The 72,089-nt window shown below is 43.0% G+C and overlaps 1 protein-coding gene across 1 annotated transcript; it reads left to right on the top strand.

The window, feature by feature from the left end:
* Nucleotides 1–52,013: 52,013 nt before the first annotated feature.
* olfml2a (olfactomedin-like 2A) lies at nt 52,014–68,447 on the top strand. The gene is made up of 8 exons (XM_063896338.1): nt 52,014–52,268; nt 58,589–58,852; nt 59,558–59,665; nt 59,797–59,973; nt 60,538–60,784; nt 62,700–63,005; nt 63,132–63,317; nt 66,456–68,447. Exons 1-8 carry the CDS (start codon nt 52,200–52,202, stop codon nt 67,058–67,060), a joined length of 1,962 nt encoding a protein of 653 aa, XP_063752408.1. The 5' UTR covers nt 52,014–52,199; the 3' UTR covers nt 67,061–68,447.
* Nucleotides 68,448–72,089: the final 3,642 nt, after the last annotated feature.

The raw sequence follows: 72,089 nt of genomic DNA, 5'->3' as shown, positions 1-72,089 counted from the left end.
TTACAGCGTTAGCCTATTACTGCATTTTTTTGTCCATCCTCTTGGAATTCTTTTTTTTCAACTGGTGAATTGCTTTCAAAGATTTGGTAATTTCACAGCTTTTTACAAAGAACATAGCAACTGTTTGCAAAGAGCAGCCCGCTTACAGCGGTGTGGCTCACAATGACCTTGAGATTTAAATAAAGACATGCTGAACCTGAACGGCCCCGTCCAGCTGCCTGCTTCACATTATATAATAAACATTAGGTATATTGCATGTCTTATTTGGATTTCAACTGCCAACATCTGTTCATTTGCTTCGATTTAAATCAGTTGTTTTTTCTTATTATATTTTAAATATAGTTCTATCAATAGAAGAATGTACTGAATAAAATGCCACATATAGACTTGCACTAATATAGAACAACAGGCATGCATTACAATTTCCCTCAAGTGATATGCCCGAGCATCAACAGCACATACCGGACACTGTGTGAAATAACCTAATGCACTAAACCGAGGCAGGTTTGTCCACGAACATTCCTGCCTGCAGTAGGTGGAACGCAGGAATGTGACAAGCCCCCATGTTGCAGCCCACAGCCTTATCAGTGTGTAATGGTACATTATAAGCAGTACAGGCACATAGTCTCTGGGTGCTTGTGTGACTAAAGAAAGAGCTGTAGAAATGACCCGTACTTTGCTCCTCTTTATAAACCAGATGATGGATACTGTGGTATTTATTTTAATATGCTTTTTATTTCCATGAAATCACTCAATTCAAATATTCAAAGTGGTGCTAGGGTTTGGTTGAGGCCCACAACTGAGACCAAGCTGGTACTGGTGTCTTTAAGACTCGCTGAGCTCCAATGGTGCTGCCAATCGTTCCTTTGTTTTATCCATCACTGACACAATCTATCATCTTGCTACTGGGCATGGTGTATACTTGCAACACATCATACGCTTGGGTGCAAACAGTTGGCACTTGGGAAAGGAAAACTAAGACGTTTCTTGATAAATACATGGGAATATACCGAAACAGGGACCTGACCTGAGCCTGAAGCTTCACATATCAAGACCGTCAAACAATCCAGAGGAATGATTGGGTTTCAGTGACAAAGTAAAAGCACTCGGTAGCACAGAAATTCACTGATTATGCCAACTCCAGTACTCCCTACAATTTTTCATGTTCTTCATTTAAAAATGTCATTATCTGCTACTTAATACTCACGACTCCATTACATTTTAGGAGAAGTATTGTACCATATTATAATACATATTATTATTCTGTGAAAGACGTATATGACACCTCATTCTGCTAATGAAATGCTGGTGCATCATTATTGAAACAAAAAAACACATTAAATGGTTATGAGCAGGACCGACGATTTCCGGATTATTTTTTGGTTTACTTGAAAATATTATTTGATTATATTTTTTATTTTTTTTAGAAAGAGATGATTTTTATTTATTTTTTAAAAACGAGGCAAATTTCACGACCGCTGACGACCATGAACTGAACTCTGTATGACTTTCGATTAGCAATGTTGCTAGAGGGGGTAGGACTAGAAACGTTTGTATGCTTCTTCTTTCCCCTTTGAACATGAACTTTAGCACTCATACCTTGTAAAAGTAGGCTGTTTGAAGTTAGTAAATATAGTTACTTTTACAATGAGCGATAAGAACAATAAGTTGTCTAAAAACCTCTACCAGGTCTGTATGTGACATGCAAAGATTTTGAATATGGCCACAACAACTTTTCAGTATGTTAGACAATGAAAGAAGTCAAGCGTAACATGTGACATGGAGCAAGCCAACAAGAAGGAAAGCTGCATAGTGCACATGGTTTCAGTCAGCATCTGAACCAGGCTGGAAAAACTAGGCTAACACAAAGAGGATTATCGTTTAAAAGTGTCGGATAACAATTTAGTCTTCAAAAAAGGGAAACAAAGATTTAAAGTGATACACTGACAGTTAACCAATTCTTCCTAGACTACACCACTGGCATTAGTAGTAATAGAGAGGTGCAGGAATGAGTCTTAAAATGCAGAAATGAATCCGTTACCTGTTCCTTTACACTTATTTTTGCCAAGAAGCCTGAAATAATGTCTATGGTTAACAACGTTGTGAGAGTGTTTTAACGTGTTTCACAATATGTCAGTGAAAACCAAACTTTTAGAGTACAAAGCTCCAATGTTTCTAGACTAAACTAAACTATCTTTGTGTTGAGATGACATTGACTGTGTACATTAAACACCATCACGCCGAACATTAGCCACCTTAAGCTTAGCGGCGGTGCACAGAATGTTAAGTAGCTCCTTGATAATGTTAGCTTTTTACTGCTGGTGATTGTATTTTTGAAAATCATAAAGTAGTGTTAATGTGTAGAGATTATCAGGCTCAACAAAGGTATCGTACGTGTGTTTACCAAAGATCTTATTTCTGCAGTATTCTAAAATCCAATGGGAAAATAATATTCTTTTTGGCTGAGGGAGCTTTTGTGATGCTATCTTCATGGTCCTAGCATTAATACTGGTAGCAGCAGTAAAAAACATCAGGCTAAAACATTTCAATCTATTGGGAATTGAATTGTTATCTTTCATCAAACAGCACACAAGATCAGAAGAGTATTTCACTTGCCTAGATGACTTTCATTGATCGTATCTGTGGAAACAAAAAACAAAAGAATATATCAATACATATGATCAACAGAAATAGAATGTCAGACATCAGTAATGTGTCTGTGACTGGCTGAGGCCTGCAGGAAGCATGCTCATGTGTCTCAGGTGCTTCCAGTACAGCCCCAGGTCATTTACTGAATTCAGAAACACATGTATTTCTAAATATTGTGTTTTGCATGTCTTATCAGGACAAAGAGCAGGTATATATTTAACTGTATTACAATGTTTCTCACAAGCCCCTTAAATCATTGAAGTAGACTCGGGCGTACGGATGCAACTCTAATGCTATATTAGTAGATCAAAATAACTAAAAGCGTCTTTTGCTTTTTTTTCCCCCAAAGCACAAACATGTTTTGCGTTACACTTCAGATTTGATCAAGTGTTGAGGTGTGTGCCCCTAAGAAGTCTGCCTGAACACCAGCAGAGTGGAAGTGAATGGAACTGCATTTCTAGGGTCACAGCATTAAAGAAGACATACGTTATGCATTCAATAAAGGGAAATGCAGTGCAAATAGGAAATGTGAAAAATGTCAAAAGGAAAATATTTTAAATTCAAAGTCCAGCTTTCATATTTATTTAGTGAAAACATTAGCATCTCAAATAAAAACTGAATGGCTTGAAACAATAGATAGGGGGACCTCATAGTAAGCACATCAGGGGTAATTATTCTTCAATTGACAATGTAGCACTCCACCCACCCCCACAACATTATCATACAAAGCCCTCTAAACCAGTATGCATTATTTAAAAAATACGTCATATCAAATATAGCAACAGGGCATGTGTGAATATTTATAAGTGGGTAATAGGCGTCTTAAAAATTGCACAGAACAGCCTCGGTTGACTTATCTGATTATTCCAAAGGCTACAGCACCCCTGCCTTACTCGTCAGCAGCTTAGCCAAATGCTCCTGACGTCCTCACACCGAGCGCCGAGAGCGAGGCAGCCTTACGAGGCAGAAATGGTGACATCACCCGAACAACAGCTAAACAAAATAGGCCACAGCTGTTTGCTTCTTTAGGCTATAAATTAGACTCAATATGTCACACAGCATCAAATCACACAGAGGACTGCAGGAATAAGCATTGAGTGTTTTCTATTGGACGGAAAATTCTCCCTGCCGGCTTTCCTTCTGATTCAGACGCACAGATACAGAGCTCACACTCACTAGATGAGGAAGGGTGTATTGGTGGGGAATGGATGAATTATAGAAGGATTTAAATAATAAATAGACCCTCTTCATCCAGACGAGTCTTGAAAGAGGGGGGTACTCAGGGAGGCAGTGGGACACTTTGTGGAAGCCATAGTCTCTCCAAAGAGATCTGGGGCATATGAATTATACCTTACCGGGTCCATTATCGCTTATCAAAGCATCAAATGAATTATTCTGTGGGGGCCCCGTGTATAGTTCCACGTCAACAAGAAAACAAGGACGGAGCGTTGTTCCATATGCACACATATGGAAGCAGAGATAGAAACGCCTGGGAATCATTCAGCTGTCAGCAGAAGAACACTTCATACATAAAACAGTTCATGAAGCCTTTAATGATGCAGACGCAATATTGAGGTCACATGACTGAGGACACAAAACATTCTTACATTCCTCCTCCGAGATAAACGTTTATCAATCCTTAAGGAATCTGACGAGCCAATCCGGAGACAGATTAAACAAAAGGAGAGGAGAAATGGGGACGAGGGGAAGGGGAAGGGTGGAGGATCAGTAGTGAATAGGGAGTCGTCCCCCCCATAAGTGTTCCTCAGACCTCCACTTAGACTGTAGTCTAAAAATACCCCAGACAAGCTCTGTGTGAAGGCTTCCCCAAAAACCAACTCAATATTTCACCAGCAGCTTGCGGAGAGCATCAGAGAGAAAAGAAGAATCAATGAGCGAGTCACGGCAGCTTCTTCCCCCCGCCGAGTCTTCTGTTTCTGACACACAAAGGCATACAACATACAACTCTCCTCTTAAGTTTAATTATCTTGATTAGGACCCGTGCTTAACAGTGTTGGGTGTAATGCGTAACAAAAGTAACAGAGTTACAGTAATATATTACTTTTTGCTGTAACGCAGTAATATAATGCTTTACTTCTGAAATTTTGGAAATATAATACCTGTTAGAATTCTCAGTAAAGCAGTTACAACACATTGATGACATGATGTGGTGTTTTGTTTCTAAGAATTCACAAACATTGCGAGACATTCGGACACCAGAGAAACAATTGTGAGGGTAGAATAGTAACTCAGTAAGTCTGTTTACTATTGGTTAAGAGGGCTGCAGAAACAGATTCACAATGCAGAGCTGCAGGCTCACAATGCAGAGCTGCAGGCTCACAATGCAGAGCTGCAGGCTCACAATGCAGAGCTGCAGGCTCGGAGAAGAGAACAGAGAAACACAGAAGTGGACAAACATTGTCAGTATAAACAAGGCCACCTTCCTCATTGTGGAGTACTGATACTGGCTAACATGGTTAGACCGAAAGTCTACCACACCCTCAGACTGCAGGAGCTGTTTTAAAGCAAAGGAAGACTGCACATCAATCAGCTCCATCTGAAAGAGGCTCTCATCAATGCAAGACAGTACCTCTTTTACACAGAAGTCTGTATTAGGCTTGATGCAAAATGGGTCACGAGCAAACTGCAATACCTCAATTGGAATGCTGAAGCCTTGGAATCTGTCAGTAAAGTTTTCAGTCAATTTTGTCAGGAAGTCTGTCATGACTGGTGTTATGTTTGCCCCGGGTGATGTGGTCATAAATGCACGGAGTTGTGGGAAATGCAGCAGTTTTGTTGTCATTAGGTCTGTTTTGAAGATCGTTAGCTTTGTCTTGAAGGCACAAAGTCTTTCAACCAAATCAGCGATAGAATTTCCGCGGTCCTGCAGTTCACAATTCAGAGTGTTCAAGTGTCCACAAATGTCACACAGAAAGTAAACATCTGCCATAAACTGTTCACCCAACAAGCGCTCCAAGAGGTTTGAAGCTTGTTTGTGCTTACACGTGCCAAAGAAAGACACAATCTCCTGGTGGAGTTCACAGAAACGGTCCAGGACCTTTCCTTTGCTGAGCCATCGGACATCGTTGTGGACGAGTAATCTGTGTGTTCAGCAAACGTGTCAGCAAACAGCTGACGGAACAGGCGGTGTTGCAGGCTGGAGGTTGAGCGAATGAAATTCACAATTTTCATGACAGTGTCCATGGTGTTTTTCAAATCACCACTGAGCTTTGCACACAACATAGATTGATGAATAATACAGTGTAAATACCGCATGTGTGGGGCTATGGCAGATAGACGCGCCACCAGCCCCTGCACTCTGCAGATCATGGCTGGAGCGCCATCGTTAAAAAACGAGACTATCGTTTGAAAAATAACCTCACCTGTGTCCCTCCAACGGAATAAGCCCCAGAAGTTCTTCCCTAAAGCGAACTCCATCTAAAAACCTCACATAGATGCATAGCTGGGCCAATGTCAGTGTCAGTTGATTCGTCCACAACGATTGATATAAACTCCGCTTTTCGAAGGTTTTCCAAAAGCTTCCCTTACACATCCTTTGCAAGTAGTTCCACTCTGCGAGGTGTTGTTGTGTCTGAGAGAGGTACTTTTTTAATGGCTGAAGTGACGCTGTCTTTAACTTTTTGGTCAATAACCACTTCATCAATGACAGCAAGCATGCACTCTTTAACGGTCTCCGCGTGGGTAAAGGGCCTCTTCTGTCTGGCTAGTGTCCAGGCTACTCGCAGGGATGCTATCGTAGCTCTGTCTTGTTCCGTGCAAAAGTGACTAAAAGCCACTTGACTCCGTTCAAACGATGCTAGCAGTCCCTGTACTTTCCTTCTCCGTTCCTCTGAGCCCGCGGGAAAACTGGCAGAAAACGAGCCGTGATTTGAGTTATAGTGTCGCTTTACGTTGTATTCTTTCATCACAGATATACATTCATTGCACAATAAACACACCGGTTTATTACTTGTTGCGGCTGGCAAAGTAAATAAATACTTGTCAGTTCATTCATTCTGGAATTGGCGATTCTCCGAATCAACTTTACGTTTCTTTGGCTTGGAGAGAGACACGAACTTTCCAGACGCATTTGATGAGGCCCGTTATTTTGCCTGCTGCACTCTGAGCCGCAGGCAAAATAAACTGAGTTTTGCATGAGGACTGTAATTTGCTTGCGGCTCAGAGCGCAGCAGGCAAAACAACGGGCCTCATTCAAATGAATGGAGAAACCTGCGTTTTCGCCGCATCGCCGGATTTAGTGTGATTCAGACATTAGATTTATGCCATTTCGAATTTGCAGGCAACCTCTTGTGGGCCAGAAAAAAGTTCAGAAGTGCCAGATTTGCCGCTAGTTGAATAGGCCTGGATATAGTGGCTACAGCAGGATCGATCATACCTGAGAAATTAAGAGTTAGCTTTGGTCGCTAGGCTAACAACATCTGTGTAATACAAGCTAAACTTCACACGTTAGCCTCACAGTTGCATCAATTAAACAATCGAGTTTAAGTAGTTTAAGTTAAATAGTTTCAGGCTTTGTTTTATTTTCCTGAAATTACTTCTAAAAGGTAAGTAGACAAATTTAATGACATGTTTTGTGCAATTTAAGATAAATTACCTGCCGAGGAACTATCATAATTTAGGGGAGATGAGAGTCTGCAGGAAAGTGACAAAACTCTCAAAATGATATGACAGCTACAATTATCGCCTCATGGTTTTATGTCTCTGTGTGGGAGATTAATAAGTCCAAGTCGTCAACAAAATGAGATTACTGCCGAAAGCCATCCAAAACTACATTACAAAAGTCAAAGTGCATGTCAGTTGGCTTCTTTGTTCAAACTGATGACAACATCCAGATTATAGCTTCTAGCCAGTTTAAAAAGCCATGTCAACGATCAATCATTTATTCGACATTTTGTGCTTCCCTTTTTTGGCAGGGTCCGCAATGTTCTTTGATGTCAAAGAAGAGAGACAAAGTAGAGCAACTGCAGATCAGTACGTGTCCCAGCGTGTTGAGACACCTCCAGCGGGTCTGCTGTTTGTGTTTGGTCTGAAGCTGCAACAGTATCTGAGGCCCAGGCAGAGGATGTCACTCCTCAGCCGGGTCCCCTGGGATGTCTGCCCACCCTGCAGCTCTCCAGACCCTGAGCAACACAGCTCACCCTAGCATTGCCCCGACGGCCCCATCCTGACACCCAACCCTCACTAATAGCACTTAGGATGAGGTCAAAGACCTGAGGACGCTCTGATCAAAGACCGGCAGCACCTCCATATCTGAGCTCCAACTCAAATCTGAAAAAAAAGTCTGGTTTTAACAATATCTCTAATGTAGATCACATTTGTTTATTAATGATTTCTATAGATGAACATTTGTATAAAGCGAAACAATCTAAAACATTTGGTCCAAGCTGAATAAAACGTTGTCATTTCAAGGAGTGAGGGAGAAGACAGGAAGTCCCATATTCAAAAAGGTCAAACCCCATCATTTAGATTAAGTATTATCCATATTCCATACATTTTGACATATTAATCTAAGCCACCCGATGCACCTTGTTATTCTGGTATCTGGGTCTTTTCCACAACACATCTTTGAATGACAGTGCTGAAATGAGAGGAAATATTTTTCATTTAGCAGGAGTTTGAGAGTGTTTCATCTTACTGCTCAAATGACGGCTTTTAATGCCGCAGCATTCATAACCCGTGCTTCTTATCACAGCTCCCTCCAACACTTGATGGAATTTGCCACCGCACAATGGTTGGAAAATACACTTCAAAGGCGAGACGCATCTAATCTCCTCCACTCTGCACATTGCAAATTTGCTGTGATAATAAGATCCTGCCTTCCCCAGCGTTCTTAGGGATCTGTTCCAAGGATGAGAATTTCATCTCTCGCTCTCCTTCCTTTCTATTTCGCTCTCTCCCAGTGTGGCGTCGCAGGGGGTGGCGGGTGGGGGTTGTGCTGCAGTTTCAGAGAATCTCAGCAACAGCAATACTGCATATCTGTGGAACCCATCCCATCCTTATGTAAAAGCCCTATTTTACACTTTTATTCCACACACACACACACACACATGAAAAAAAACACACACCCACACACAAAATAGAGAGGCAGCAGACAGCACAGTGACCTAGTTTCCTTGTGGCCCAGAAAGATCAAGCATGACTCCCTCAGAACTGCTTTGGGAGCAGAAACCTGGTTCAGTGCCTTCAGTCAGGCCAGTGCACATCGGTGAGCAGCCACCAATCTCCACACAGCAGAGAGCTGCGCTGCTTTAACTACAGCTTGCAATGCGGAGACCTTCTGCTGAAATCCCAAACCGCAGCACATCCTCGTCAAAGTCAGAAGACCAGAAGAACTACAAATGGAACGAAGGCCGGAAGCCCTGCAGGTAGCTGTGCTTTGTTTAGTCTGGCGGAGGGCATGTTGAGGACAGGCTTGTCATCGTAGGCACAGCTGCAGGACATGCTGCAACAACACCCCCTCCAACCCCCACTACCCGAATCCCAGCGCCCTACATACAACGCTCCACCCCCTGCAGGTTATCTGTACACATGGAGAAGGTTATGGATGGAGATGCTATCACAGAGCGTGCATTAGCACAACAAAGAGGTGTTTTGGAGAGAGGCCCGCCAGGGTAATAAGCTCATCTCTTACCAAGATGCTGTGTTCGATACAGAACCACATGCTAATGTGAAGACATGGTGTACAGTTTTAAGGGAGGAGACGCAATTCGAGTCATGGCCATACAAAAACAATCACTGTGAAATTGTGGATTCAAACAACCAACTTTTATTCCTTAAAGGAGCAGTAAAGCAGAAGCAGATAAGATCTCAGTGTCCAGCATGTAGATCCGTCATGGAGGTTTTTAGCCTAGCTTAGCACAAAGACTGGATGCAAGGGGAGACTGCTAGCCAATAAAAGTATAAAATGCACAGGTGCAAAACTACCTTAAAGCCAAAGTCGAAACATTTTGAAGTAGAAACCGTCACCAAGTCTGTCTCCATTTGTTCAGCAGATGATGTGCGTATGAATACCAAGTTTCTTCTCACTTGTGGGGTTGTCATTACTCTTATACCACATAAGTGACTAGGAGTAAAGTTAGACTATTTTCTTGCTAGCAAGATACAGACATAAACAAGATGAATATGGAGTGTTGGAGAATGTTTTATACATATTGTATGGTGCATCTTTTAGTTTTTTATTAAGTGAAGTGAGATTCCTAGACCTAACCTGGACTCGACGGACATACCTCAGCCAATCAATCTCAACATGCTAAACACAACCAAAATTCAGTATACTTAATTGTGTCAGTTCACTCATTACTGAGCCATTTCATTTGAAAATGATTTGATTGAAATATGTTTTATGTATACAAGTGTAGTAGTAATAATAATAATAATAATAATAATAATAATAATAATAATAATAAGGGATGCTCAACTAACTTTGTGTCTTTAATTGCATAACTGCTGTCAATGGTTGTGATAGTTTATTTATATTTGAATGTATCCTTGGTTATGGAGATGATTTTGTTATGCCTATGAGGGATTCATAGCTTTGGGATTCTTCTGGTTTTATTTTAAGTAGGACAGGTTTTAAAATAATGATGAAAAACATCTGTTATGCTGCAACGCTGCTGGAGTGACCGCCTGGGAGGAGATGGACCTGAAGCTGACGTCTGACACCCTACGTCACATGCTTCCCAGACGTCGAATGATTTGGTGTTAAAGATGCCAGCTATATTTCCTGCATATGGAATTGCAAAAAAAAATGCACTACTCATTCTGTTTGTGTGTAGCATAATGAACTAAGCTACAACTGCATTCAGTAGTGCACTTCTGTGTTGAATAAAGACAATAAATAACCATGAACACTTGATTGTGTAAAAATTCAGCTGGCGTTTGACTAAATCATCCGGGCAGCTTCAAATACAACGCTGCTTACATGTTTCTGAAAATCCTGACGACTCGAGCTTAATGTCTGACAGCAGAAATATGACAAATATGGGTTTTGGGATTCGCCGTCCTAACCTTGCTGCCACTGATGAGAGCAAATGTGTACGGCTCTACATTTAGCCAGGGAAGACTGATGCGAGTAAACCACATGCAGTTCTTCACATGGCGAGGTAAGTGCCGTCCTGACACTCGCCCAGGTATCTGCTTTAATGTCCCCTCGGTGTCAGAGCCGTGTTGGGTTGAGTACACATGGAACGCTTGTGTGGCTGCGTGTTGCCCAGCTTGCAGCGCTGCATGTTATCCAGGTCAGAGTGATCTAATCAGGTGTGAATGAAAGCACTTGGCAGCGCTCCAGGCCTCGCTATGCCGTCATCACTCAGGGGGAAGTAAAACACACACACACACATATATATTTATCTTACTGCCGCTGTGAGGACACCAAGTAAAGAATGACTTCCAAAAACACTAAAGCACGTTTCTGATCCACACTTTAGTGAGCGCTGGCGCGGGTGTCCTCAGAATGATGACACAGTGGTGGGGTGGGTTGCCAGATTTACATATTTCAAAACCTCACTGTGTTCATTATGTATGCATGTCGGATACAAAAAAAAAATCATTTTAGTTGGTGCTTTTAAAAAGCAAAATGATGCAATCCAAACCTGAAACTGGAATATAAAAAAAGACATGAAGAGCATTAATAAATGTATAGCCAAATCAACCTGCACAGTAAGCAGATTCTTCATAAAGTGAAAAGAAGATTAAAAACGGAGAGCGTGAAACAGATTCTGTACAGACAGCAGACTTTTGAAGACTAAAAATGTCTTTCTTTTAAGGCGTCACCCAAGAAAGGTTTTAGGACACAAAAACGTTTTTATGGAACAGGAATTCTTAAAAATACATGTCATTGACATATCCAGATCTATGAATATGCAAACATTTAATTGTAGTACTAAACACCAGATATCTCCTATTTCACAAGAAAGTCCATTCTCAGTGTGTGTGAGCAGGGCGCTTCAGGTTTACACAACACACCTCAGCAAAGTGATCCGCTGTTCTAGAACCCTGCAGGTGTTAAACTGGAGTGTGATCAAAGAAACACTAAATGCGTTAATGTCCTTGTGTCAAACACTGCAAAAAACAACCAATTTAAGAGCCGATAAGCAACATGCATAAATGGATATTTATCAAAGAATGATAAACAACATTATAATCTCCCCACAAATGAAATGTTGGACATTTCTTTATATATTATGTTGAAGCTCTTTCCCAGACAGGGACTCCATAAATCATAATTCCTAAATGGAAACAGGGAAAGCAGAAAATAGTGTATTAATTTAACTCAATATTGATGATAAATCCAACTAATTAAATCTAATAATCTTTTCAGAAAGATCTTAATTTAAAAGAGGTGGAAAATTTAACCATAACTATTAGCGCAGTCAAATGAGATTTATTAGATTTTCCATCTTTCTATCTCAAAATTAAGCCATACATTCACCCCCCTACCCCCCCACCCCCCACCCCCGCCCACACACACACACACACACACACACACACACACACACTGTCCAACCGCAGCAGTTTGACTCCAATAAAGACACAAAACTCTCAGGATCTTTCCTCAGCAGTGTCACACAAACTCCACCCAGAGAGGCAGCCATTCAATAGAAGAGCCTTCTACTTTCAATGGTCTGAGCTCAGACCAATCACAGCACCCCCGCCCCCCCCCCCCCCAGCCTTCAGCCAATCACGGCAGCCTTCCTCCACACATGACTCTGTGCACTGCTGTCCATCAACTGCCTCATATATAGTGCAAGCATGAAAATGTGGAGCAGTTCAATAACTCCCTCGTAGCCAGGCTGCTGTGTGGGTCTCTCTCTCTGTGTGTGTGTGTGTGTGTGTGTGTGTGTGTGTGTGTGTGTGTGTGTGTGTGTGTGTGTGTGTGGAGATCATGCATGTGGGAATGCATGTGCTTGTTTACCTATGTAGAGGCACGGAAGCAGAGAGAGGGAGGGAGAGCAGAGATTTGTGAGGCGCTTGTATTTGCAAACTACTGGCTGAGTTCCCACTAGAGGCAGGAGATCAGACTGAGTGTGTGTCAGGAGTGAGACAGAGAGAGGGGCCGTTCAACTCATTTCAGCAGCAACTTTACAGCCCCTCTACATGAGGTTTCCCTGAATATGGAGGCTTTTTCACACTCTCCTGGTGCTTGTTTTTTTTTTAACCACCCGGTCACCACAGATTCATCCTGCAGAACTTTTGGTCACGCTTTAGGTGAGTATTGCAGGAGCTCGTCCTTTCCAACTTTATTGACTAAACACACCTTTGTACTTTATTTGTTTGATTTATTTTAATGTATGAATTGTTTAAAAAGTTGTAAGAACATTCAATCATTTCATGGAACACAACAATTATTTCCAAAATGAATGAAAAGTGTTTTTGTTTCTCTTCACTTAGAGCAAAGACATTTATATTTGCTCTTGATGTGTACGAGAGAGTTTGTCTGAAACGGTGTGTGTACTTGAAGCCAGACAAGGGCTCTTGTGTGAGAGAGTTTTTAAAAGGATGTATGTGAGAGAGAGAGAGAGAGGGAAATTGTGTGCGCTGGACAAAGTGTGCCAAGTGTGAAAAGTGTGTGTGCGTTTGACAGTCTGTGCCTTTTTCTTTTCTAAAGCTTGCTCTGTGGGAATGTGGAATGCGGACTGCGGTAGCCAGTAGCGATGTTTGACTGGGAGGAACTGAGCCAGACAGTAGACAAAAGCGAGCGGGCCATCCAGACAGGGCAGGTCAGCCATTAGAGGCTACAGCAGGGACAGGTCAGCCAGCTGCTCCACCAGGGGAGGGGAGACCCCGCCTTCAGCATGAGGGTTAAAGTTGCGGTGGAGGTTAGGGGTGACCATGCTTCACTTCACCACTGCCTCTCAAAGCACTTACCTTGCCCTCTCCCACTTTGAGGAGCCCAGCATGCTTTGCAGGTTGAAATCCTCACACGAGGCGTCAGTTAAACGTGCTGAGAACTATTTTTGTTAAAGTGAAAATATTTTACTGTACAGTATTTTTGTAGCATTGGTTGTGCAGAAATTCGGCCAGTGCCTCTTAAAAGCAGCCACAACTAAAATAAAAAAAACTGCCATTATGACATGTTAGAGTTTATAAGAAATATTAAGGTGAAGGGAGGAAAATGCAGCAAAGGAAGTGCAGATGTAGGAGGCGGTTAAATATAGACCATCTAAAAAGGGGAAGAATAGTAGAGACTGGAAATCTCACACGTTATTTTTTTTTCTATTCCCTTTTTCGTTGGTTTTCCCCGCCGGCTTGCGTGGGGGTGGCTGGGTTTGGAATGTATTTAGTGACAGGAAATACTCGCCGCCCCTATTTTCTTTTTTTGTCCCAGTCTGCTTTTGTCCAAAGCTCTTAATCCACCGCAAAAGCGGCGAGTGTGAAGGAGTAGCAACAACCAAGAAAAACATGGCCCCGGATCAGAGATGTACACCATGGCTACTGCTGCGGGAAAACACATTCACACACAGCAGAGAGGCTTAACCACACACACACACACACACACACACACACACACACACACACACACACACACACACACACACACACACACACACACACACACACACACACACACACACACACACACACACACACACACACACACACACACACACACACACACACACACACACACACACACACACACACACACACACACACACACACACACACACACACACACACACACACACACACACACACACACACACACACACACACACACACACACACACACACACACACACACACACACACACACACACACACACACACACACACACACACACACACACACACACACACACACACACACACACACACACACACACACACACAGATATCTGAATGCTGGTGATGACAACAAAGCATCTCTTTGAAGCCGCACGCAGCTGCTTTAGGAACTGAAAAACAAGTGCCGTCACTTAAGGTCACAAATGAAAAACACCATTCCTGGCTGTTGTCTGGCAAACATTAAATCCCAAAAGTGTGTGTGCATACAGTCCATCTGAAAGCAGAGCACAGCTCACTCAAATGCCTGTACATGTCGAGTCTTGTTACTCAGATACACATCAGCCCTCATCACCGGCTCTGAAGTCATACACTCCATATCCCCGATCAGCAGAGGCCTTCAAAGAGGCCACGCTGAAACACACTCTTTTGAACTCTGCATCCTACATGAACATACGAATGATGAGTCTCAACAGACATTCTGTTTTCACAAACAGCACAGCCAATTGTTTTAGGGTTACAGAAAAGTCCTTTGCTGACAGAAGGACAGCACCTTGTATCTGTGGACGTGGATTTACGGGCTGAGATTATTTATTTTGGTTCCTAAAATGACTACGCAGTGTTTTGGAAACCTTGGTGGTTTTGTGAAGTCACTTGTTGACGTTGTGTGAGATCAGAGGCAGCGTTGTGTAAGCGGCTCCTGACCCCGCACCTCGGCCCGGGATCAGGTCCTGCTGGACTTTGATCCCAGGCGTGGAGCTCTGTGAGCCCCTGTGCACCCCTCGCTCCCTCCCAGGCCTGGGTGTACCTGGATTTGAATAGAAACCAGACAGCGATGCCGCCGCCGCCGCACCGCCCCCCCCCCCCTCCTCTGTCACCACTCTCGCGTGGGACAATGAGGATTTGTTAGTGCTCAGCCGCGAGCCTGCTGACACAAAGCGTAGAGCCCCAGTGTAGCAAACTGAAGCGAGGCAGGCAGCACACCAGCAGGGGGGCCAGGAGTGGGGGGTTGGTGGAGTTCAGCAGTTTGCAGGGGTGGGATTAGCAGACAAGAGCTCTGGGTTGGGGGATGGGGGGCTGAAATGAACAGGAAATTACTGCCTTTGATGAGGCAGAGGCAGATATGCACAGGCTGAACTCCTCCGGGCCTCTTCCCCCCACCGTAAAAACCTGTTGGAGCAGAAAATGTCAAAACACTTCAAGGCCCCCATGTGTCACTTCCCTCTGGCTACGTTGGAGTTGTTAAGTCCATACACAGGTGCTAAACAAACACTCGCAAAAGTTTGTGCTTTTTTTCTCCCTCCTCCATCTCGCTGCCTGCTGTTCCCTCTGCAGCCTGCCCCTTCCTGTCCTCCTCCTCCTCCCCGACCAGGTCACGGGAATCCTATCAGCCATGGCTCCCTACCACCTATTTTAACCGGCAAACAAAAAAGCTCAATCTATATCACCCTGAAGTGAAACCAAGACATTATAAATTTTTTTAAAAAAAACATGTTTTTTGAAACAAGAGAACCTTTCAGCCATGTTCGACTCTAACAGCAAGACCTTGTTCCCTACAGTCCTTACAATCCAAGAAAGTTTTAACTCATAAGAGAATCTAGTTCTTTCCTGACACCCTCTACATGTACATTTCTGAAATGTCACCCTTCGTGCCGTGCGTGTTTGCATTCCTGAGCATGAGGAGAACTCTAATGTGTGCTCAGTGAATATCAGGGTCGATTAGAGAGTCTCGTCTGGCCGGGCAGCACAGATTAGACAGGCGGAGCAGATACAGGCCGCAGGCTGGCCGTCTGCCGCTCTGACCCACATCGCTCTGATGTGCACGTCACTTCCCATTACTCTGACAATTGAACGCAACATCAGCTGAGCATGGCATGATCTGCATACCCTCCCCGCGGGCAAGGTCCTGCTCACTGTAACCCCATGCTGTCATACTCCACCCTGGGCCGTCCCACCGCCCGGCTTCATGAAGTGGTGGATGAGTCACGATGAGGTATGAGGTCCATCACGGCTCTCAACATGTAGGCGGTAGAATTGGAAATCTAGCAAAATGTTGACCTTGATGCTAATATGCTAATATCCAAGCTTCAGGATGTCAAGTCACAAAGTAAAAGCTAGTGACAGCACTTCCTCTCCGCTTTATTTTCGGCCAAATGCAGCGTGTAACTAAATTAGTATCATCTCTCCACATCATGGACTCCCTTAAACTAGTCCGAAGCATCAAACGGGTTTTTATCTCAGCTGGGTGTTCCTCCCTGTGGTCTGAGTGAAGGAATGCCCCGGCTTGCAACAGTGTCTCTAGCAGTTTAAGTGTCCATGATGGACAGGTTTCTTTTAGCTGCAGTTCCCATCCCTCTCCTCAAGCTACCGCTCTTCACACTCACTTGTCCTGCCCTCTGCAGATGACGCTGAAGGGCTAATTTTAAGCTTTTGTTTAAAGTGCAGAAAATACCAAATGCAATATTGAATTTGATATCAAAATCTGACATTTCAACAAGTACTTGGACCAAAATTACCCCGGTGAGTCTGTGGATGCACACAGTCCCAGAGCGTGAGAGGCCTGGGCTCCTGGAGCTGGCTGACAGAGACAGGTCTGTTTGCAGGCTGCCTGAGAGATAATTGGCAGCTATGGAGTGAAAAGCAGGCTCAGCAACAGATAAGAGCCGTGTGGAAAGCTCCATAATCATCACGGATTAGCAAATGATAAATCATGGGTTCACACAAGTATGCTGTCACTGCTGGAAGAGCTGCAGAGAGAGGGAGGACAGAGCGGCTGAGGAGAGATATGGAAAGAGTGGGATAGAGTGCGAGAGGAGAGAGTGAATAGTAGGGAAGATGGGGATGTTTTTGCTGTAATTCAAAAGAAAAAACACAATAATGCCATCTATCAGGTCAGCAGGAGAGGCAGGCTGAGAGGGGGAAATGAAAAGAGAGGAGAAATTAAAAGCTCTGCCAACACTCGGGCTAATACAATCTCCTGCCTGTCAGATTACCTTCTTTAATCCAGAAAGGTTTAACGCCTCTTAGAAATCTGAAAGGAGACATGAATTCAGCAGAGATTTTCCTCCGCTAGAGGAGGAAGGTGCTGGGGAGGAGGGTTAAGTCTCTGAGCAACTCTCCAAAGCACTGGCCTCAACAACTCTGCTTCTCAAAGTGCTCTACAGAGGATCAGCCTCTCTCCCTGCTGCAGTGTTCCACGCAAACATCCACGACTTATACCGCTGCATGCATGCATCTGTAAAAATATCAAACATGAGCTAGATGTGTTGTATTCACTGCGGAGTAAATGGTCGTTCATACATACAGTAGGACAAAAAGAGGAGCTTAACTTTGGCTTAGGCGGAGCTGATCAGGTCAACAGAGCACAAAGCAGTGTACAGCGCATTAAGGACACAGTGTCCCTGCTGGTGCAACAGTGACACGCTCCCCCGCTGGGCCAGGGGGACATGCTTTGTAATGTTTGTCACACCAAAAAGTAGGTGATGAGGCTTATTGGAGTGAAATGGCACCACAGACAAAACAGAGGAAAATACAGGCCATGTTTATTCCAGAAGGTGCAGAAGGCTCAAACATGTCAGTCGGGGAAAGGAGGGCGCTATAGTTAAACACTAATTCAAGTTATACAATTGTGTACGAATCTCCCATTGCGTTTGTTATTTGCAGGGATGGAGACAGCGCAATGTCTTTCCAAACACTTGCTTTTTTCCGTGTTCCCGCTCAGTTATTTTAGCTAAACACATTCAACTCCACTCAGATCAACGAGGTCTGACCGTGAGGGGGCAGGAAAAAAAAGCTCGATCAGTATCCAGGTCATTCTCAGGCTGGCTCACCGTGCTGGCTTCCACTGATAACGGAAATGTGAAATCAGTATTTCTGCCTGAGATTTTTCATTCATCTGCCTCCCTGCACTGTGCCATTTTTAAAAATCTCTCAGTGTGAGCGTCTCTGTGGATGGAGAGGGTGCAGGAGATGATCGGTGTTTTGGGAAAATGTTGACAATCATGGTGATGGCCCGGTTTCTTGCTGCAGTGCGGAGTGCAGTGAGTTCGAGCGGCGGGCATGCGAAAGGAAAACGCTGATCCCCAGCACTCGCAGACAAACCTACCACTGCATTGCGTCGCCTCGACAGATTAAAAACATGGATTATATGGCATAAGTGAGTGTTGTATAACCCTTTGTTTGGGTTTATTTGGGGCTACATTTGTTTGTGTTTGACAACATGTCTATTATTTTCTTTAATGACTCAATTAAGACCCAGAGATACAAACAGACTTCCTGAATAACGAAATATGATAGTTCGGAGCGAGGATTTTGACAATGCCAGCGTTCAAAGGGGGGCCTTGAGTCTGACCTGGGGATAAAGTCTGTTGAAGATAAGAAGTGGCGGCAGGCTAGAGAAATGTCACGGTTAAATCCAGAAGACAACCACAAAGGGCTCTCATCCCGCTTTGTTCTAGATCCTCAAAAACTGCTTCGAAAAAAAGCCCGGGATACATATTCATCAGCCTCAGTGCTCAGTGAAATGAGCCGACAGAGCTTTGGAGAAGTGAGCAGGGTGACATACAGTGGGGTTCTCTCAGGCGTGCTGCGGGTGCGGATAAGTCAACCAGAGCCAGACTGACGGGATGTGATCAAGTGCATCAGCGGTGGGTTCAAAAGGTGCACAGCGCAAAGAGAGACGGCGGGAGAACATGGCAGACACAGCCACGTCAATCAGTGCTGGAGGGGTGAGGGTACTGCTGCTACAAGGAACTCAGGAGAAAATGGGGGGGGGGGGGGGGGGGGGGGTGTTAGAGAAAAACAGTATGTCACCATCAAGACAGAGTCACGGGTTAATGCTGGGAGAGGAGCTGGCAGCAGATGCGCTGGTTCGACCACAGTCAGGGTTGCGAAGTAAACCTCTCGAGCTGGCAGGCTGGTCCGTGGCACGTGGAGGCATCGTGCTTCTGGAGGCTTGGCGCTGCGCCTGAAGGAGTCCCTGCTCTGCTGCTGCACACACGTTAAGCTGTTTTTATGCACACCCAGATACAACTAAATACTCTCAGACCTGTCAAACCACGCACGACACAAAAGTAGATATGTTGCTTTTTAAGCAGGCAGGTTGGCTTAATGTGGGGTGCTGGGGTAAATGAAAGCTGCTGGATGCCGATGTGTTCTGCTCTCCATCTGTAACAGTGAAGATCCCTGCTTCTCCGGTCCAATAGAGGCAAAAACATGACACAAAAATAATTATAGATTTTTTTTCTCCCTCTCCTAGTTGATTCGAGAATGGAATAAACTCTAAACCTCTGCAAAGAATAATATTCACAATAGAACCTTTTAATTTAACCAGGCGAAGGGGTTTAATATACTAGAATGGGGCTAAAGCAGTTTTGGTTGTATAGCAATAACAAGAAGTCATTTTATGCACCATATCTGAAAAATATTACTGCTATGCCATATTTGGTCTCATCTTCTAAATGTGATTTATTTTTCGGCTTCATTTTAATTTCAGCCATGTTCACAACACAGAATGTTCCACTTTACAGATGTGACAAGAAACGCAGCACTGACAGCTAAATAACATACGTGTCCACTGCACCTCTAAATCTTATGAAAAATGTAATTTGAACAGATATTTAGAATGTCCAATCTGAAGTAAAGCCTAGTTTGTGATTGGCACAGCAGTTAAGGCATATTTGTTGAATTTTATTGAGTTTGTCCACGGAGAGGATCACTCACGATGGGAGCGGTTTAAGCGGCTCTTGCACTTCCATCAGGAGATATCTCACAGTACCAGTGGATTATATAGTTATATCAAGAGGCATGACTCGACGGGAAGTGTGTGAGGGCATGCACTGGCAGCCTACCAGAATGAGTGTTTTTGAACATGGTTCTTACAGTTGTGTGAGCAAAACTGTCATAGTAAATGAACAGATATTGAGCAGGGTTCATCTAGGAAATGGATGCTACATATTGTATTTCCTAAATCAGATTTCGGCTCTTCGTCCATCCTACTGGTGAGTTTCTGTGAAATGACGTAAATGAAAAAGTAAAATAGAGAAGTGTTCCTGTGAAGATAGAGAGGCCATGATAGGAACAAGGAGGTGCTTTTATATTTCCATTTGTATCCAATCCACGGACTTCCAGGTCAGTGGCTCACTCCACATGTCTCTTCCTGGCTAGGATGTTTCAAATTCTACAACATTAACCAAACCTAGCCACAAGTCTGAAAGAGAAACCGTTTGTGTAGCACAACCTATATTCCCTGGGGGCTCTGGTCTGAGAATACATTCCTGGAACCTTTCATAAAGTTTTCACTCAAAATAAACCGGGTAAATGCAGTGCTAACATAGCATGCAAGCTACACTGACTTTAACAGTCCTAACTCATTGTGCTGAACTTTGTCCATGTGTGTAGCATGGGCCTGGCTTCAGGCAGCACGGGGCCTGGCTGCAGAGCAACACGACAGAGAGAACACTGTGTGCTCATCATTGTCCAACCCCTGGAATGTGCTGACGATGCAGGGTTCACACCGGTTCAGTCACACTGTTGCACTCCTCAGTCTGCCGCTGTCTCATGCTTGCATAGATATTTTAACACGCTCTCCTTTTGTCAGTTATGCAACGTTCTGGAGACCACACCAGGAGAAGTATTATCAGAACCGTGATAGAACAGTACCACGCCTCCAACCTGTGAATAAGGCAGCATGCGTGCGACGAGTTAATGTACACTTCACACAAGTACTCCCAAGTGCAGAGAGAGCGGAAGTCAAGTCAGAAGGAGAGGGAGCGATATTTGAGAAGAAAACAGCCTCTGTGTGTCCCTGGCACGCAGCCAAACAGCAAAAGTGCCAAAGAGGGAAGCCATTGAAGTCAGAGCCAGAGCGACTGAAAAAACTATTAATTCCCACCTTGTCTGTGAAGGGAGACACAGAAATTATGAAAATGTGGAAGAAGTTAGTACTGGAAGAATTTATTCTGGATAAAAAACTGATGTTTGAAAAGGAATAATATCTGGCTGTTAGTTATACACTGAAATATTGACCAAAAGTAGATTCAACAAGCCTAAAATGACGGCACTGAAAATAATAAATGTAACATGCGCTAAAGAAAACTTAAGTCTCATATTGTGGAAATAATGACATCTCCAGGGGTAGTGAACTGTGTAAAAGCACAGAGTACGTTGGGGCTCTCTCCACCTTAAGTGATCATTCATAATGCAGGAGAGTGGCTCTTTTTCAGCCTGGGATGTGTAGAGAACATAAAAGTCCAGATCCAGTCCTTTCATTTTCCATCCTTTTAATCAAACGGAACACAAATCCTACAAATAAGCTGCATCATATTTTCCCAACCAACCTACAGGTTTCAGTAAGACTTCAAATCACACCCTAACTGACAAAGCGTGAAAAGAGGATGCAGACCAGACCAAATACACTGTTCCCAATATGTTCGGCGATGTTAGGGGAAGCAGGCTAAACAGCGGAGAGAAATAAAGAAAAGCAGAGACAGACAAAGAGAGCATTAATAAAACATGACTGCATGATTTTCCAACCTCAAAGAGGCGAACGCAGGAAGGCGCACTCCCTGAGCGGCAGCTGAGGTTCAGCTCAGGGTGAGGGAACAGTAATCTCTAACTAGTTCCACACTGCAGTGCTCTACTTTAAACTGGGGGGCACAGCAGCGCTCTCTGATCACACATTTGCCTCCCTCCAACACCGACTTCATCTCTGTACTTTTATTCATGCCCTTTCTTATCCCACCCTTGTTTTGTTCTTCTGCTGCAGGCTGAAGGTGAAAGAAGCAGAGACTTGGGAGACGGATGACAGTTTGTGAGTGGTTTGAAACAAGGTGAGGATGATGACAACGATGATGAGGCATTCCACGTCTGCAGAGCTATTTTAAGAAAGCCCAAACCATTGCCTCAGCACCTCTACTCCGTCTCGCTGTCTTCCCATCAACGATACTTTAATGCCGATATGGGTAGTAGCATGCCTTGGCATAGTGCTGCCCCACACAGGCCAAGAAAAGCACAGAAGCACATTAGACAGATTAAACAATCATAGTCTTTACACCTTAGAGGTGGCTAAATGACGTTAGCTGGCAACCAACTGAAGCTAGCTCCTCTGAGACATAACCTTACAGCACATACTTTTGGAAGGTGTAACTTTATGGCACTAAATATGTTTATTTATGTATTATTTTAGTGATTAACACTTGCTAAATATCTTTTTGTAAGGGGGTAGAGATTTATGAAACATTTTTCATTTTTGGAACAGACCGGGCTAAAGTGAGATAGTTAGCGATACCTAGCTTGTCAATGTGAATGCACTGTCACTTACCTCTCCTTTTTGTTGAGTGTTTGTGGACGTGGACACACACACACACACACACACACACACACACACACACACACACACACACACACACACACACACACACACACACACACACACACACACACACACACACACACACACACACACACACACACACACACACACACACACACACACACACACACACACACACACACACACACACACACACACACACACACACACACACACACACACACACACACACACACACACACACACACACACACACACACACACACACACACACACACACACACACACACACACACACACACACACACACACACACACACACACACACACACACACACACACACACACACACACACACACACACACACACTTTTTTTTTTACCGGTAAATAGATGCTAAACAGCAAGCCAAGTAAAGGCGACTTCCTGTGATTGAGTCCAACTGCAGCGTCAAAGATGAAATAAACTGATCCTTTTGACATGTGTTAATTATATGTTGCTTTAAAGGAACAGTCACATGACTCGAACAGCAAACAGACACACACGGTTCTGCCCGGTGCTCACAGAGAACATTCAACGCTGTCGGTGAGTTTGAGCTCTGAACAAACCATCGACCGTTGCATGTACCCTGAGGGACGCCACCATCCTCTGGAAACCATACGTCGAGACATCTTTCAATATAAATAGCAGAACCACAGTCTGCGGGGGCTACAGCTCAGGCCTGGGACCCTCTGGCTGGACAGCAGATCAGCCATAGTTCTTAAGGCTGCAATAAACATTCATTGCTGTCGGTGGGTTTACATGAGAATAACTCACTGATCAATGAATGGAGACTGCGGTTCAAACTCTTCAGGAACCGGCTGGCCACAGGCTTAACAGGCAATAATGATTACAGAAACTGGATCCAACGCGCTCAACTGTGACAGATTTGTCAATACCAAGTGCGACCGCTTCACATGTGTTGTGTTCTTGTTTGTCATGTTGTCTGCTTTCCAACTGGAGCTGAATAAATTGTTAAACAACCATGTTTCTCCTGTCGGCTCTGTTCTATGACGCTTCAATCAGGCTGCTGGGGGGGGGGGGGGGGGGGGGGGGGGGGTGTGACTGTACCTGGGACTTTGGTAAAAACCAGACGGGGACCCACATGTGCTGTCACTCAAATGAAACAGACAGAAGCGGAACTGACACACCACAATTGTGCTTCAGTTCACATTGACCCACAGTTAATATATATTATTTTAAAATAAATAATCTGCAGCCTTGATTCTTGGTTAATGAGCCTCGTAACCTCCTTTCGGAGTGTAATTGGAGAAATAGGCATATGGAAATAATCCTGCAGTAATTGCCCTGTAAGAGTATTTTAACGTGCTGGAGTATTTCAAACAGCGGACGGTTTCCAGCCACAGCAGAGCCAAGGCAGTTTTGTTAGATCGGAAAGTGTTGGAGGAGACGATGGAGACTACCCTGGTGGCTTCTGGCCTTTCAGCTGTCTTTATACACACACTCACATACTGTCACAAAGACAGGAAGACATGTACGGGTATATCAAATTATTACTTTAACGTCATTTAAATAGTTTCAAGAGAAAATTAATGGAAACCTGTAAACCTATACATGAAGAAAATGTGGATCCATAAAAATCATTTTTTTAAAGCTCTGGAAAGTTGGGATACATTGACTTTAAACGAAGGGTTTAATATCAATTAAGTGAATTATTACTTGTTAGAATGTCAGCATGTAGTGCAGCAGTATAGATGGATACTGTTTGTTACATATAGGAGAGCTACACAGTCTGCTTGTTTATCCTTTTGGAGTCGGGCTGTCATTGCACTGAATTTATAGGCACTGACACTGGGAACAGCGTGACCTACTTCTCCCTGACCTGGAAACACTCCGCAGGCTGACCCCGAGTCTAACGCCAACACCAGTTGCATCAAGCGAGAGAAAAAAAAGAGACGGTAAATCACATCTTGACTAATCATGAATTATTGAAGGCTAAAATTAAAGAACAGAAAGCATGGAGGTCCGCAGCAGCTCCCAAACACTCTGCAGCACTAACGCCGTGTTCAGAGTGCACACGGCTGGCCGACCCAATGGAGAGGGAAGGGAAATCCGAAGAGGAAAAGGCTACGAGTGGCCTTTCGTTCTTCATCAGCTTATCTGGACATACATGAGTGAAACGCACTCTTAGTAACTGCTACTTTAAAAACACAACAAAGGAACTAGAGAGGGATCTGAAGCGGGGGAAGAGACTGCCCTGCTGTGTAGCAGGAACATGAAACTTGGTGATCTTAAAACTTAAATGCCTTTTGGAGCAAGCCTTATAGAGCCAACCTGGTTATGTGAGGACAAAGAGAAGGCATGTGCTGGGCTGCAGCCAAGTACTTCCATATGGGTGTTGAGTTCACTGGGTCCAGGTGGCACGTGGGAGCATACATCACATGTAGGTCCGGCATGGACCTACTGCCCCCCCGTGGCCTGGAACGTGCAGTGCTGCAGGAGGATGGCTGGTGAGCTGTTATACAGGGTGGGTTACATAACAGATAAGTGTTCATGAAACTAAATATTCTTCAAAGACATCATTTATTTCAAATTCATTCCTCGTGAATCATATGTAGCTTTTAACTGTCCTACATTTATTATCAATGTGAAACTGTATCACAAAGATGTTGTTGTATATATAAATAATTTACTATTCGTTCTAAATTGTCAGGCCCATTGCATACATCTCCCAAAAGCTCCTTGTTGAGACGAAGTGAAGGTGTGGAGATGTAGTCAGTGAAAGCACTGCAGATCTGAGGAGAAAGTCTTCCCAGCTGCTAATGATTAACCATGGAACAGAGGCAGTCACTAAAGAACCCTGATAACCCTTTGGGGTCAGCCGTGTAGTTAGAGGGGGGGGGGTGAGTGACAGAGGCAGGTCAGAGCAGACCGGAGGAGGAGCCATGGAGGCAAAACATGTCCCAATACAGAGAACTAACCCGGTTTATTGTGAAGGATATGATTTATTTGCTTTAAGGTTCTTTAATTAAACTCTTAATAAGGAAGCACACAAGCCCAAACAAGAATTTACATCAGGTATGAGGAATAAGAGTGCAACTGCAGCTTTTATAGACTTTTGTTACCATCCAACAGAAGTACATGCACAGGACAAGGGTTTCTGACCCTATGAACCTCTAATCAATAGCCAATAAATGGCCATCTGCAGGTTCATGAAGATGCTCATGGATTTTAGATTAAGAGTCAAGGAGAGAAACGTTAACTTTCTCATCTTTAGATATTAAAGTTGATTTGGATTCATCCAAAGATCCTGAGTGGAAAACAGCTGTTGCTAACTCAACTATTTGGCCCCTGACCTGGGTTTTTTTGGTCAATGAATGGGGGTCTCTGAATTCCCACCCCTGTCAGGGCATTTACAAGCCCAGGGAGCCATGCCTCAGCCCCCCTTGACCCCCATGTCACCCTTGCCCAGTGCATGCACCGAGTGCTCCTGGCAGGAGAGCAGGGCAGCAGAGTGGCCGGGCCGCAAGCCCACCTCGTCAAGTTTACAACCCAATCAGGCTCGGCCTCATAAACCCACGCCTCCTCCTGCAGCACGCAACAATGCTGGCCATTCACTGTGTGTGCAGGTTTAATAGTTCCTCTCCGGCTTCCTTCCACTTCTTATCGACCCCCCCACACTCCTTTCTCCTCTCACAACTTTATAGAGGGAGCAATGAGAAAGCCCAGGCCGGAGCAGAGCTGCACACAATCAGGTCAGCGCAGAGTCACAGCGAGGTCAGCGTTTTCGGAACTATGTCCGACCTATGACCCCCCCATGGTGCCACCTGGCGCTGCGAGGGCAGCCAGGGGAGTCCTAAGTGAACTTCGCCTGAACCTGGAACTTAACATTGGACCATTGCATCACCCCTGGCCCTTTGCTCCCGGTTTCCTCAGTGCCAGGAGCCACACATTTCTAAAATGTTTACATCAGACGTTTTAGCATATAACCACGACGAGAGCCACTTCAGCTGTAGGTTACGTTGCCGTCACTCACTCATCTACACAGACTGAGGATATCAAATGGAAAAGATATAAAAAAGAAAGACATGCAGTTTTCTACCAAACGCAGGAAATGATTAATAAACCTGTTTCAATTAAACTATGCATGCACACACACTTTCCACGTTATTTCCTTAGAGTCAGCTGCTTTATTATCATCATTATTATAAAAATAATTATTATTGAGTTCACACTCCCCTCTTGTGGATTTGACAGGACATTTAAGCCATTTAATTACTTTGCCACTAGATGGAGCCACTACTCAAGAGTGTTAGTGTCTGAATGTAATATAGCAGGAGGCAGTCAGTGCTACACCTCAGATGAGTCAGCTAACAAACTAAAAACATACACACAAAAAAATGCGCGTCAACTCACCCATGCTGTCGTTCCGTTCAGACTCCAGTTGATGGTCGGTGTAGAAGCCTGGGGGAGAAGGGGCAAAGGTTAGCTGCTGGAGAAATTCAGATACAACTTGTCAACACTGTAAACACAAACATTTTACAGTTTGAAGATCCATATTATGTGGAGATGAGCGGAGAAATAAGAAAGGTGCTTCTTTCTGTTTGTATGCAATTACACAACAAATTGAAGAAACAATGCATGGACTGATCAACCAGGTCAAACCACAGGATAAAAAGACCTTTCTCTCTGACCAAATATCTCAAGATACAGGAAGTCCCCAACACCTGAAGTGCTAGGAAGAGAACGCTTTGGATTTGGGCTGCACAGACAAGCAACATTTTGTTGATATAGCAAAATGGACGTGGGCAATATCCAAAACGGAGTGAGGGAAATATTCAGTTTAGGCAAAATATGTAAAAATACCTGCATGAGATATTGTGAAGCTGCAGAGGAGCCTAGGCCTACAAATTGTAGTTTTTAAAATGTAATATTTTTTAAATGTTAATAATAATAATGTTTCAAGTACTATCATTCTCGGAACTGATGCAAATCATGTCGCAATTGCAATATCAGTCAATATAGTTGCATCAGTTTGTTTTTTTTATAATCGTGCAGCCCTACTTTGGGCTTCAATGCATTTTTGTTAATAACCGTGTTGGAATATTTAGATTTAAGTGGAATGAGCACAAAGCAAGAAGACCCAAGTGAAGCAACTAATTATTATATTTATAACTGAATAAAGTGCTGATTGGTTAATAAAATGTAAGAAAATATCCAAAAATCTCAAAGTCCAAGGTGATGTCTTTTAATATATTGTCAGTTCAAAATCTAAGATATTTACTATGATACAAAAAAGAAAAGCAGAAAATATGGATATTTAATAAACAATTTCATAAAACAAGTATCACAGAGACCAATCGGTTAGTGCGTCTGGTTTCATAATTAGTTCAATGAAACCATAATTGGTTAAAAATGCATTTTAAAGTAACAACCAAAGGCTGTGGCCTCTGCAGGAGCAGATAGGGATACTTTCCCGGAAGTAGACCTGCCTGTGTGAGCCTGTAGTGTTCCCGTCTCCACAGCTACTTCAGAAGGTACAATGTCTAAACAAGACCACTACGGTTGATAAAAGGTGTCATTTTGGCAGAACTAGACAAGCTTGTTCCTCCAGCCCGAGTGATTGGCTCGCTGGTAACCATGTCGAAACGTTAATCTTTGAGACTGCTCTTATAAAAGAAATAGCATTCTTTATCTATAGACCCTTGAAACAGCCTGTACAGTGTGACTTCCACACAAGCAAACTTTTGTGGAAGTCATTTTGGAGAGAAGCAAAAGTTCAAGCATTTTTTTGTCCTATCATGAAAAAGGAGGTCAGTCCGGAGGTTTCTTCTTAATCTGCAATGAACAGTCAACACCGGTTCCTCTTAAACATGACAATCTTTCAGTAACTATTTTTATGCAAATATTAACCAGAGTGGTTAGATATGAGTTCAAAGTATGCCGTGATTAAACGGCATATTATGTTCCAAACCACATCCAGCATTATTTCTGAAACAGTATGGAGCTCAAACGTTTCTCTCTCGGTTTACCACAAGGACAGGACCTTTATATTACACAGTCTCTCCAGTACAGCGTTAACTCTGAGTGTTAGCGCTGCTTGCTAATGAAAACACAGACTATAATACGTCCAGAACAGAGGGGATTCAGCTTGCCGACTGTATATGGGGGCGATAGGTTGCGACGTGTCACGTGGACGGGACGTTGAGTTCAATGTAAAGCCAGCCCGCATTTCCCTTATTACGTCATAAGGACAGCAAATCTGGATCAGCTCGTTTGTACCCCCGTTTTTAAACGCAAGGTAAGGTAAGTTTATTTATATAGCACATTTCAGACACAGAGGCATTTCAAAGTGCTTTACATCATCATTAAAACACAATCAGAAGACCGAACCAAAAAACAAAACCATAATAATTAAAACAAAATGAAATACTAATTAAACAAAGTGTACTAACAGATTCATAAAAACCAACATTGTAAATCTACAATAGGCGTTTAAAAAGGGGTATGGCGGACACAAGTTAAATGATATCTTGGTACACCGCTCTAAAAAAAAAGGTTTTAGCCTCGACTTAAAAGCAATCAGGGTTGGGAATACCTTACGTGTTCTGGAAGTTTATACCATTTTTGAGGTGCATAAAAACTAAACGCAGCTTTTGTTCTGAGCAGGGGTGCAACTAGTAAGCCCGCCCCCGATGTTCTCAGAGCTCTAGGTGGCTCATAACAGGGTAGCATGTCAGACATATATTTGGGTCCCAAACCATTCAATGCTTTCAAAGTTAGTAAAACCATTTAAAAATCAATTATGTGAGCTACAGGTAGCCAGTGCAGCGATTTAAGAACTGGCGTGATGTGTTCGCCTCTTCCTGTTTTGGTCAGGACTCTGGCTGCTGCATTTTGGATTAGTTGCAGTTTTTGAATGGATTTTTTTAGTGAGACCGGTTGAAGTGATCAACAGTGGCGTTTTCTCCCGGAGGCCAAGGGAGGCGTGGCCTCCTCATTTATATTCGATAAAAAAATATCCATGAGTTGGGATTCATGACGCACATTTTAGGTTCCAAATATGCCGTGTTTAATAGCCTCCTTGCACGGTAACCGTAAATTCTACTTCCGCTGTTACTGTATGCGCTTCTAAACTTCCGGTGTGATATCGGTGAACGTCAAACATGGCGAGTTTCTACACTAGATGCCTGCAGGATCTCCCAAACACTTCCATCTCAGATGTCCACCAACTTGTTCGGATGGGCAGTTCTACACCGAAGAGCAAACGTGATAAGGGATACAAAATGTACCTATCCAGTTATATCGACAATTATGAAGGTAAGTTGTAACTATGGCACAATATTATTGTAGCTACATAGCTAACATTAGCGCTTACATAGTGATATTACCAGTGGTAATAGCTTTACTTACTTTTATAATTTAACGTGGTCTTTGCTCGACTTTTCAATGTTCAATGTCCAAAATCCTCCGACGCAAGGCTTCGTTGTCCTCAACCAAGTCACTTGCTCGTATCACCGTTTGTGGCAACACCGAGTAGTCGTGGTCAGTAGCTACAGCCGCGATTTCCATCTCGTTGTCAGAGACATCGGGACTCTCCACATCTGGCCGCGGGCGCCTCTCCCAAACACTCGGTCTAGGTGCCGATAGCTCAAACCCGTTCCAAGAAAACAGAACAGGGACTGATCCCTTTTGGAGTTTTCTTAGTCCCCCGGCTGTCACGACAAAATCTGTGCTTTTAAAGTGCCTACTGCAGACCTTTGAATGTTTCGTCGGACTGAAATTATCCCTTCGGATTCTCCTCAGCCACTCGGCCCGCCGGGTCAACGGGAAATGAATGAAAGGAAAGTAGCTTATTGTACCTCGAAGAATTCGTACACTGAGGTACACAACAGTGCAGTGCCGATGTCCCCACCCTTTGAAAGGTCAGTCGTCTTTCTTTTATTGTGAACACACTCATTGTACACTTCTAAATAGTAAAAGCCGGTTACCGGTATCCAGCTGTCAAACGCTATCATAACACGGAAGTGTTCGACCGGAAGTTTAGACGCGCATACAAGTAACAGCGGAAGTAGAATTTACGGTTACCGTGCAAGGAGGCTATTCCCTGATGTCATGTTTTTCTTTGAGCGAGCAAAACAGCGCCCCTATAGGTGAAATACTGCTATCTAAGGAGGCCCGTTTAACTTGGCCTCCACTACTACTAAGGGTTTTAGCCAATCAGATTGAAGCTCGGCTTGTCACCGAACGCTCATCAAGGTCAATCAAACTGTAAAAATTTAAAAAATGAGGAGGCTAGCTTGTACGTGCCTCCTACACTAATACGTAAGTACGTAACCACACACAACCATGCTGTTGCTAACCGTGAAGGAAGGTTAGAAAGTAAGAATGGATGGCGACGGAGACCCAGAGTTTTTTCTGAGAAACGATTTCACTAAACTACCGTTTGAAATTCAGTTAAAAATAAAACAGAAGGGTAGGTCCACTCCGAATCTCGACCTTACTCAGGGAAGAGCTAAAGGAAATACCCGGACGTTTTGTGAAGGGAACTATACGAGAACGGACTGGCTAACAGGGAGTGTAATGCTAAATTGTCTTTTCTGCTGGCCATGCCTCTTGTTTGACCGTTCCAGCATGGGGATCTGTATGACCGGGTCACAGATCATTTCGCCACCATTAAGGATAGGAGAATGGCATTTCTCTACAAATAGTGAGTAAGCTTACTTTATTTCTTTACGCAGTGTGACAGCCGAGGCTTTCACTTTAGCATCCTGCGGACAGCGGTGTGAACCCGTCAGAGACTTTTAGAATGTGAGGCCACCTGTAGGCTACAGTTCAGTGTATTATTGAGATTACAAATATGGGTGTAAGGTTTTGTGTTGTGTTGTGTTGTGTTTGTTTAAGCTTGTTGCGATATGGTGTCAATAAATAGCAGCAGCTGCAATCATTTGTCCTGATTTATTTATGCTACTTTTAGTCACATTGTTGACATGGGTATGACGTCATTCAGTAGCTTACGATCTCTCTGGCCTCCTCTGTAAAATTGGCCACGCACCGCTACTGGTGATCAAGCCTGCTAAAAACAAACGTGTTAACTAATTTTCCAAAGTCTTGATGAGACATTAGTGTCCTAAGTCTGGCTATGTTTTTTAGATGATAGTATGCATATTTAGTAATGTTATTGATGTGTGATTTGAAATTGAGTTCGGAGTCCAGAACTACGGCGAGATCTGTGGGTAAGGTGAAGAGAGAGGGTTGTATTTTCTGACACTTTAGAAACCAGGGACCAGTGTTGCCACAGTTACCTTTAAAAAGTAATCTGATTACCGATTACTCCTTTAAAAAGTAACTGAGTTACTTTACTACTTGATTTTAAAAGTAATTAAGTTAGATTACAAGTTACTTTATTAGTTACTTTCAGCAGCTGCCGACTACACCCCCCGCCGCCTCAACATAAAAATGACTCCATCATAGTGCCCGACCAATTTCTTCATCTCTCCCACACTTACTGGTTTTGCACCGAGGTCCAGCTTTGGTTGTTTGGGTGGTGGGGGACCTCCTGCTTTAGTCGCAGCTCTCTGCTTCGCTCCACCTGGTGGGACCTGCTCTGTAAGTTTGACTGTGCAGTGCTGCGACTCCAAATGTTTCTTCAGATTTGACGTAGTGTTTTTGAAGCTAGACAGCACTTTGTCTCCAGCACAGAGTACAATGAACCTTAATATTGTCATCTGTAGCTGACTCAAACTCAAAATAGCGACTGTATTTCCAGCTAAAAAATGCGCATCTCTCTCCTCCCTCCATTGTTGTTTACGTTTGTGTCTCTGCGTGGTATTACACGTGAGGTGTCCTCGTGCTGAAAACGTGGCTTAATTGTCTCATAGACGTCACTCCCCGGGACGCGAGGAGAAAGCAAAAATATATCTTTACTAAGGAAAAGGACAAAAATAGTAACGCACAGTTGACCATCAGCCCCTGGAAAGACATTAACAATCTGAGTAATATACTACAACTGTGAGAGAATACTTAATTATCATAAATCAGAGAGAGAGTGAATCACAGCGGCAGGACTAAATTAGATTTGAATTCAAAGCCTGATATCAGACTCCTCTAAGGGTCTCTCCATCACCCAGAACAATCTGCTGGCTTAATATTAGTTACCCTCTTGCTGTTGGAGCTTTATTTTAAACCCACTATTCCCCCCCCCTGTTTCGCCACCATCAGCAGCCCTGCCATCTGTGCGCGCGGCGTCTGGAGACACAGCGCCACCTCTCACTTACACCGCCCGGCAGCTCCATCACTCACATCCAGAAGGGGCAGAGAGTGGGCTGTCGGCGCGTCAGATCTCACGCTCTGTGGCAGCGTACCACCCTGCTATCAACAGCTGTAGACCCCTGACCCGACACACGCCAGCTGCCCCCACCACCACCAACCTCCACCCCTGCCCGACAGTCAACACCAGCATATGTTCTCCCTGGAGCATACAACCACACACACACACGCTCTGTTCCAACACACACGTGCCTCAGTCAGCATCTCCTGAACAGACACACACTTATAATGACGTATGAACCTCACACACCCGCAGAGAGCATCCATGATACTAAAATTGAGGTACTGCTTTTAGCTGAGAAATAAAAAAAATACATGAATCATTCTTCTTTCACTGGAGCATTGTAGGTAAAACATTTAAATCTGTAATATAATGTTGACTAGCTAACCATTATATATTTGTATTTCAATACTGCTCAACTTCTCAAGTTTGTTTAGGACCGTGTTGATGCTATACACATTTAAACCCATTTAGTTCTAACCTGTTTTAAAGCATGTTGCAGTTTGAGTGACCAAAATAACATTTTGATCAGGTCATGAGATATCGTCTGAGGGCCCCCCCCCCCCACCCCTCTCCTCCCCCAGCCAACAATGGAGGTGAATGGTATTTCATTCTTGCTGCTCACAGCAACTAACAAGAATAAGGGTCAATAGTGACCCCAGCTCCTCTGAGAGACTATACTGAGGAGTACTAATGATGCTCACAGTGACAACGCTAACATGCTAAAGAATTGCATATTGAAAAAAATATTTTAAAATAAAATGTTGAATGGCAAGCTCTGATCTTTCTGTACTTTTGCTGAACAGACACTTAAAAATAACTTGTAAACACTTAAAACAGGAAATAAGGGCCCCGGCCGTGGCGCAACTGGCTGGGGCACCTGCACTGTACGCCGGCGACCCGGGTTCGATTCCCGACCCGTGGTCCTTCCCGGATCCCACCCTGACTCTTTCTCCCACTTTCCTGTCACTCTCCACTGTCCTATCCAATTAAAGGGCAAAAAGCCCCCAAAAAATAACTTAAAAAAAAAACTGGAAATAAGCCATTCAACACAGTGGACATCATGCCTGCTTCTATGGTGTCAATGGTGTTGGAGTTGTGTGCTAATGCTCTGCAAAGCACAACCCCACACACGCACAAGCACGTTCTATGTTGGCTGCCTAGAAGATAACATCTAAAACATTATAGCATGTTTTGGGTGAAATGTCAGATCTTGTGCTGTGACACACTGGTCCTGACAACATGCTCGAGTTTTCTCTCTTCACTTCTTAATGGTGGCATCTCTGGATCAGGATTAAGCCTTGTTTCAGTCCACGCTCCACCCAGGGCTGCAGTGTTGGCTGATATTGGAGCAGCACCACAGAAGAATGGAGTTCTCCACTGTGTGGTCTCTGTTACTAATCCTCATGACAATTTATTGACCATTATAGCCCGAGGCTGGGAAGGCTTCCAGCAGCAGCCAATACAGCCGGAGCCTGCTTGCTGTGGCCCTTTGTTTGTTGACAAAGAAAGGCTGCATCTTTAACCTTTCACCTCTGAAACCTCTGAAGCAATCAGCTTCCATCAAAATAACACACGGCCTGCCTCCTGCGTAAAGACATGCAAAGCAAGCCCAATATGAGCATGTTATTATTTACACCATCTTCCTTTTACATTTGTGTACAACATGTCTTCAGAGAAGATGCACATGATCCATTTCAGAAAAACTGATCAGAAAGAGCAAAGAAAAGGGATTTATTCTCCCCGATGAGACATGAATTAGAGGAAACAAGATTGTTGTCGACTCACATTGGTACATGATCTTCTGCAGACTAATCAACTAACTATATATATATATACATACATACATATATACGTATACATATATATACATATATACACACACACATACATACATGTATACATATACACACACACACATATACATACATACATACATACACACACGTAAATTCTTTTGTTTCTCTGTTCAGTAACAGAATAAGTATTGTACTACTTGTCGATGCTTTTAAGTTGAATAAAATCAAAAAGTATTAATTATGAACATATTAAATAAAAGACTGTGGCTGCAAGTTGTTAAAAATGACCACACCAAGTCATTAGGCGTTGTCTGTAAAGAAGAGACAAAGCGCCCTGTATTTCAGTATTTTTCTTGACTGGTGTGAAGGGATAATGCACCTAAAACAACAGGGCGTGGAAAGACATCCAGAACCTCTAATGATGCCCAACACTCGACAGGCTGCTGTGGTCAATAAGTAGCCACACCCGACACTGAAACGTACACTGCAAAGCAGCAGAGTTCACATTCCTAACTAGAAAGTGCCATATGGCAGGACTTGTTGGTGCAGGAGGACAGTGCCGAGGCTCGCTCTGTAACGTACAGGCAACAAAAAGTACAGGCACACCCAGGCTGCCCTCAGGAATCCACGGCCTGAGGCCATTAGCAGAGCCCAGGAATCCTTCCCCAGCAATGGTGATCCCTGCTATCAGTCCATCACGGTCCCCGCTCCTCTGTCCCAGATGGCTGGGGTTCCGCATGGCCAGCGGAGGGCAACGGCAGCCTGTTATCTGAGCAGGCTGGCCTCTACCTGCCAGGTCTTCTCTGAGCTCCCCTCAGAGTGAGGGGAATGATGATGGAGCTGTAGCCAGAGGAATCACTTTGACAGGTTAGAGGCTGGCTTTAGATGCCACACTAACCTGGCTATTGGCCGTAAGATCACTGAAGCCTTAGTGAGTTCAAACTGGTACTGTGAACCTCGGAGACCTCCAGTGTGTCTCCCCGTTACCGTGAATAAACCCATTAAAAGGATATCCGTCTCTTTCACTCAGCAGTAGGAATAGATTACAAAACTCTTTATTCTTTACTCTGTATTATCAAAGTCTTGTTAACTGGTTTAAATCCGAAAGAGAATACATCTAAAAAAAACAACATGCACCACTTGGCAGGCCCGCAGGGGGCTGCTTTGCTGGGACTGACCAACTTTCGGTGGGAGGTTCCCCCGGACATTAAATGGTCACAAAAAACGTCAACAAGTGGGGTTTAGATTGACTCAGATGTACAGGGTTAGGGTTTTTCAGGATGTTAAGTGGATTAAAAGTCTTAAATTCGCAATATCAATGTGTTCAATCTGAAGCTGTGGAGCGTTTGTGCCGTCAGAGCTCAGGAGGCGATGTGAATACTGTGAGAGGTCAGAGCAGAGAGGCTCCCCAATATGGGCACAACTCCATCCAAACCCCCCCCCCAGTTCAGCGGACACACCAGAGCATGACCGTCAGGAGTTTAAGCTGCTCAGGTTTTACAGTCCCATCACCTGGGGGGGGACACAGGACCAAGAACACACAGTTTTTGATATTCATTTCATCCCCGGGATCAAAAACCAGAGACAGCAAGACGTATGAAACTGTCGCAGAGACAGAAACTGAGTTTAAATACGGCCCCATATGTTTAAGCTGTTCCAGGACTCATTTTATATTTCAGAAAATAATTAACCACAACTTTTACACTAATCTGGATCATACAAGATATATAGCTCTTACAAATTAAGAGACCACTTCACATTTTCTTAACACCATTCCAGTGTCTGTTGAATTCCAACACAGAAATGTTGTAAGTAGTATATTTAACTAACATTGAACTCAAAGACAAAATGATAATGCTGCAGTGGTCTCTTCATTTTTTCCTGGGGCTGCATATTGTTTAATAGAAATATATTAACCTCCTCTGATCTGCAGACTTAAATACATCATTACAAACACATCAGATGTTTCTCACTTCTTTAAGCTTACAGAAATGTATCTCTTAAGGGAGTACATCAATTGCTTTTTAATATGAAATGTAATGTTTTAACATTTCTGTAAAGACTGATCAAATGCATGTGAATATTTTCAGGTTGAAAACCACCAGGTGAGCCCTGTTTAAAGGTCCCCTATTATTCTACTTGTCAGGTCCATTTACAGTTAGGTCCATAAATATTTGGACACAGACAATGTTTTTTAATTTTGGTTCTGTACATTACCACAATGAATTTTAAATGAAACAATTCAGATGCAGTTGAAGTGCAGACTTTCAGCTTTAATTCAGTGGGTTGAACAGAAAGATTGCATAAACATGTGAGGAACTAAAGCATTTTTTAAACACAAGCCCTTCATTTCAGGGGCTCAAAAGTTATTGGACAAATTCAATAACTGAACATAAATGTTCATTTCTAATACTTGGTTGAAAACCCTTTGCTGGCAATGACTGCCTGAAGTCTGGAACTCATGGACATCACCAGACCCTGGGTTTCCTCCTTTTAAATGCTCTGTCAGGCCTTTACTGCAGTGGTTTTCAGTTGCTGTTTGTTTGTGAGCCTTTCTGTCTGAAGTTCAGTCTTTAACAAGTGAAATGCATGCTCAATTAGGTTGGGATCACGTGACTGACTTGGCCTTTCAAGAATATTCCACTTCTTTGCTTTAATAAACTCCTGGGTTGCTTTGGCTGTATGTTTTGGGTCATTGTCCATCTGTATTATGAAACGCCGCCCAATTACTTTGGCTGCATTTGGCTGGATTTGAGCAGACAGTATGTCTCTGAACACCTCAGAATTCCTCGGGCTGCTTCTGTCCAGTCTCACATCAGCAATAAACACTAGTGACCCAGTGCCACTGGCAGCCATGCATGCCCAAGCCATCACACTGCCGTGTTTTACAGATGATGTAGTATGCTTTGGATCATGAGCTGTACCACGCCTGCTCCATACTTTTTTCCTGCCATCATTCTGGTAGAGGTGGATCTCGATTTCATCTGTCCAAAGAATGTTCTTTCAGAACTGTGCTGGCTTTTTTAGATGTTTTTTAGCAAAGTCCAATCTAGCCTTTCTACTCTTGAGGCTTATGAGTGGCTTGCACCGTGCAGTGAACCCTCTGTTTTTACTTTCATGCAGTTCTCTCTTCATGGTAGACTTGGACATTGATACGCCTACCTCCTGGAGAGTGTTGTTCACCTGGTTGGCTGTTGTGAAGGGGTTTCTCTTCACCATGGAAATGATTCTGCGATCATCCACCACTGTTGTCTTCCGTGGACGTCCAGGTCTTTTTGCGTTGCTGAGTTCACCAGTGCTTTCTTTCTTTCTCAGGATGTAGCAAGCTGTAGATCTTGAACACAACTTTTGATCACAAACAGCAAAGGTACGACGTGTTTATAGCTATGGCTCTGTAAAGTGAAGCAGTTTTCTTGCTCTTTCTTGGCTGCTAGTTCAGTGAGTTTTATGCAGATAGCATGAAATAAAAAAATGTGTAACGTTAGCTCGTTTTCGGTCAGTGCTGAATTAGACTTCTCGTTAAGTGGGTATGCCACATTAATAGGTTGTTAAATATTAACACAGCCTAAAAGATTGGTAGCGTAGCATTGATAGCGTTGGCTTGCAACTTTGCCGAGGTTGGCAGTGAGCTTGCGGCTCAACTCCCACAAAAGCTCCACAATTCAGTGAAATGTCAAGAACACAACCATAATTTGGGTTTTTGCTCCGGGGGAATAATGGTACAAATAAATGCAAGCCACTTGTTCTTCACATCTTCTTCCTTAGGTATGGCACACAAACAAAGTTTTGGTTTGCAGCGAAAATGGCAGCAGTCCATGCCATGGCTCCTCTGCTCGGGTCGGCTTTACGGAGAGGCTCGCATTGCTATTGGCTAGAATTAAGTTCCGTATCACGGTGAGCCCTTCCTCCCGCTACCCCCAGATTGAAATAGATCCAAGCTCAAAGTGAAATGAGCAGATAACAGCAATTTTAAAAATGTTGAAGCATTCCTTCACACATCACTAACAGGCCAAATTAGTCAAACTACACTTGAAGGTAAAATAGGGAAGAAATCCCCAAAAGAGGTACCTGCTTAAAAAAAGAAGACGTTCATTGTTTTTTGTATTATTGTGTTGCAATTTATTACTTCAGACAACACTGACACAAAGCCACAATGGGCCAAAATGCAATTCATCAATTCATATACGTATATTGAGTCAGCCTCACATTGCGAAAATGCACTGTAAAAAAAGACAATGCATAACGATGTGCATTGTTTAGCCTTAGCATTTTTCAGAAAGCAGGATAAATCATTGAGTTATAGTGCTCCCTCACTAACAGAGGTTCAGTTAACCCGTCTGAGTGGTGTGAGGGACGGCTGCAGCCTTACAGATCAAACGACAGGCTGAAGGCCAACTTTTATAGCCTCAGACTTTTTCATCAGGCACTTATCAGGGCATGTTATGTTAGGCTAATGAATGTATGTCTTTATCTGGGCGAATCCCGGCGGACGGGCGGGCCAGGCCGAGGGTCACACTGTGGTCAGAGGGGCGGGGCTCCGTCACCGCCACTTGACACGCTCAAAGGAGCAACTTCCCTTTCATCATCCCGGGGGTCAGAGTTTTACTACCTCGCAGAGCCAGCAGCACACTGCATCTGATAATAATCATCCCACAAAACAAAACCAAACCAGGGCATCCTTCAGCTCATCTCCCAGGCCCCTGCACAGGGACACACACACACACACACACACACACACCCTGCATCAAAACTATTATACATTATAAGGTTTTGATCATGAGCATTAGCTGCTTCCCTGTAGTTTATATTATTGGAAACTGAATATCTTTGCATGGATGGCAAGAGAACAATGAGAAAAAATGCGATATTTAAAATATGTTCCGACACTTTGCTGTTCAGCATTAATAGATAAAGAACAGTCAGAGGCAGCCCTTTAACCCTTTCACGACAGAGGTCAACAGCAGAAATAAAACTAACTCCAGTGAGCAATCACAGCATGTTTGCTCATTACTGTGTGTGTGTGTGTGTGTGTGTGTGTGTGTGTGTGTGTGTGTGTGTGTGTGTGTGTGTGTGTGTGTGTGTGTGTGTGTGTTCAGGTGATGGCAACAGAAAATGTTTAGCAGATTCCTGTTAAGATGCCAATGTGCTCAGCTCTGTGTGTCTTTGCTGTTGACTGTGGAATGACTGTGGTGCCTGCTGACGGGCTCCGCCTGTGCTTCAACATCCAATCATCTTCAACAGTTTCCAATCTGGCATCCAAACACCAGAGAGAACCCTTGTGAGCCGGACTAATATTCTAACTTCCAATCTCCAGGTAAGTGACACCTAGCTGTAATGACCGCTGACACAAGGGCCAGATCCTTCCCTCTCTGAACTACAAATGGTGGGTTGAACTGAATCCTCTCAGCTGCTATTTTCCAACCCCCACCAACAACTGCATCCTCGAGAGCTGCAGTTTCACAGGAAAGCCATCCCTACTCTGCATACCAAGTTCAGTGTTTTACAGCTGCCTGTAAACTCTTCCTCTACCCAAATTCAAACTCAAATTGAAGATGTTTACAGCCCCCTGGCTGCGCTACGTGTTGAATATCACAGAGGTCTGACAAAAGCTAGGCTCACAGATCGCTTGTGTCACTGTACCAACTGTCCCCCATAATTACTGTAATGTATTCGCCTTCAAAATATGCTTTATGGCAGTGTGCCGCTTCCTCCCCCATTCTCCCCCGCAGCTCAATACCAGCTGTTCGAGCCTCAGGTTGAGCCACATCAAGCCAGCAAACATCTCTGCCTGTAGCTCATGGATCAAGTGGAGGCTGTAAATACTTCCCTGGGTTACAGGGAGGTCAGCAGAGAGCTGGCCATTAATGCTTCAAGAGCAACATCCCACTGACCCTGGTAACCGTTCCCATAGCGCTCACTGCCACCTCCCCCACGTGTCCATCACAATCCACACAACAACACAACCACAGCCCCGCCTCGGGGCACACAGAGCTCATGGAGAGGAGGAGAGCCATAAGCTTAGTTTATCAGTCATTTCAAATTGCTGATTTAACCTCAAACGTATCCACTGAGTTTGGTTTATCGTTCTCACTTCCTAAAAAACATTCTTTTGTGAGTTCCATGAGTGATATGTAAGTGCATTTTTGTACAGCAGCAATTAATAAATTAGACAGCGGAAAATAGCTTTTCTCTGTTTGGTGGGAGACGTAATCAGATTGTTTGTCATTGTTTGATTGGTCCATTTCAGAATAATATCTCTGATATGTTTTATAATTATTGATCATTAAAGTGTTCTCAGAGCTGGTAAAGGTGCAGCTAGTTTGAATGGCTTTGTATACTGCAGGGTAGCTGCTGAATTTACTCCAGATGAACTAAAGTCTGATTTGAGGGCTGATCATATTTACCATCATTAATCCAGATCTGTAAAGTAACTAAAGGGATTAAATACATGTAGTGGAGTAAAAGTACACAGTAGCAAAACATTGAAATACTTAACGACAAGTATCTCAAAATGTTTCTTAATTACAGTACTTGAGTAGATGTACTTAGTTACTTTACGCCACTGGTTTTATCAATAGAAAATTAAATATCTTATGGATGCTCAGAAAAGGACACACATTGGTGACTGACAAAGCAAAGTGGATTTTTACTTGCTCTCATAAATGACTTTGTTTACCAAGCAAATAACTGTCCGAATAATGCAGAAAGGACAAAAGCATCAGCTGCAGCCCCAACAGCAGATAAGAGAAAGAGCTGATGAGGAGAATGGTCTGCATTGGTTCTAATCACGACACCTCAAATTATAACCTCATACAGTCCTTTGACTTATTTCTCACTGCTGTGACAATGTGGCTGCACGTGGGGGGGGGGCGTGATCAGAGCTGCTGTGTTGCTGATCTGTGGCTGATGTTGCATCACCATGTGACCCTCTTCACTGCGAACACGCGTGTTGCCTGGAAACCGCAGCAGCAAGATGAAGGACAACACACACACACACACACACTTTGTTTAACTAAATAAAAGATGTCTATAAATCAAATCAGGCCAATATTCTTTATTTTAAGAACATTTAAAAATATGGTATGATCTGAATAGGTTTCAACATGCAGTAAGTCAAAGCAATAGTGTGTCGTGATAAGTTTCCAAATCTGGTTGAAATATGTTAATGGGTACTTAGCAGAAAACCTTCACGGAGGCTCAGCGAGTTGTTGTTCTGCAGCTCATACAGGAAGATCCTCTCATCCGTCAACATGGAGTCTTTAAACGGTGAAACCATCTGCTGAGGAGCGTGCTGGGAGATAAATCACTTTGTTTGAAATGCTAATCAGCCGGGGTGAAGCATCTTCCTCACTAGCTTTGATTTCAGTCCAAATATTTGATTGAGAAGGTCAAAGGATTTTAAAGAACATAGGAATCAAACGAGAGGCCATATGAATATCAGTTTGTATGACTTCACTGAACAAAGTTTCATCTGCATTGGAAAAATACAAATGAGTGGCAAACAGATTTACAAACTAGAAAAGCAGCATTTAACATTAACTATTGAAATACATAATGTGAAAGAATATTCTATAACATATCAGACCTCTGTGGACTTAAGCAATATACATAACAAATTAATTAAAATATTTGCTTAATTTGTTTGTCGGAGAGTAAAATAAGAATCAATACGAGAGGCCTAACCCGCGCCGCTGGCTTCTGTAACACAGCAGTGTGTTCGCGGAGAAACAGTGAGATGCTATCACCACTTAGAAACACTTAGTTGATTAATGTATTAGAAAAGAAAATTAGCTATTTGTGGAATGTTTTCAACTGTATTCTACATGCAACAATGCAAATAACTGTCTGGTTCCAAATGTGAGCTGCTTTTATGTCTCTGTGGACCGATTTAACCGTTCACATAAAACATCTGAGTTCAAATAATGTCATCAGCAGAGGAGGGAAATAACGATCAGATCTATTATTAATAATAATGGAATCTTAGTTGCCATTTTTGTTGTGTTCAACATCTTAGCCAACTTTCCTATAGTTAGTTTGTATATATTTTAAGAAAACCACATGCGTCTCCGTGTGTCTCTAATCTGAACAGCACAAAAGATTTTGAATTGCTCCCTTTCTTCACACCAATGACAGAGATACAGATCCAACTATTTCATAAACACATTTGATGTGTGTGTTTGTGGGGGGGGGCTCTTTACTATGCTGGTGTTTACACAGATCAACTGATAGGGGAGGGAGTCAAGTTAAGAAGAAAAACAACATGATAGATCACATCTGCCTCACCTCAGCCCCCACTCCCCCCCCTCCTCCTTTACTGTATTCCTCCTGGCTCATCATTCAGGCGTCACGGCGGGGGGTTCGCATCCTGTCACTGCCCCACCCACTCCCACCCGTCCCCCTTCACCCTGCCCTGAGGGAGGACAGACCCCAGGCTGGAGCAGGCGCTGACAAAAGCACTTTCTTTCAGCCTCTGCCCCACCGTGCCAGCATGCAAACCCCCGACACTCCTCCACCCTTTTTCTTCTTCCACCTAGTTCAATTACATTTTTTTTAAAAGCACACATCCCCCGAGCAGGGAGTGGGAGGCTGGTTAGGCCAAATTCCTGGTCAATTCAAAGATCAATGCAAATCAAGTTTGTTGTGGAGGAGCTGGAGCAGGAGCAGGAGGCTGCTTTCTTTTTCTACGCAACAATGTAACAGAAAGCTTTTAACACTAAGTGATGGGTTAACCAGCTGGACTTTCACATCACTAGTGATTAATCAGTTCACTACTTCTTACAGGCCTGAGTGAAGACAGTTGTGTTTAGAATATTCAAAACAATTATCTTGAGACCGTCTTTGTCTACTAAATGTCATGAAAACAGTAAAATATACCGTAAGGACATCCATTTATTCTTAAACCCCAAATAGTGCACATCACTCAAGACACAGAAAATGTTTAGTTTTTTTTAAAGTACAATGTTTGGCCTTTTTGCTTATAAAACTTCATCTAAAGGATCGGAATTGCTGACTGTTTTACTGTTGCTCAACTTATAGTGGAACACTAATTTCAGCTCTTTATTTTTAAAAACGCCTTCCTAAGGTTTATTATGCTGGATATTGCACGGAAATAATTTGAGGTATGTTTTTTGATTATTCGTTTAGAGATAATTACACTTGCTGGAATTCTAAAGACTGGAACATTTTAAAATCCTTATTAAAGGCTAATAAAAACATTGTTATAAACATTCAGCTTTCTTTTGTTCATTCATTAGGTTAAAGGATGTATTTGTTTATTTGTTATTTTTCTGCTCTAAGAAATCCAAAAAGAAGAAAAAGCTTACTAAATATTTACACTTATTTACTCTGCATTATTAGGGCTGCAACATTATTAATTGAAGTATTGATCAATTTAGTTTTTTTATTGATCAATTTCATAAATACCAGTAATTGCTTGAAAGGTTTTAGTTTGTCAAAACCAAAAAACAGAACGGATGCAGATGGTTAAACTGGTGAATCTGGGTTCTGAGATTGTTGGACTCTTTCTGCCTCATGATTGAATTTAAAATGTGATATTATTCAACAAAATTGGTTTCTCTTATAAAAACAACGCTATGCCTAAAAATGTCGAGGTGAATAAGTTGTATCATTTATTCAAACTAAGAAAAACTCTATTCGACTAGAAGTTACATTAACAGAGACGGGAAAGATTTGTTGGACATAAACCCAGGCTCTTTGAAAGGCTTCATCATGTTGCTCTACCAGTCTTTTTTCCCTACACGCAGTGGAACAGAGCTGCGAGTTGCTGTCCACAGAAGTCACGGTGAGTCTGCTCAGAGCAGGAATTTTAATCTTGGTAATGTCAATAAATCTTTAGTCACCCGCACCGGGCACAATATGGGACCGGCGCCTGGGACAGACTGCTGCAAGGCATTGAGGGGCTTAGTTTAGACCTGGAAATGGGCAAAGTATGAAGACATGAACAACTGTCAGCAAACTGAACGAGAGCCTGACTCGGTGTGACCTCCATCTGTTCAGCAGAGTCATGGAGTCCAGACAGAAGAAGCCCTCCTCCACCTCTCGCCCTCCTCTGTGGCACAGGGATTTTGGGGACCAAAGAGCTAATGGCTCCATGGCGTTCTCCAAGTTCAAAAGTTCACCTTTTACGATCTCCCTGAGCCTGACTGACCACCTCCAAATAAAAACATTCCGACCTCTGTTCCCAGCAAACGCACACAAGCGCGCGCACATGCACGAACACACAAAACACATTTCCTTGATTCGCAAAACACAGAACAACCGAAGCACCCATCATCACTATTAAAGACAAATCGCGCTCACTCATGACTGCAAGCCATGCCCTCCTGGTGTTTAGATGACGTGAGTCCGTCTAAACTTCATTCGTGCAGAGAAACATCAAGACACACACTCCGCTCACACTCCTTTGGGTCTATGTCGTGTCACTGCGAGCATCACTTCAGAGAAGTGTCTTTAAGGTGGATGCAGTGATGGAGCTGATAAGTAAAAGCAGTGCAGCCATGCTGTGTGTTTGTGGAGGTGAGGAAGGTGTTTCAGGCACGGACAGCAGCTGTGTGTGTGTGTGTGTGTGTGTGTGTGTGTGTGTGTGTGTGTGTGTGTGTGTGTGTGTGTGTGTGTGTGTGTGTGTGTGTGTGTGTGTGTGTGTGTGTGTGTGTGTGTGTGTGTGTGTGTGTTGAGGAGTGTGTGAACATGCAGCATAATGCTCCGGTTCATGTTGCTTACCGTTAACGGACTTTGCGGTGTTTCTATCCGTGAAGTCGAACCCATTCGCCCTCTTCTCTACCTCCATCCTCCTGCATGGGCTGTTCCCGAGTCAGCCCGACGTTCCCTCTCCCGCCTCGTTACGCCTGCACCCTGTTGCTGGCGTGGAGCTGGCGGTGGTGGAGGTGATGGCGCGGTGTGGAGCGGATCGAGCTGCCTGCTGTGTCGCTGTCCTCGGCCTGCCTGGCTCACTGCTCTGACCACGGTCCCATGATTTGGCCTACTGCTGCTGGTCAGCGGGGAATAACTGGATCCACACCCGCAGGGGTGGTGCGTTCAAAGCCCGTGAAGAGGGTGGAGGATAATGGTTTTCTTTCATCCAATTAGAAAGCCGAAAAAGTAGCCCAACTAAAAATGTGAAAACGACTACCCTGTGCAGCTTTTGAAAGGACTCACATGCTACACAAATGTGGGTTGAATATCCAAGAGATGCTAATTATTGATCATACTAACTAAATGCAGAACCAAAAATGACACGCCCCCCCCAGCATCCAATACAACAACAGTTTAAGCTAGCCTTCATTAGAATATAGTTACTGTGGCAGAGAAACGACCCATTAACTGAAATGTTGTGACACAACACATGTTTAAGTAGATGTTATAAATGTAACTCCTAATGTGATATGTTAATGTCCAATAATATGACGCTTGATTAATTCTACAGGACGTGAAGGCAGCACGTTGAGGCAGGCAGTTCATAGAGCACATTCAGGTGATCCTGATCCCTGTGATGAAGCGCTGACCCTGCAATCATTTCATGTAATACACCTGTGCTTGTCTAACTGTGTTTCAAAGAGGAAAGACTCTGTGCGGAAGGCATTATGGGATATGGAGTCCCGTTGAAAAGCACCGTTTTACCTATAGTCAATATGAAAGCTAGCAAATCAATGCAAGTGATGGAAAGTCACTAAGTACTAGAGGTGGGAGAAGTACTCATATCGTGTAGTTTGGTAAAAGTAGATGTACTCACATCGTGTACTTGAGTAAAAGTAAAGTACTCAGATCGTGTTCTTTGGTAAAAGTAGAAGTAGGGGAGAGTGGGGTAATTTGTGCCAAGGGGCAAGTAGTGCCACCCCTGTTATCTAGAAAACCATAGAAGAAGTTGGTCATGTGACCACATATTTTTGAAGAGGCATCCATTTCAATCATCCTGCAAAGAAGGGAGACACATGGCTTGAGAGGTAAGCACATTTAAGTTCAAAAAACAATTTTTTGCCCTCCAAAGTAAAATTTCTATGATCAAGGTTTTTGATTGCTGTGTTTGAACAATTTTAGACAACTTTGAAAACAGTTCACACATGTTTTAGTGCTTTAGTAAGCTATACAGTTAGCATGATGCTAGCTCAAAACAGCTGGGGGATGCATTTTTTTCGAAATGGTGGGCTTGGGGTAATTTGTGCCAAAGGGCCTGGGTTAAGTTGTGCCAGTGGCACAACTTATGATTATTTACTATATATTACTCTCTTGGAAGAGCTACTGCCTTTTAATAAACACAACGTGGGCGAGTTCTTTGATAACCTCTCTAAAGTGATGGACAGGTAACTTAATAATCATCTGGCTTTGACATGCTGATATGATCACATGAACACTCCGAGCCCCCCCCCTCTCTCTTTCTCACACACACACACTCACTCTCTCTCTCTCTCTCTCTCTTTCTCACACACACACACACACACACACTCTCTCTCTCTCACACTCACACTCACACTCACACACACACACACACACACACACACACACACCCTGACTAGGTAGCCTGGCGCGAGGGCACATCATCTCTAGAGGGTCTTCTGTCCTCGGCAGCAGAGTTGACATTTACACACACAACCACATCCAAGTATGTTAAAACTGCTTTAAACGTCTCTGATCATCAGCACTACCTTTTATTTAATTTCAGGTACAGCTTCCCTCCACACATGATGTACAACATGGATGAAACTGGTGTGACGACAGTGCAGACACCCAAGCAGGTTGTCACAGAGAAAGGGAAGAAACAAGTGGGTTCAGTAACATCTGCTGAAAGAGGAGAGCTCGTCACTGTGGCCTGTGCAGTAAACGCCATTGGAAATGCAGTCCCACCCATGTTAATTTTCCCGCATGTCCGCTTCAAGGACAGCCACTTCAATGGATCACCAGCAAGTTCCATTGGTCATTGTACAAAGTCTGGATGGATGAATGAAGACGCCTTCCTCATCTTCCTGAAGCACTTCATCCACCACACCAACTGCTCCACTGATCACCCAGTCCTGCTCATTCTGGACAACCATGAGTCTCACATCTCACTCAAGTCAGTGACAATTGCTAAAGAGAGTGGGGTCATTATGCTCACCCTGCCACCTCACACATTACACCGCTTGCAACCATTAGACAAAACTGTCTATGGACCACTCAAAACCTACTATAACCGAACGATGGATGGGTAGATGCGATCACATCCTGGGCGAACCATATCGATCTATGAGGTCCCGGAACTTGTGAAGCAAGCGTTCCTCACTGCAATGTCACCAACAAACATAACCTCAGGTTTCAGAGCAACAGGCATATACCCTTTCAACAGGGACATCTTCCCGGAAGAAGACTATGCACCATCAATGGTGACAGACAGGGCAAATCCAGAAGATGAACCCAGTGCAACTGCTGACCTGCCTGGAGAAGAGCCCTCCACCAGTGCAGCTGCTCACCTGCCTGGACCATCTCATGAGCCAACACATGTCACAGGTATTTTTTAAAAAGTCTGGTAGGCCAATAATGGCGGTGCGCATAGTGGCATGGCTCAGGCTTACCCTCCACCTGACCACGTAATCTTGTTGTTCCCTGTGTTCAATGACAATAAAGTTCTGTTCCTTTCCTTTCCTTGAAGCAGATCCAGACCCAAGAGAGCCACCTGCCACTCTGACTAATCCCGAGCACTTATCAAGTGACGAATCTGGTTCTTCTGCTCACTTGGGTTATGCGTCTCCAGAAGTCATTCTTCCCTTGCCAAAAGCCACAGAAAGAAAGAACAGAATTGTAAGAAAGAAAGTGAAAACAAGAATCGTGACCGACACACCTGAGAAGATGGAGTTGGAGAAGGCTCACAAAGAAAAAGAAGATAAAAAGGCTGAACAGGAAAAGAAAAAGAATGAAAGAGAGAAGAAAAGGGCTCTGAAAGCTGCAAATCAAGCCAAAACCAAGAAGAAAACGGCTGTATACAGTAGCTCAGAAGAAAGCTCCACCACCAATGATGAGGCAGAAGATGGCCTGGAGAAGACACACAGCAGAGAAAAGGAACGGGCTGAAAAGAAGAAAAGGAGTGGAAATAAGAAGGGGGCTCTGAAAGGGTCAAAACCAACCAAGCCCAAAAAGAAAGTGCTCTCCAGTAGCTCAGAAGAGAGTGACTTTCTGATTCCACTTAGCGATGCCACTCATTATGAGAGTTCAGATGTCCAGAGTGATGATGATGATGATGATGATGGTGACAAGGATCTATCTGCTGGTGACTTTGTCATTGTGAAGTTTGCAGGTAAAAAATCCAAATCCTATAACTATGTTGGATTGGTGGAGAATGTTGAAGGTGACGAGATCAGTGCAAAGTTTCTGAAGCAAAGTTGTAAGAGGTCTGTTGATGGAAAGCCCATCTTCACATTTAGAGAGAATGATGAAGGAGTCATCCCTAGAGGTGATGTGCTCAAGAAACTACCCACACCACAAAAACTTGGTGGGACAGCCAGAAGGGAGTATAAGTTCACATTCCCCTGCAGCATTGACAAGTGGGATGTTCAGTAGTAGGCCGAATCTGTGAAGAGATTCAGATGCAGATGATTTGCAGAGGATTAGGTGCTCATTTTGGAATTTTAATTTTGTTCTGAGTATGTGTTCATGTGGCGCTAGGCCTTGTTTAAGCAAACTGGCCACACCACAAAACTTGGTGGTACAGCCAGAAGGGAACAGAAGTTCATATTTCCCTGCAGCATTGGACAAGTAGGATGTTAGGTGTTCATAGGCCTTGTTATAGAAAAGTGGCCTTTGATGTTGTTAAAACTTTAAATAAACATTAAATAAATAATTTTGTATTGAATTTGTCTTGCTTTTATATAGCATTATTGTTTGTGAGATTAAAATGATCTGTTTTACTTCAATTATCAATGGCACAATTTACCCCAGGGGGCAAGTTGTGTTTTTCTAAAGCTATATTTCTCAAACTGTTTATTTAAGATCTGAAGTGATTGTTCCCAGGGATGCACAACATCCTAAACTATATGTACATATTTTAGTTGGAGGCATTACTGTAATCCCCTTGCTTTAAAGGCACTTTAAGTAAAAATTGGCACTACTTACCCCACTCTCCCCTACTCAGATTGTGTACTTGACAGAGCAGACTCTTTCTGCTTAGGAGACTGAGGTCTTTTGGGGTGCAGGGGGCACTCCTTCAGACTTTCTATGACCCTGTGGTGGCATCAGCCATCCTTTATGGTGTGGCCTGCTGAGGCAGCAGCATCACGGTTGCTGACAGGAAGAACAGACTAATAAAGAAGGCCAGCTCTGTCCTGGGGAGTCCTCTGGACACTATGGAGGTGGTGGGAGACAGGAGAATGGCAGCCAAGCTGTCCTCCCTGCTGGACAATGTGTCCCACCCCCTCCAGGACACCCTGTCTGCATAAATATGCCATTATTAATAACTGTGCAATATTACCTAGCTGCTTTATCTCCTTCAGGATATGTATTTAGTAAATTGTGTGTTTTTCTTTATCTTAATATTTTTTTGAAATGCATATGTTTTATTTTGTAAAGCTGTCTTTGGCTCTGTTGCTGTTAAATTTCCCCTCTGTGGGATGAATAAAGGAATTCTGCTTCTGATTCTGTAAGACTGTATTTCCTTGCTGCCGGACTAATAAATAATTCTGATATTTAAGAGAAGACTTTTACAGTAAGAAAAGAGTTATTGCTCTATACATAACATACAGAAACTCATAGGCTTAATAGACCTAAAGAGGATTCTAATTGTGAGTGTGTGAGTGTGTGTGTGTGTGTGGGGGGGGGGGGGTCCACGAACTGGCTTTTCCTGATTCTGGTTCTGGGTGTGTGTAGGCCTACTGTCCTCTGGTGGTCATTCTCTAGCAAGAGAGAAGTGAGACAACTGTTATCCTATTGAGCCTATAATTCAATGTTGTTTAAATGGCCCGAATAAAAACGACCTTACATTGTAATCATAATAATAATGCCAAACGTCTTAAGCCAGTGCTGCAAAAAATGTATTGTATGAGAAATCCATGAAGATAATTAAATCATCACCATTGACAATTGATTCAAAACTTAATTGCATAAAATAGAAACAAAATCAGCATGTTACTGCTGTTAACACAGAGGCATGTCTCAACAGTGTTTCTCTGGTAATCACTTTGGCTCTGAGAGCAGGGGCCCCGGGCTGACTGTGTGTCCTCTGGTTCCTGTTGATTTCATTAACAATGTGTTTATTAATATTCACTGCTCAACAATATCCATTGACACGTTAAGGGCATTACTCTGAGGATAGCTGTTGCTTTAGTTGTTGCTTCATTTCCTGAAGCAGGCCCCTGTGTCAAAATCAAACGTCAAATCCTTGTTTTCAGTTAGTTTATGTTACTTAATAAATGAAAACATTTTTGAAAAAGTAGCCTACACATTTATCAGAGACCAGCGTTGTTCATACCTGGAACCCGCCTGCAGGTAAATCACTAGGTGTTTTGTTTAATTTGATTGATATTCTGTTTTTATTAAACAGGCTAGACAGTCCACTGGATTTCCTTTCCCAAATGTGCATTCAGTTTCTTTCAACCCGTGAGGTCTCAATAGGGACTCAAAGCTGCAGGTCTGAGCGGACAGAATCATGTCCACATGATGGCGCCAGAGCACCTTCCAGCATCTGCTGCCCGGGCCCAACACAGTTTCCAACACAGTTTCCAACACTTTTCAATGTGCATTGAATCAAATATGTTCAATAAATACATATATAATTCAAGGGCCCTTTTATGTTATGTAATAGGGCTTTTGTTGTTGTATTATGAAAATAATATAATAACATTTTTTTATATAAAAAACTATTTATTTTCTTCTCATTGATCTCCTGGAAGGAGCAATCCTAAGTATAAAACAGAAACTACATAATAAACAAGTAATTAACAATAGAATCATTAAAACGTCAGATACAGAATGTTGCAGGGAATGTAAGAATTTCGCTTTGGTATTATTATTATCATTATTATCATTATTGTTATTATTATTATTATTATTATTATTATTATTATTATTATTGTTGTTGTACCGGATCCCCTGCTGTGTGTGTAGACCCCTCCCCTCAGAGGACAGCGGATGGGATGACAGATGATGCGCGCTGTGCAACAGGCAGAAAACCGAGCGCGCGGGGCAGACAGAGCGCACTCCTTAGCACACACACTCACATCCACAGGCTACACACAGGCAGGCGGACACATTTTATATCATCCTCCCTGGTGAAAAGGAAATGGAGTTTAAGTAGGCGCACTAATTTACCTTATGGACTGAAGGCAGTGTCGCTTTGGATTTGTGAACGCAGACACTCAGGAGAGAAAATGTGGAGATACACCAACTTGTTCGCCTGTCTACTGGTTTTGTGTAAGGATGCGTCTGCAATGAGCAAGGTAAGAAAAGACACAAAACACAAGGGGATTAGTATATATACTGTAGGTGTTCTTATATTTTTTCTGCATTATTGCATTGTATAAATGTATTGATACAGGGTCTGTCCAGTGGTCAAAGATCCTATCATATCTATCCCACCATGTCGGTGCCTCTTCCAGAGAAATAAGGGACTTGACCAACACTTCCCCGAAGCCAGACCTGTAAATGTTTCTGTCTAAAGCTTGGTTCAGGTTCTGTGTCATATTTCTGATGTATTTATTCCATCGAGGGATTTTGTGTGACATGGGGTACAATAGTGTAATGATCGCTCCAGTCTGCCCGCAGCGTGTGGGAGGAGGGATGGACTCAGTGGGGTAACAGTAATATCTGTGTGCTGTGTTTGTACAGCTGCTGGACTCTCCCTCAGCCTAATCCAACCCCACACACACACACACACACACACACACACACACACACACACACACACACACACACACACACACACCCTCACACACTGCCAAAGGATAAATAAATGTGCAGTACATGTTGTAGAACAAGAGGCTCTGTTGCATATATGTCTAAGTATGGTTTGTGACCATGAACCGTTGCATGCTCTGGATACAATCAGAGGCCCAATCAGCAGCTGTGTCCGTGCAGAATTAACATTCCAAATCACCTCATAGTTGCAGCAGCACTATTAATTACAACAGTGATAGAGGCAGTGTGAGGATGTGCTAGTTGCAGTAAAAGCTGTTGTATGCTAAAAGTGTGTGGGCGGTTCAGTGAAGTCCCCTTTGTTTCCATAAAGGGAGATCTCAATGCCCCAGATTACAATTATAGTTAGACAATAGTGTCCTCAAATTTTGTGTGAACAGTTTATATTTGTCGCTTTTAAGTTTTAACATGACAATGCTCACAAGCCTTGTGAATAAATCTGAAAATGTAAAAATGACACAAACCCTTCCAGCATCATTAGGAGGTGAGCTTGGTCATCCATCCAGGCCCCTTTGTTGATTACTTTAAATAATGATGTGAGAGAATCAGGTCAGGTGGAGAGTTTAGCAAAGGCAGCCAAAGGTTTTATGGTCAGTCCTCACTCCACCATTGTGTATCATGCAGCAGTGTGACAGATCTGTCTTCTGGCCGATGGAGATGCCCAGTCATAGTCTCTGTAGCCAAACGGACGGCACTGGCATTTATGTGAAACAAAGCCTGCTTAGAAGAGGACATGAAGGGCAGCAGAGGGTGTCGTGGGAACCTAAGCGTGCACCTGCTTCATGTTGAGGTTGTAAACAAATCCGAGGACAAATCGGTGCAAGGTCAGCTGGATGCTGGAGAACACAGCAGACTGAGATGCTCAGTGAGACAGGGCTTTAAGATTATATTCACCTACAGCTGCTGCAGGGTACATGGTGCCATATGATTGTAGCAATGTTCACAAAACAATATTTTGTCATGCCAAGTTATGCCAGCTATACATAATTAATAATAAATAAAGAGTCAACATTATGGTCCTGCAGAGAGCGGGGTCTCTGTGGTTAAAACAAAGCTGCAAGCTGTTGGAAATAAGAGAATACCTCAGTCACACTGAGCCGATGACCTGGTGTCAGTGTCACATGACTGGGGCCTTACACTGCTCTGATGTCACCTGGCTTTGTTACGGTGAAAGTTATTATTATATTTTAGGCTGTCCTCCTCCATAGATTGTGGGGATGACTTCGATGGATCCATAAACTTTAAAGGTCTGCTGGATAACAATAAAAAAACAATAAAAAAGCTGCACTTTTTTAACAGTGCGACCCATAGAAAAGTAAAGTTTAAAGTTAAACATAAGTGGATGTCCCTAATAATGTATAACAAGCAATTACAAAACAGCCTTCTTTTTATCGCAGGTTCATGTTAACAAATCCTTGGCCTTTCTTTTTCTCCGGCTACTATGCACTCACGTAGGCAATGTGCAGATCCCTTAATAATTGAAAGCAAGATTTAATAATTCTTATATGATCAGGAAGTCCCTCCCAGGCACTATCTCGCTGCGGAACATAACCTTTTATGGTTGTGTGTTCTTTAGTTTTCTTCTCACACACATGGATCCATAAACCCATGACACAAAGATGATGAAAAAAAAAATCAAATACATTCTGTGCACATACAGGGAACAACGGTAGACTCCTGCAAATGGTTCTCGTCAATTCATAGAACATTCCAACATGCAGTGTAAATGAAGGAAGTTGTGTAATCTATATGCAGCAACGCGGAGAGTAAGGGTGTGTGGAGTGAAAGTTGGGGACTGAAGCTTGCATCCCATCATAGACTTTTGTTAACCTTAACTACAAGCCTAATCCCTAATCTTAAAGAAATATTTTCCCAGGATTTAAATGTATTGGCTCTCGTGCTGTGAGAGGACTTGTGTGTTTGTGTTATGTATGATAAATACAAACCTACCAGCAGCAGCACAGACTGAAAACAGGCGTTTTAGCTGCATATGTTTAGTGTTTTTAATTAGTGTTTTTATCTGCTCATTTGTACAGTATCTTTTGGTGAGTAAACTCTGCAGATTTTTAACATCTCATAAAAACATCTGCTGTAGCAAATCCCTGGGGAAAAACACATTGGCAACATCTATCATTCCATTCATTGTTGAGGTCACCAGACACACATTACTAATTAGGAAAGTGTCTCTTTGTGCTTGTGAATGGATTTTTGTAGCATGTGGGTTTTATTAAGGAGCCATATTGACAGCTTGATTTGTGTGTTTGTTTGTTTTCAGAAGATTTTAAGCCTCAAAACACACTGATCATTTGATTGATGGGAAATAAAACAAATGTAGAAGTGTGTAAAAATCCTGTTTGAATGTTTCCCAGAGTTCTTCAATTTTGCTGTGGCTGAAGAGGAACTTTCACATTTGGCAATATATGACAAAATCAAAATATAACAGTAATGCCATATAGCATTTTAGGTGATGTGAGGACTGAAGCATTCAGTGTCCAGCACTCAAACAGCCCAGCAGGAATGTACATGTGTACCCACAAAAGCAACGAGTGCTTGATACACTTTGTGTTCAAGCAATTAACACCCCCATGCTAATGTCAGAGTGGTTGTTTATAGCCTGCCGGCCTCATGCTTCGTCTCCAGAATGAAGGCTTCATGGAATCCTCCCTTTGTACTGAGTTTATCTCCACAGTGGCACAGTAAGTTTATCATTAGCTTCGCTAATTAGATTAAAAATCAGGCAGACTCTTTGGACTGGAATGTGGACCCTGGATTTGGTCTTAAGTGCCTCTGACAGGAGATGATGTGGATATTAAAGAGATAGTCCAACCTTTAAAATTACAGGCTTTGCTTAAGAATGATTTAAATTGCTATCCATGGTGCCCTTCGATGCTGCCGGTCATGACAGGGATCAGAGCATTAGTATTTGTTGAACATGCAGCTGAACATTAAGCTTTGCCACAGGAGACCTGCTGGCCTTAACAGCCTGCAGAAGTCCCGGTGATTAGCCCAGCTGGCAAAGCACCGAGAATATCCGTGTTTATATTAACAAGCCTGCAGATACAACAGGCCGGTGCTACTGAAACATTGACTCTGATGCTAACAAATGCACCAGCCATTGTGTAACACATCTTGTGTTTTTAGCGATCCTGAGCACAATTGGGGTTTCACTTCATCACTGTCAGGCTGTGTTAGCTGTTAAAGGCTGCAATGGTTGATCTAATAGAGCTCTCTGCAACTCTTTTCCTCCCATTGTGCAGACATGAGTTCATGTTTAAGCTGTGTTCTTTTTGACCTGAAACTTGACTGCACTTGAGAGGTCAGCACCAAAGACTCAAAGCTCAAAGCATGCGTTAAATACTCTGTACTCTTAATTATTAGCGTTCTTAATTGTGTTGCCTGGTCTCACGCTGGTAGGTCAGCTCTGCATGAGACGTTGGATGGTCCGTTAGGCATACCAGCACACATGATTAGACAGGAGGAGGAGGAAGCTGCTCTGACAGGCAGAATATTTTTTCAGGATATTACCTGCAGTAAAAGCCTTTGTAGCAATTATTCAGTAACTTCTTTACTTGAATAGAATTTCTCCTATTCCTTCAATTTAAAGCGACTTAAGCTGTTGCTATGCAGCAGTCTGTGTTAGAGCAGGGCAGCATAGTCTCTGCTGAAGGACTTTAATCTGCTAATCCACTCTGTTTTCATGTGGCTGTAGGATTTGTCAACCTGGGGCCTTTTCGCTTGACATGGGTCAGGATTGGCCCGGCTCTGCACACAGGAGTCCTGCCCTATATCAGACCCCCACTCCCACTATGTCACCCTTCCACATCTTCCCCCATCACTCAGCCTGCATTCCTTCACTAATGAGTCCCCACCACCTCCACCTTTATCACTCCCCCCACCTCTTGATGAACATACTTACAAAGAACAAATTGTATCCAATTTGGATAGATGAGAAGTGCAAAGAATCTGGTTTGTAAAGTTGATTTTTTTTCATCCCATGGTCCACAGTAAATCTTTCACCAGTTTTTTCACAAATGCTGAGAGAACTTCAACCTAACTTCAGTCACACAAGGACAGGAACAGTGCTCATTGATGAAGAATCTCTGTCCTGATCTCCATCTCTGAAAAAAAAGTGGTACCACATGTGCGCCCAGCCTGCACAGGTCCCTAAATCTCAGCAGGGAGAGATGACAGTCTAAACTTCCTCCAACACGTGATCCTGCAGTCTATACTCCGAAACAACACACATGCTGAACACATGAGCGATAGCCAGGGAGAACCTAAAGCTGTACTTTGAATAGTCTAATGAAAGTACAATATATCATGAGGTACTTTACTAGAACAACAAGGTACTTTACTAGAACAAGAACATGGGGATTTAACATGCAGTATGTAGTCATACCTTATATTTGGCCTTTGTCAAAGTACAAACAATTGAAGTACACTGCAGAGGATTTAAGAGAAACTTTAACAGGGTGGAGTCTCTATGTTCATGAAAAAAGGTCAGACAAGATTTTATTACAGGGAGCTTTAAAGGGAAGCTCCCCTGATCGTACATATAAGAGACCACATCCAGGTGTTGGGGACTATACTGCATTTGTGAAAACGGTTGTATAAATCGTTTTGTTTCTCCAGAAGGAGCAATGAGAAGCTGATCATAATGGATGTCACATGAGCCAGCGTAGGTTAGAGCTGAAGACTACAAGATTGAAGATGAAATAGTCTGTAAGATTTGAGATAGAAAGAAGGGCGCCCACAGACCTGTGTGGCCATCCTTGGGTCTGGTGGGAGGCTTGGGATATGACTGACATGGTCTCTGCTCCATTTGGTTAGGGTTAGGGTTTCAACATTGCTTCACCGACCTGGACCTGGAGGTTGCTGCTTGGAGGTGACACAGCACAGAGCACATTCTAAACCTGCGTCATTTGTGCAAATTTGACCACTTAAGTGCTTTTAAAATCCAGTTTATTTGCCCAAACCCACTAACTACCAACTTAGAAAGCTACGGCTAGTCCATGTGTGTTTGCACAGCCTGTGCTGTGTTTGATTGACAGCTCAGACTGATCTCAGCGGAAACTCCATTTCTATCTGTTATGATTCCCTTTGCATTTTTAAGTGAATGATCAGAAATCATAAAGTCTTTGGACATGTATACAACTTTTTCTCATGTTAAAATAGATACATTGATTTCAGTCTGAACACTATTGTAAAGAACACAGCTGCTGCAAACTAATTAACAAATCAAAACATGCTTTAGGTCCCTTGAAGCCCACCCACCCCTGTGAACTCAGGGAGACAAAGTGAAGTTCTCAGCAAGCCTCAGTCCGCCGTCCCAGCATCTGTACATATTTACATACAATGAACAAGAACATTTGCAGTAAATCTATCTGGGTGAATTTCTGTGTGAAAGCTATGTCCACTGTATGCTAGCTTGCAGTTGGCTCATAGGGTGAGTGTGGAATGTCTGCTCAGGCTGCCATGCATTGCTTCCTGTTTATTTAGGAAGTCATGAGCATGGCCTGCCAAAGCTCTGTCATCATACATGGCAGCAGAAGCCAGCTGGTTCTGCGCCTGTGATGTTGTTCTCTGAGGCTCTCCTCTTAGTCACACCTGCTATCATGCAACAGGAAGCCTGTGGCTACTTTTCAAGACCTCCCTTGCTTTTGTTTCCCTCCAATATAAATGGATTTGAAGTCCAGCAGACAATTATAAAAATAACATTCCATTTCATTCATTAAAGAGATACTTATTTGTGAACACAAAAAGAACAATTACAGTGACAGCACAAAGAGGCTGAAATGAAAAAAGAATTTTCTGAAAATATGACAATTCTCATTGTGTCTTGCAGATCTTTGGGGAGACAGAACCCGTTCGGATGACGTCAGAGGGCTCGGACTGTCGCTGTAAGTGCATTATGCGCCCTCTAAGCAAGGACGCCTGCCAGCGGCTGCGGAGCGGCAGTGTACGCGTGGAGGACTTCTACACAGTGGAGACTGTCAGCTCCGGATCCGACTGTAAGTGCTCGTGCACAGCGCCCCCCTCCTCCCTCAACCCCTGTGAGAACGAGTGGAAGATGGAGAAGCTGAAGAAACAGGCCCCCGAGTTACTGAAGGTAGGGACAAAGCTGCTCTGAGTACAAAATCTATCTGATCAAAGCATCATTCTGATGGATGATGTTCTTTCATAAATTAAACTATTTAAATAGTAAGATTACCGTTATGTGACCTAAGTTAAGTCATGAGATAAAGGCATCTTAACAAGAGTCTAAGAAGACATTTTAAGCCACAAAGATTAGTACCGCTTTCATACCTCTATTTCAGTTTTGCAGTAAAATAATTAATATGAATTAATGCATTATAATTTATGTAATCATCTTTAAGATATACATATATGTTGTTAGGGTGAGTGCTGGAAAGAATACGGCTTAAAAGCATTAAAGGTCGTACTTCAACTCTCTGTGACCTGGCTATAACTGTGTTTCAATGAACATCTTTGGTGAACACGTCAGCACACTTCTCAAACCTAAAACACACTTTCATTTTTCACAGGCAGGAGAAGCACGCTATGTACCATGTGAAACAAACGGCAATTCCAGATGTCGGTTCTCCACTTTAAACTATAGATTGAGCCAATACATGTCCAGAATAATTGACATGGAGTCTGAATGAGCCCCAGACGATCAATAAGTGATCAGAGCAAAGGTTTTTGAGGGCACTTTAGCTATTACTACAGTTACACAGAGGCACATAAAGCTGTCAGCTGTTCAGGAGAAGGTGAATAATGCTAGTTATTTTCCTTTTACTGCATGAATGACCAGCTCCAATCCATGGTGGACCTCCTGGAGGGAACACTTTACAGCATGGATCTAATGAAGGTTCACTCCTACATCAACAAGGTGGTGTCTCAAATGAACACCCTAGAAGAGGTAGGCAACCCACACATTCTTCACATCATTATGCTCATTATGGGTTGGGAGGAGATATGTTGAGAGGTGTTCCATGTGCAAGCCTTTGTTACATAACATATCGCAATTGCTTTTATGATGTTATCTTTCAGACAATCAAGACAAACCTTACACGAGACAATGAATTTGTTCGAGACAGCATGATGACCCTCACCAACCAGTTTAAGAGATACGAGAACTACTCCAACGTTATGATGAGCATTAAGAAGGACATCTCCAGCCTCAGCCTGCAGCTGCTGCAGAAGGACTCCTCCGAGACCAAAGCACAGGTTCGAAGAAACACAATTCAATCAGTCTCAATGAGTGACAGAAAAAAGCAGTTGTATATCCAGAAATAATATGTGTTATATTGCCATATTGATTTTTATAATTTTTTGCAAATTCAGGGTTTCACATTTTCCAAAAAAAACAATTAAATTAAGTTTAATACCCATTTTTTCCGTGACCAACTCATATAGAAAGATGTACTTTTATCAATCCCCGTGGGCAAATTCAAGAATTCTGTATTTGACCATTCTAGTGTTAGGAGCAGTGGGCTGCCATATGTACGGCGCCCGGGGTGCAGTGTAGGGAACGGTGCCTCGCTCAGGGATACCACAGTAGGTCTTTCGGGGAGATGAACTGGTGACCCTCCAGTTCCCAGGCCAAGCCCCTAACCACCCTGCCACCACCGACCACTTGTGTGTCCCAGGGACTTGCTTCATACTTATTAACATCTCTGACTAACTTATAGGTACACTATCTAATCCCACCCCTTTTTAATAAGCATGGTCAGCATTTGAGACCCACAGGGAAGCAGGTGTTCTGATATAACGAGAATGTCATGTTTGCAGGATACTAATGAAGAGAAAACCAAGGAGGCTGTAAAAATTCCTAACAAAAAGACCCCTGCGGCCAAACTCTCACCCAAACAACCCAAAGAAAAGGTCGTAAAACCCAAGAAAGACGTTGTTAAACCTGGAAAGCCGGCCAAGCCTGACCCTACAGCCAAAGCCAAGGTGGTTGGCCACCAGCCCGGCGTGGTTAGGGGCATCACATACTACAAGGCCGCCAAGACCGACGACGATGAGCACAGAGGAGGTGGGATTTTCAGTTCTCCCAGAATAGTGGTGTGTTCATAGAAAGCCATCCTCTCTGAGCTAAAGCAAACATTTTGCTCAAAGTTTGCACTTCCATCTGTGTGTGATCTTTGTGTGTGATCCTCTGTTGGTGTTGAAAAGGGTCCAGATTTGTTTCTTCAGCAATGTAATCCAACGCAATATGAGACTTTGCTGGATCAGGCACAGCCTTCCAGCCAAAGAGCCAAGATCTTAATTCGTTGGATTTAGAGGACAATACAAAGCTTTCCTGACAATTTAGGGCTGTTATTGTGTTGCAAACGTGACACTGAAGTGCATTGCAATAAAATAAGGTTCCATGGCCGTGGGCACACTAAGGCCCCTCAAAAAATGTGAGGTTTTTCGCAGAGCTAACGTTGGATTGTATTTCTGGTGCGCATTCAGGGAGTGTAAATTCAAATCTTTGTATTGACAGAATACATGGAGCTGGTGGAATGCTGTCTCAAAGGAGTGCTGCCATGTCCATGACATGCCTCGGCTTTAGTGTGTGGGGACCCTCACCATCGCAGATAAAACAGTTCCTTACTCCTTCCAATCCTCTTTAAGTCTAGTTGAGTGAATAGGTATGCTGCGTCTGCACTGGGCACAGGCACACAATGCTGTCAGAGCGCGTGTTCTGACATTTGTGTGACCTCAGAGGGCCCAGCCACCCTTGTCAGATCACTGAAACCAGGCTGCTGTATTTCTTCTTTTTGACTGTGTGGCACAGTTTTACCTGCCTATACCTCCTTTTAACAGTTTGACTATAAAAGCTTCTGGGAAACAGACTTTTAACAACAGGGACTGTGACATTCAGACTGATGCATTTGTAGGCAATCAGGAGTATGTAGAGGTCACTGTCCAGTCTGAAGACCTTTACATTACCAAATAGTGTGCGACCATGATCTATATTCATTTTACTTTTCATCTTTCTTAGTCACACAACCTATCTATTTATTGTTTTTGTGTTATTTGAGTATTATATCACCAGCTGTAGATATATCTGTCTTCTCTCCAATATAATAGAACTAGATGGCACTTTAAAATATATATATTTAAAACAACAGCACTGTGTCAGTCCATAAAAGATGAGGAATGTTGTCCTCATTTGCTGAGCTATAAGTCATAGCAGGCTCAGGAGGGCCTCTCCCCCATGAGAAGGATAGCCATGTTTATTTATACAGAACGATTCAAAACAAGGCAAGTCAGAGTGCTATACAAAAATTAAAAAACCTTAATAGCATTAAGAAGTAGTGCAGCAGAAACAGATGCTACATGGCATTTAGTTTAAAGGAGTCTTAGATCTTTGTCAAAGTAAAGTAACAAAAGAAGTACAATGTGCGTCCTGTCTGCTTGACAGAACGCACATGGTTACTGAACAATTTGTCTCTTCATGTGGTCTCCACTCAGTCATCAGCTACATGATGCTGCTCTGATGTGCCCACATCTGCCTAACAGCAGCAGACAGCAGGAGGAGAGCAGACTCTCCTTCTGCAGACCACAAGTGCACAAAACCCTAAAACAAAACAAAAAAAGCAAAAGTATCACAAATATCGTCTTGGCAACTACTCAGTAGTGTCTATGTGGAACCAGTTTAAGTGAACAGACAGCAGAATGGGCTCGTTGAGGTAGAAAAAAGGATAAAAAGAGGAAGAGCAAGAAAGTTAGTGTTCCCTGTGTTCTGCAAAGAGCACACTGTTATATGTCTCCTGCTGGTGAGGAGCACCACATAGGTGACTTAATGTCACCATCTAACAAGAGCTTTTTCATTATTACTCTATCAGACTGTCTGACCTTGTTTTGCCACCTGCTGCATTTTTTATAAATCTTCTTTTTAAATCATAGTGTCCTTCTCTATCTTTGCCTGACTGCCTGTCTTTTTACCCACCCTCCGCCAGATCATTCTTCAAAAACATACACAGTCCATCACGTCACAGAGAACCAGTCGGAGGATGGAGGCGCTGAATTGGTCCTGGAAACCCTGGATGCCACTGTGGCCGAACCCACAGCCTCCACTGCTGCTCACTCTACAACCACTGCGAGTACTACCACCACCACAACTGCTGCCACCACAACTACTGGCACGACCACACCCACTACTATCACCACACAAGGCCCTCCAGCATCTGAAGCACCAGCCCCGACTATCATGCTGGTGCTGGACAACTCCAACAACAACAGCCGGCCCAATCTCCACAGAGCAGGTTTGTGATAAATATGGTGAAGCTCAGGGTCCTGTTGCAGCAATGACAGCCGCCAACTTAGCAGCAGAAAAGTGTGTAGGTCACTGTGTAAAGAATGGATAAGAATGTTCTGCTTTCTTCTTCCAGGGAAGATCCTAAACTGTGAAGGGACTCTGGCATCCATTGATCAGCCGGAGAAGCAACACAGTTACGGGCGTAATGAGGGAGCCTGGATGAAGGACCCTCTGGCTAAAGACTCCAAGATCTATGTCACTAACTATTACTATGGCAACAACTTGGTTGAGTTTCGCAATGTGGACAACTTCAAACAAGGTGCTTCAATTAGGCCTTCTTACAACTGCCCATTGGCCCACCATGAGCCAACACATGATCAGCTGTTAAACCAAACTTTCAGTTATTTTCATATTGACCTTGGTTTTCTGCTTTCAAAGCTTTAAACCATGAAAAGAACATCTGTTTGTGAAGTAGCTGTCACAGGTAGTGGAACAGGGTGGACCCAGACACAGGGGACAGGAACATATAACTGAAAATGTCTTTTTTTAAAGGTCTCCTATTATGCTATATTTGAACAATATATTGTAGGTCTCATATCTATACAAAACATGTCTGAAGTGTTTTACTCAACATACCAAACAGATCCCCCATTGTAGCATGCCTCATCCCCCTCTATTTCAGCCCTGTTCCTGAAGTGCTGATTCTGTGACTGTAGCTTTAAATGAACTAGCTGCTGCTGGCCACGCCCCTTTGGAGCTGCTGCTGGCCACGCCCCTTTGGAGAGTCATGATCTCTCCTCTGAAGAGAGTTTTCTACCGGGAGAAACTCAGCTAAACGCTGCTGTGATTAAACCCCATATTATGTTCAAACCACATCCAGCATTATTTCTGAAACACTTCTCAGAGTTTACCACTAGAACAGAGGCAGTATATGTATTATATACACAACAACTCTAAGTCCCTCCTGCAGACATCCTGCTGAATACACAGACACACAGCTGGGGCGATTCAGCTCACTGACTGTATATGGGGGACGATAGGTTGGGACGTGTCACGTGGGCGGGACGTTCCCAGGAGTCCAATGTAAAGCCAGCCCACATTTCGGTTATTACGCCATAACCTAAGCAAACTTGGATCAGCTCGTTTGTAAGCCCATTTTTAGAGATGTGTGTAAGGAAGCAAAGAGCGAGGGTTGTATTTTCTGACACTTTGTGAGTCTCCTTACACACCGGGGACACATATTTATGTATAAAAGACATCAAAAAGTGTGTTTTGCATAATAGGGGACCTTTAAAGGCTTGGTGCAAGGCGGGGTGCAGAAAGGCAAGGCAGAAGAGAACTTCCCAATGTTTGAGAAACAAGGTTCCAACAGACTAAACAAAAACCAGGAAACAAATGCAAGCAGAACTCAAGAGGGGACTATGTGTCAAGTTGTTGCAGGGCTAATGGAGAACAGGTGAAACTAATAAGGACAGGACAGACAAACAAAATTGTTGGGAAAACACACAAAGACAGGAACTAAAAACAGACATGAGGGGAAACACTTTTCAATAAAACAGGACACAGATAAACAGGACACTGGGATTTAAAGCTGCAGCGTGCTTTTATCTACTATGTCATCTGCTCTCTACTCTGCTCCCTCACTCGCAGTCAGCAAGGAGCTCATTTCTATTTGTAGATCAATGTGTACTCAAAACACTCTACCAACTCAAACACTCCTATGTAACTCCATCTAATCCACTTAGAACAACACCCTTAGGCCATGACTAAGCAATGGAACATTTGCTTTCCAATCAAACATAACCATGTCCTTAACTGGAATCCCCCCAAAGCCTAAAATGAAGTGACAAACATTAAGCCTTTCAGCCTTTCCATCCATCTGAAAACAACATTATACAGGGTTCTTCCTCTGGTGTCACCCTGTTTTAATGTAGGCTAGAGTTAGGTTTTCTTTAAATACATTGATGACATTGATTCGTAGTGAATATCCTATGAGCTCTGTGAGACTGATGATCAGTGGAAGGCAAAGTCTAGGTTGTTGGCTGTCGTGGGTGGGAAAATCCACTTCTTCCAAATCAACTGAGGAATTGGATTACACTCTCTAAGAGAGTTAAGAAGCTCTTCCCTCGAAGGACTTGTTGATCTAGATGTGTTTGGACAATGGGATTCCTAAATGCACCTACATGCGAGGCGTCCTGCGGAGCGGTGAGCTCACAGCTGTGTGCGGATGACTTGCTATTTGGAGTGGCGTGAGGCCTGCTGTTCCCTGACATGTGCTCCGGCGTTTCCTTTGAACCGGGCACAGCAGAGAGGGATTAAGAGTGGGTTGGCCTTATGGACGGGGATGGGGGTATTCTGCAGCACGTTGTTTTTGTCCTTCATTGGGCTTTCCATTTATTATCATTATCTAAATCACACTTCCTGAGGTTGTAAGGTTAGGATAGCAGATAGGATGTGATTCGAAAATGACTTCTACAGTACACAACGTGTTTGTTTAGGAGTGAACCCCTGAGCAAACTGTGTCCCTGCCACATGAAGCCGATGTGGACACAGTCTGGCATTGTCCAAACATTGCCGTTGGTTCTTTGAACACAAAATGTATCCAACTTATAACAATAATAACCTTTATTTAGGAAAAACCTTTCAAACAGAGTTACAACATGCTTTTATATAAAAACAAACACCTTAAAACACACAGATTATATGCCTTAAAATATTCAAATGTTTTCTTTTTAACATGGTCCTCTAGAGAATAAAACGTGACAGCTGGCAGTTGACCAAACACTTCAATCATTTTGTATTATTTTAAACTAAATTGATTAAAATAGCAGTTTTTTGGGAGCAATTCCACGTCAACCTGGAGGTATAAGAACATGTCAAGTAAATTGCAAGTCTTGCAGACCTGAGCATTTGAGCAACAGTTTAGCATTTCCTTTCATAGTTGCTGAGACCACGCTCATGCAATGTATTGAACATTGAATATTCACAAGCTATGTCTGAAATGGGAGGCTCAACTGTTATTGTCCTACTTTTGGTTAATTGTTATTTATGTTACTAATTGTCTTAAATTGACAGAGGATTATATGTCATACCAATGGGCCCTGAATTGAGTCAAATCTGATCAAATAGTGGCCGACTGTAAATAACCTCTATAATATCTAAACGTTTGATTTCCACTGCTGACTAGTTAGTATTGGGGAACAGAACAGAGGTAGGCAGGTCAAATGTTTGATACAGTGTTTCAGTGTATCTTTTTACTGGAGCCACCGTGGAGCAGAAACTGGTGATTGTAGACAATTACACAATAGCAGCTATTTGATATAGGGGAGCCAGTTGCATCAGAGCTGTAACAGTGGTCCTTTTTGTGCAACATAATGTTTTCATTGGCAAACAAGAATTGGGTTTTCATCCATGCTTAATAAACAAGTAACTCGTTTAATATTCTTGTTTCTTGCAGGCCGATGGAGTAACCTCTTCAAACTGCCTTACAACTGGATAGGCACAGGCCATGTGGTTTATAATGGAGCCTTCTACTACAACAGAGCCTTCACCAAGAACATCATCAAGTATGACCTGAGGATGCGATATGTGGCGGCCTGGACCCTGCTGCACGATGTGGTTTACGAGGACACCACCCCCTGGAAGTGGAGAGGTCACTCGGACATTGACTTTGCAGTGGACGAAAGCGGACTGTGGGTGATCTACCCCTCTGTTGACTACGATTACAACCAACAAGAGCTGATAGTCATCAGTAAACTGGATCCAGGAGACCTGTCCCTGAAAAAGGAAACAACCTGGAGGACAGGTCTCAAGCGGAACTCCTACGGAAACTGCTTCATCATCTGTGGTGTCTTGTACGCCGTCAATGTGTACAACCAAAAGGAAGGAGAGGTGAACTATGCTTATGACACCCACACCAACACTGAGGCCATCCCACGCCTGCCCTTCACCAATGAGTACTCCTACACCACCCAGATTGACTACAACCCCAAGGAGAAGGTTTTGTATGCTTGGGACAATGGCCATCAGCTGACATATCGGGTAAACTTTGTTGACCAGTGAGCCTGACTACTCTGTGCTACAGATCACTGCAGACTGCCAGTATTGTACCTCCATAGAAAGATTCTCAGTATTTGAAAGCCTATAGCGACCCCATTGGACTCAGGACAAAGGATGAACCTACAGCAGCCTTCCAGTACCAATGCACGCTATTCAAACACCTGACCTCAAAGTGTACCAAACATACATGCCTTAAATGTGTATTGGGATGTGGACATGCATTGTGCCAATAGAATGAAAATAATCTCACAGGTTGAGTTAAAGCTCATCAGGCAGATCTTTGACAAGCATAGATATTTCTTTTTATGTTCATTTATGAAATGTCAGCAGGCTGGCTTACTAGCACACTTACTAACAGAGATCTATAAATGCTTAGTTTAAAATAGCACGTGTTACAGTTGAGTTTGTTTTCAATTTCTTCCAGTGGAGTAACTACACAACACCTATGGACAGTAGGAATGAGCATATTGACCATTATGTGGATATTGGGCATAAAATGCTCTGATCTTTCAGGAAGCACCCAAGTAGCAACAAGTCCTTCCAGGGATGATTAATATCCCCTGAAATAGAAACATATATGGACTTTATATCTCAGTAAAGTCAGTGGTAGGAAAACTTAACATCTACAGTAGGGCTGGTGTTCAGTGGGAAACCGTCTTGGCAGGGCTGACCTCAAACATGGAGAAAGTTATATACCTTAGTATCTGTGTTTAACCCATTTTTATTTATCGGTCTTTAGGGGCTAAGGGCTATTCTCGTGACCATAATTGTAACCATGGTTGTCAGAGAAACCGTCAATAGGATAGAAAACTAATACTGTACCTTGCAAGCTGCACAGTTCTGTGAGCGGTCACTATGTCACCTCGAGCAATGCGCATTCCATGAAGACCCGTGGATGAATGCCTGAAGATATATGAATACCATTGGACGTTCCTAGTCAGCTGCATATGAAAGCGTGCCTCTTCTGCCTCTCAAGTGGGCTTTAAATATTTCTACACATCAAGTATTATTTTTCTCTATTCCCAAAATTTAACTCAACCAATGAGATTATTTCTGCCTTTAAAGTCGTTTTCTCCTGAGAATTGTTTGTAAAACTATTTTTCCATTTGCCCATTTACTCCATCCTATCACCAAGCACTTTGATCATGAATCACTTCTGATTATTATTCCGGCCTCATGATGCTGTCTGTCTCTTAACCATTGAAGTTGTTTTGAGGGTTCTTTTGAATATAATATGAACTCCAAAAACAAAAGCATGTACACATGTTTCTAAGCTTAAGATTGTTTTTGTTATTGACATGATGTTTTTTAACAATATGGTAAAACCTTTTTTCTAATTTCCATTCATCGTATTGAATTGATATGGTCTTGTATTAAAATAAGCAGCTTACATCATTGTTAATAGTTCTGCTTAACCACTACATTTGTTGTAATTATTGATTATGTTACATTTTGATCTCAATGCACAGTATCATCACCACAAACCTTAAGTGGTTTTATTTTTGACAAGGACTGACAGTATTGTGCATAGCACATAATCTTTGTGGTAAGATCCAGTCACATGAGGTAACTCTAACAGTACACATATTGGGGCTTTATTCCGCTTTTCTTGAATTATCAGGAGTGTTTTGTTAATGTTATACATAAAAAGGCATGCTGAATGCAAACAAATAATTTGTATAATTGCAAAGGCTTTGTACATCAATAATAATGTCATGAAATGTAACAATATTTGAAACCATCTATGTGTGTGTGTGTGTGTGTGTGTGTGTGTGTGTGTGTGTGTGTGTGTGTGTGTGTGTGTGTGTGTGTGTGTGTGTGTGTGTGTGTATGTGTGTGTGTGTGTGTGTGTGTGTATGTGTGTGTGTGTGTGTGTGTGTGTGTCTTTTTCTTGATAAGAAAAATCCATTTACAGTACAATTCTATCTGCAATGACCCAGTAAATGCGATGGGCTAGCAGGACTCGCCTTGCCCCCTTTGTGTTGAAGGGATGATGAGTCAGATCTTCTGATTCTGGATTTACAAAACTCTCATGAGCTGTTTAAGGTTCTGGATTAAAGGTCGCCATGCTCCGCTTGATCATAGTCCCAAAATACAGTAAGAAAGCAGCATGGGTCATGGTAATAAGGGCATGGCTGCCTGATTTCATGGGCTGGGAATTTCCATCTTGAACTTTGGCTCCAATCATGCAATTCTGAAGGGAGACATTGAAACATACTGCAAGCTGAGAAATGGGTGTGGTTGGTCTACACATGTGGTCCTCATTTAGGAAGATCTCTGTGCGCTGTGTTCTCTTGTGCACCCACATAATGAGGTTCATTAATGAATGCACGACAAGGCCGTAGGTTTGATGAGCACGGCACTAATGGTGTGTCCACTCATGAACTCTGTCACGAAATGTTGACATGTTGTTGTGATGGAACAATGATGTCCACGCTAGCTGTGGTGATGAACACTGACATCTCACATGACCTATGCTTCTTCAGATCCTGCGCGCCATGGTGAACACAAAGGCTCTCCTGTTGCTAAACCAGAGCTCAAGTTGATCCTGTGGACATCAGCAGGGCCTCTTGTTCATCAACATCACATACTCATCATGTACCATCATGTCCTGCAATGGTGCTTGATGTAGAGCCTTTGTCCCTAAGTTGCATTCCACTGTGAAGGCAGAAACAGCACTATTGAGCCTCATCACTCTTGTTCAAGTCGTAATTGGGTTAATGTAGGAAGAGGCTCTCCTTCAGGACCCCCTGAGAGGCCTCTGCTATACTGTGGACTGTTTCTCGTGGTGAGGGGACTTTCCATTGCATGATAAGCCCACATGTACAGATACACACCCTGCACCACAACAATTCATCAGGACCTCTGTGTATTAGTCTCCCTTTAAACATAAAGAAAAGCTACACATCACGCCAAACATATGCCTTGAGTTGTGGAGCGAGTCACATGACACAGCTTGACTGTTACCAGGAACACATCTGCGCCCGCCCAATTCTGACAACACCTCAGCAGATTTTCACAAGAATTCAATCAAATAGCAATGTTACTCTTAAATTAACATTCCATAACAATAAGCCACATACAAAACATTACATTCTGGATCACCTCTGCATACTGTGAAAAACAAAATGACAGAAAGATGAGAGAAGCATTCAGGGTTGTGCAGCTGCTCCTCTGCAGTGCACTTGTCTGTTTATCACCAATGGTTGCTTTTTGACCAGTAACTGGATATCTTTGCAAAGCCTAAACTGTAAAATCATTGTTATAGAAAAGGGATTAACTGACAAATGTATTCCTTCGTTTGAAAAAATAACAAAAACAGGCAACACTCGGCAGGGAAGTCCAGCACATCCTGCACAGAAGAATTAAGCAAACTATTACTTTTGTATTTCTACAGGTTAAATTACAGAACTCTTTGTTTCCAGATGTGGCTAACACATATAAACAGTTTAAGTTATTTGGAAATGTTCTAGAGCTAGGGTCTGTACTGCCTACATTTGTGAAGCAGTACTTTAAATAAGGGATGGTGACATGAGAATTGATTTGCATCTCCTCGGGGTGACTCCAGATGAATCAGGCGTCTTACAAGACTAAAAAGTCACCTTGTCCTTCCTTTGCTCGATCCAAACGGATGAACCAACAGGCAAGAAAGGACACCATGACAGACACAGCATATATTTCTGCTGTCAATCAAAATGCAGCTCTCGCTTACATATGCTTTTACAGAAGGAGGAAAACTCTCACGCTTTCAAAAGGTGTAAAGCACTGCAGAGCGATGTGTATTTCTCACAGATCTTATAGCAGGATCCCTTCAGGTTTATATTTTAAAATCCCCTCAATGACATATTGCAAACACATTAGTGCTCACATTGGAGTGTGTGTAAAAATGGGGCTCGTGACAGCTCCAGTCTTGAGCAGAACAGAATGTAGAGAACTTTAGCATGACTTTAATTAAGATCCTTTGGACTATTTCATGAGCAGTCCCTTCAGAGAGAGAGTTGGCTGAGCAGGATGTAAGAGCAGAGACAACGAACAGGCAGCACCATCCTTTCAGAGCTGCGTGGAAACTTATGCTTGGTCAACCTTCAGTCAATCCACTAAGCTGTATGGAATCTCATGTGTAAAATAAAGCCTGGTGGGTCTCATACTTAATAACAATCCAATTAGGAAGTTCTTTTCTCTGAGCTTCTCCATGGAAACTGACACACACTCAATAATGGCTGGTGTTCTTTGCAGAAGGGGCTTTCCTCAAGTTTAGGCTAGCAACACCAAAGAAGTCCTTTGTACGAGATACAATGGAGGCCTTTGGAAATCATTGAGGAGGAGGATGTATCAGGACCTCACATTAACATTCTGCAGCAGAGACAAAGATTTCCCCAAAACACCCACAAATATTGGCATGTGATAAAGACAAAACACCAGAGTGTGTAAACAAATGTTATTTATGAAAGTTAAATGATCTTTCAACTACATCCATAAGGCATCTACATGAAGTGAATTCTTGCACATGCTTCACTATCCGATAATAAAGGCCTTCAGATGAGATGATGAGATAACACCAAATGGAATCTCATACTTTTTTCCAAAATAGATTGAAGATTCATGTTTTGACAAGGAGAGGAGATCCATATGTTCACTGTGGTGACAGTCGAATAAATCTGTCAACAAACAGGAACAATAGAGCTGCTGCAGCTAGATCAATGCTCGACAGTGCTCAAGATTAAAGTGATAGATACATAAAAGCAAGGAAACCAAGCACTGGCAATACAGTCCATCCATTCAAAGACATCTGCTCAGTTCAGTCAGAGCACAGCTGGAGCGCACACCGCTGCTGACAGGATATACACCTGAACATCAGCAGGAGAGGACTCTTTAAAGTAGAGACACTACATACAGATATACACTTGAACATCAGCAGGAGAGGACTCTTTAAAGTAGAGACACTACATACAGATATACACCTGAACATCAGCAGGAGAGGACTCTTTAAAGTAGAGACACTACATACTGATATACACCTGAACATCAGCAG

This window comes from Eleginops maclovinus, chromosome 12 (assembly GCF_036324505.1).
Source record: "Eleginops maclovinus isolate JMC-PN-2008 ecotype Puerto Natales chromosome 12, JC_Emac_rtc_rv5, whole genome shotgun sequence".
In the NCBI taxonomy this organism is placed as follows: Eukaryota; Metazoa; Chordata; class Actinopteri; order Perciformes; family Eleginopidae; genus Eleginops; species Eleginops maclovinus.
The sequence above is the reverse complement of the archived record's forward strand: the minus strand, read 5'-3'. Positions and strand labels throughout refer to the sequence as shown.

Bases quoted from the DNA above. Each gene is read 5' to 3' on its own strand.
- olfml2a (XM_063896338.1), top strand. From the start codon at position 52,200: ATGTGGAGATACACCAACTTGTTCGCCTGTCTACTGGTTTTGTGTAAG. The intron at 58,853-59,557 runs GTAGGGACAAAG...ATGAATGACCAG, and splicing joins AGGCCCCCGAGTTACTGAAG to CTCCAATCCATGGTGGACCT. The intron at 63,006-63,131 runs GTTTGTGATAAA...TTCTTCTTCCAG, and splicing joins GCCCAATCTCCACAGAGCAG to GGAAGATCCTAAACTGTGAA.